Source organism: Panicum virgatum, chromosome 1K (assembly GCF_016808335.1).
Source record: "Panicum virgatum strain AP13 chromosome 1K, P.virgatum_v5, whole genome shotgun sequence".
Classification (NCBI taxonomy): Eukaryota; Viridiplantae; Streptophyta; class Magnoliopsida; order Poales; family Poaceae; genus Panicum; species Panicum virgatum.
The window spans coordinates 9,958,736-10,030,824 of NC_053136.1; the positions used below are offsets into that span (position 1 = coordinate 9,958,736).

Sequence of the window (72,089 nt, forward strand, 5' to 3'; positions counted from 1 at the left end):
GTGGTGAGATGAACAAAACTAGACCCCACTTGCATATGTTTTAATGATGTTTATAAACTAGTAGTAACTTATGTTATGTTTTGCTCTTCTTCTGTAGCAACTTATGTTTATATCGGCTTGCTGTAGTAATAATTTATATTCTTAACAACTTTGCGTTTGTATCAACTTATATGTATGAGTGTATAATAGATTTTGTTTTTGGCAACTTTTGCTTAAATGTGTGATAAATTTTATTTTTATGATAATTTATATATAAACTCGACAACTTACTCTTTTTTTATAAATATTTATGATATCTTGTGTTTGTGACAACTTATGTACATAAGAGATTCTATTTTTGTGAAAACTTATAACAAATTACGATTTTTGTGGCAACTTTGTTAGCATGATAACTTACAAATATTTTTTTTGACAATTTTATATGTGTGGCAACTTATATATGTATATTGTAGCAACTCCTTCAATAATATCAAACTCAAATTTGCATATAAGTTGCCAGTAGTGCAAAACGTTTTCAAAATATATGCAAGCGGAATCTAGTTTTGTGCGTCTCGTCACGTAGAATACAATTGTGCAATCAGTATTCAAAATAGACATCATATGAAAGAGATAAAATATTTTTTTGTGAACCAACTTCATGTTAAAAAAGTTTCCACAGGCATGCTATATAGGTGGGAGAGAGAAAGCAAAACTTGGAAAAAATGCGCCAGTTGGAGAGGTTGCACACAATTCCATACAGAGAGGACCAGAGTGGAGGGGTCGCGCGTTCCACGATTAACATGGTCCTTTTTGGATAGTAACTACTGCCTCCGTTTCAAATTGTAGTTCGTTTGACTTTTTTGACTCTACGTTTGACCACTCGTTTTATTCAAAAAAAATTGTGCAAACATTGTCAAATTTAAGTCATTCTTGAAGATCTTATATTGATAAAGCAACCCACAACCAAAGAAGTGAGATTTTGCGCAAATTTTTGAATAAGACGAGTGGTCAAACTTGGGATAAAAAAGTCAAATGAACTACAATTTGGAAGAGAGGGAGTATCTAATTAGCCAGCTAATGGATTTGCTAGGTGGATCTAAGCAGACCCTAATAATCTTTCATGATAATGTTGATTCGACTTAAAACATCTCCAACAGATCCCTGTTCCCCAATCAACTACCATATTGGGATTGGGAAGCTCGTGTAAATAGTCCTCACTCTATATATCTTTCCCGTTTCTCAACAATTATTAAAACAAAGTAATAATCCATCCTAACTCTTTCCAAATAGATGGAAAGTTGGCAATCTCCCAAGACAGTAGTTGGATCTAAATAAGATTATTAGGGAACTGCAAAAACAACTCCTCTAATAATATAGACGAAATATTAAGATATTCCTATTAGCTGGTTATTGGGAAAGCGTTATGCAGAATTGCTGTAGATGAGCGAATTTATTTTTCTTTGTCACCCCTGTTGTACATGACTTGACCGGCTGCAGCCTGCACTTGTCTTGCCGCAGCTTCTATTCTTTTTGGTGATTACGTGAAACCGAGATAACCTTGTTTCTCCAAATCCAAATGTATATAACAGATATTTTCTTCTTCCACCAAACTTCAGCGCCGGAGTTGTGACGGTGCCTGCTCTGAAAGACCTGATAAACATCATGATAGCTCACCAAATATTTTCAAGGTTTTTTTTACTTTTTTTTACATATATAGGACAATCTTGCCGGCCGTGCTGTTCCTTCCAAGAAGACTATAGCAAGCTAGATGATCGAGTTTAGGTAAGAACACGCACTCGTCGAGACAACCAGATTATCAAGGGATTGCCAAATTGGTCAATGATCATTGAATACGGGATCAGAAAATATGACAGGAAACGGGCCATCCGATCGGATAAGCTCCATAATAACAGATGGAACTTGGCAGCCAAGTGATAAAGCGTGCTGACCGCAGTGCTATTGTCTGAGAATTGGACATAAACCTGGCCTTGTTTAGTTTGCGAAAAAGTTTGGATTTTGGTACTGCAGCACATTTCGTTGTTATTTGATAATTAATGTTCAATCATGGACTAATTAGGCTTAAAAATTTCATCTTGTATGAAACAATTATACTATGTAATTAATTATTTTTTCAACTACATTTAATGCTCCGTGCATGTGTCCAAAGATTCAATGTAACAGGTAATGTAGAAATTTTTTTTGGGAACTACACATGGCCTAACAATGCCCTATTGGTAATTTTCATTGACTGTGAAACACTGTCAGTCCACAGCTTGGACTTAGCTATGCCTGACCATCTTGACATGTATGTATACATAAGTAGGCAAGAAGCATCATGTCTTGACTTCTACTGCAATGCAAGCGGCCATTTCTGCATCCAATCAGTACTTTTTCTTTCTGATGCACAGGGGGACGCCTAATATATATATGTAGGCATGTGGCTACCAGCAAATTAAAGCATCAGCCTAATCTATGGCAAAATCTGGCTCCCAACCAAGCGCTAAATTAAAGGATCTTTGGCAACTTAATTCGCAGGTCCATTCCGGTCATGAAGAAGTCCAACTTTGAACCCTCAATTATTCAATGGTTTAATATTGATCTCCCACACTATGATGTTGGACACTACTAGTTCCACATTATGATGTGGATGAATGGTTTTGTTACTTTCCTTTCCTTTCTTGTTGAACTGGTCGGACTTGCATTGGAAAAAATAAACAAAATGTGGATGAACGGTTACGGTGAATTGAAAAGGATCTTTGGCGACTTAATTCGCAGGTCCATTCATGTCATGAAGAAGTCCAACTTTGAACCCTCAATTATTGAATAGTTTAATATTGATATCCCACATTATGATATTGGATACTGGTTCCACATTATGATGTGGCTGAATGGTTTTGTTACTTTCCTTTCCTTTCCTTGCGAGAGGCGCGATCCTATTTCCATAAAAAATCCGAGTCAACATCACCTTGCTCTTGCAAATTTATTGGCAGTGCAATAGGGGCTCTAGCGGCTAGAGCATCTATTGCATCTAATTATGATTTACAGGTTTAAATTCGACTTATCATGGCCATGGGAGTGAATTAAAAATATACATGGATTAAACAAAACTTATATAAAGAAAACAGCTAGAGGCCTTCCCTACTGAATTCGGTAAAAAAACTTGTTGGCCCGTTTAAAGAGATGAGGGGCCAAAGTTAAACCACAAGACGAGTTCATCCTTAATTTGTCTTCAAAGACATAATCAATTAAAACAACACTCACACTAATAAAAAAAAGTATGGAGAAGCGTATGGAGCCAATCAAATAAGTAATTGATTTTGTGTTCCTTATTCTAATGCATTCGCATTTATCAGGATCCAGAAAATCAAACAGACAACGTGGTTTTAAATTACAGCAACCATGAGTAATTAGGGGCGATATGATCAATTCTCATGACTACAAATGTGTTTGAAAGTTTCTAAAAGAATGCTAATTGTGGGAAGGGGAGTGCAATGTTAGCGACTTAAAATATACTCGCTAGCAAGTGCCACCTCCAACCATATAAGCAACAGGAACTCTGGCCGGTTGCCTTGAACAAACCTAAGCACACACGACTAGATAGCCTCCCGAAGCAAAGCTTCAGCGACAGCAATGGTGCTGCTCCTTGAGTCTCTCTTGCTAGCCTTCATCTTCCTCGCATGCCATGCCATACATGTGGCGCCCCAAGCTTTACTGGAAGCTCCTGCAACCTCCACCCCCGGCGGTATCAGTGACTACCTCGCGCTCATGTCTTTCAAGTCGCGCATAATGAGTGACCCATCGCGATCCCTTGCATCATGGGGTAACCTATCCCTTCCAATGTGCCAGTGGCAGGGCGTGGTGTGTGGCTTGAGCAGAAGACGCCGTGGCCGTGTGGTTGTGCTAGACCTCGGCGAGCTCAACCTCCTTGGCACCATCACCCCTGCGCTCGGCAACCTCACATACATGAGGCGGCTCAACCTTGCTCAGAATCACTTCCACGGCGCTCTGCCTCAAGAGCTCGGTAATCTTCATGACCTTGAAACTCGGCAGCTTAGCAACAACTCCATCCAGGGGCAGATTCCACCGTCGCTGTCGAACTGCACTCGTCTTGTCAGTATTTCTCTCCAAGGTAACAGACTGCAAGGTGAGATACCAAGCGAGTTCAGCTCGTTGCATAATCTTCAGTTACTCGATCTTGGTGAAAACAGGCTAACAGGAAGAATCCCTCTCAATATTGGAAGCCTTGTAAATCTGAAACATCTCATCCTAGAATTCAACAACATGACAGGAGAAATCCCAACAGAGATAGGAAGGCTTGAGAATCTTAACGAGCTATCTCTAGGTTTCAATCAATTCTCTGGGACACTCCCTACTTCACTTGGAAACCTCTCAGCCCTGACCTTTCTCAGTATTCCCGCCAATGAACTAGAAGGAAGCATACCACCACTGCAATCACTCTTGTCTCTTAATGTACTTGAATTGGCACAAAACAAGCTCGAAGGATCCATACCTTCTTTCTTAGGAAACCTATCATCACTAAAATATTTAGATTTCCAAGAAAATGCTCTGGTGGGTCAGATCCCTGAATCATTAGGAAGTCTTGGGTTGCTTACAACCCTCTCTCTCTCAACTAACTACCTTTCAGGTTTGATACCCGACGTGCTTGGAAACCTCCAAGCTCTCACTGGACTTTATATAGACACTAACAAACTGGAAGGCTTTTTTCCGCTTTCGATGCTCAATCTCTCTTAAAAATTTGAACATACAATTCAATAACTTCACTGGGAGTTTTCCATCTGATGTAGGTAGCAAGTTTCCAAACCTAAAACAGTTTCTTGTAACAGATAATTAATTACGTGGTACACTGCCATCATCCCTATGCAACGCCACGATGCTACAATGGATTCAAACAGCATCAAATTTCCTATCGAGAACAATACCCCGATGCTTGGGAGCTCGCCAAAAGGACCTGTCTATAGTGTGGCTTGAAGCAAATAAGTTCCAAGCAACAAATAATGTTGATTGGGAATTTTTTACTAGTCTAACCAACTCTAGCAAGTTGAAGGTACTAGCTGTTGGTACGAACAAACTCCAAGGCGTGTTACCAAATTCAATTGCTAATCTCTCAACACAATTGGAGTATCTTGTTATGTCATACAACAATATAGCTGGAATAATAACAGAAGGAATAGGCAACCTTGTCAACTTGAAAGAGCTTATCATGACTCGTAACATTCTCAAAGGTGTTATTCCAGCATCTCTCAGCGAACTCAAGAATTTGAACAAATTATCTTTATCAAATAATGCTTTGTCAGGTCCCATACCTGTAACTTTTGGTAACCTTACAAAACTTACTATCCTTCTCCTTAGTACTAATGCAGTTAGTGGAGTTATACCTTCTAGTCTCAGTAACTGCCCTTTAGAAGTGTTGGATCTCTCCCATAATAATCTCTCTGGCCCAACACCTAAAGAACTATTTTCCATAACTACATTATCGAGGTTCATGTATCTTGCACATAATTCCTTATCTGGATCTTTCCCAACAGAAGTGGGGAATCTCAAAAATCTTGGCGAACTTGATTTCTCTAGTAATATAATTTCTGGTGTGATTCCAACATCCATTGGTGAGTGCGAAAGCTTGGAGCGTCTCAATATATCTGGTAACCTCCTTCAGGGGACAATTCCACCGTCGCTAGTGAGGAATGTGAGTACTCTATCCTGCCTGTGATGAGTGAATTGTCAACCGTGCGGTGTGATCGTGCGCTTGGTCTTTGGATTGCAGGTACACGGGCGTCGAGTGTCGACGGGGAGCTGCCGTGGAGGTGCTGTGGCCGATGGACCGTGCGGTGGACAGCGGTGAAGGGCAGCCGGGACCGGAGCTCGGACCGGGCGGCAGCTGTGGCGTCCACTCCTGGATCGAGGGCGCAAGCGGCGACGGAAGGCGGGTTTCTTGGGTTGCGCCACAAAACCAAGGAGGCGGACGGCGGTTGAAGACGCCAAGTCGTGGAGGCACGGGCGTCGGTCTCGGGACTGACGGAGGCGACGGGCGTCGAAGGCGTCTAGGGCCTCGCTGCGGGCGAGGAGGTGACGGGCGTCGGGCGGCGTCTAGGGCCGTCAGAAGGCCGAGGCGGGAACGGCGTCTAGGGCCACGGCGTGGAGGCGGGAATCTTCCCGCGCATGAGGTTTTGGCGGTTTTCTCAAAACCGGCCACCTACCCGGGTTTCGCGGACCCTCCAAAATCGCGGACTGGATCTTCATCAAGACGGCGGCATCACGGAGAAGACTTCGTTTCGAAGAAAGAACCTCGGCCGTCGGATGAGATCGTGTACAGGGGGTGCTGCAGGCCAACCGGTCCCTGGCACCGGTCTGACCGGTCTAACCGGTCCCGCGGGTATAAATACCCCTTCACTTGTGTTAGGTTAATTGCGGCTTTTGTAATCTGTTCGTGGACTCTTCTGTTCTCCAGGCCGCCGCCCCTGTGTCTCCCTCCCTCTGTTCCTCTCTTTAGAGTAGGTTTTGATTATGGATTTGTGAGACTTTGTATTGGATTTGATTGGGAAAGGAGGCCCCATCCTCCTTGTGCCCTCTGGGCTTTTGAATCAATCCAATTCCCTCGTTTTTGTGCCCTTGTGTGAAGGATTTCTATTTCGTTTTTGGTGCACATGATTGCTAGGATTCTACGAGCTCTTTGTTGTGATTCTTGTGCTTCTAGCCTCGTGCCAAACCTTCTGGAAGCGCTGGCTCTTCAGAATTGGAGTTCTTGAGTTTTTGAGAAAACCCCAATCCCTCTTGATCTCTCCTCGAATTCTCAAGATTGGTTGATCTTTAGGACGAGATCTCTTAGGTATATGTTCACGGGGTAGGGGCAAAGCTATCCCCCAAGTTTCATCGGTTTTCGTGGTCATTTGGTTGAGATTCATCGTTTGAATCCAAGTTTTCGGGGGTTTTCTGGGTGCCACCGGTCAGACCGGTAGGCAAGACCGGTCTGCTAGTTTTTGAATAGCCGAGACCGGTCAGACCAGTCCAGCGCACCGGTCAGACCGGTCCAGGGAGGTCAGTTCTGCAGTTTTCCTAATTCGCTTCCGATTTGCTTCGTGGGTTCGCTCGCTCGTTCGAGGCCTTTTTGTGTTGGTTTAGCTTTTCCATAGCTATTCCAAACTCTGCTCAGAACGCTTGAGGGCTTAGGTGATTTTGGGACATAGGCCGACGATTTGAATTTCGAAGAAATTTTGATCTGCTCTCATTCACCCCCTCTGGTCGCCGGCTTCGGTCCCTCAATTGGTATCAGAGCTTGGTTGAGGTTTTCAGTACCTTAACCGGTTCGAAAACCACTCGGCGACCATTGCGAGTCTTGGTAAGATCCCCATGTTTTCCGGCGAGGACTATGACTACTGGAAGGTTCGCATGAGAGCCTTCCTGCAGAGCATGGGAGCCGATGTCTGGGAGATTACCACGAACCACCTTTACGAGGTTCTTGCTGTTCGGACCATACCTCTCCAGGTGACCCAGCACGAGGCTAACGCCAAGTCCGTCAATGCCTTGTTCGCTGGCGTTTCTCGTGCGGAGTTCTCACGCGTCCAGGGTTTTCAGGAAGCCCACAAAATTTGGACGTGTCATGAGAACTACCACGAGGGTACACCTCAGGTGAAGGCCAGACTGTTCGAGACTCACCGGCGTGAGTACGAGAACTTTTCACAGGAGCCGGGTGAGAGCATTGACCTGATGTTCAGTCGTTTTCAGTCGATTGTGAACAAGGTCAATGCAAACAGATCTACTGGTGCCCTTGAGTACACAGAGCACGAGAAGGCCCTCAAGTTGCTTTACGCACTTGATCGCTCTGTGTGGGATCTCAAGGTGAACACGATCATTGAGCCTGCAGGCTATGAGACTCTGACCGTGAACGAGCTTTTCAGCAAGCTCAAGGCCACGGAGGTGGATAACCAGATACGAGCCAAGCTCAATGGTGCCCCTCCTTCCAAGAGCGTCGCTCTTATGACTGGCCCTGGTGGATCGAGCTCTAACGCTAACTCTGCTCTTGGCTTTTCTCTTGCCTCTTTGCCTTCTGTTTCAGATGAGCAGCTGGAGACGCTGGGCGACGATGACTTGTGCCTCCTGATCAGCAAGTTCCAGCGCGTCTACCACAACAGGCAGAGGAAGAAGAACCCCGGTGCTACAACTGCGGCGATCTGAACCACTTCGTCGCCGATTGCCCCAAGAAGTCCGGCGGTGGCCAGAACAACTCCTTCGACTACTACCGCCACCGCGACCGCGACGAGGGAGGCTCCAACAAGGAGCGTCGGCGCCACAAGCACCGCAGTCGTGACCGGGGAGGATGCTTCGACAAGGAGTCGCTCATGAAGCGCTTCTAGTACAAGGCCAAGAAGCTGGAGAAGGCCTTCCTGGCACAGCTCAGCGACCTCGACAAGAGCTCCGACACCGACAGCTCTTCTTCACCGACCTCCGACGACGACGACAAGAAGAAGAAGCGGGACAAGGAAGCCACCGGCTTCATCGGCCTTTGCTTGGCGGCCGGTCGGCGCAAGAGCTTCTGCCCCATGGCGGGCGAAGCCGATGGTGCTCGTGCGTCTTCGGGTGGACATGCTACAACGACGCACTCCGGCTCTTCTCCTGGATCCGAGAGCGATTCAGAGGTAAACTCCATGATCGACCTGCTTGATACAGAGGTTAGGGAGTTGTACGCCGCTCTCGACAACCAGAAGAGGCTGCTTAAGGAAGCAGCTAGAGAGCGTAGAAAGCTTAGGGCTGAGCTGGCTTGTGCTAGGGAGAAATCTAGTGAGGATGAGTGCGCTGGCTGCATATCTCACATGAATGATCTTGTTGCTCTCCGTGCCAAGCATGATGAGAACGTCGCGAACTTAGATGTTGCTAAGACTTCGCTTTCTGACGTGTCTCATGAGCTAGCCAAGGCCAAGCATGAGCTTGAACTTGTCAAGGACGCTCCCATTGTTAGTGATGTGCTTGAATGCGATGAGTGTCCTATCTTCAAGTCTGATCTAGCTTCTTTGCAGTCCAAGTTTGCTACTGTTGTTTGTGAACTAGAGGAGCTTAGATCTAGGCCTGCTTTGCTTGGCGCTTGCAAGCTTTGTCCCACGCTTAGGTCGGAGCTAGAGGAGAAGAACGCTTTGATCAAGTCTTTTGGAAAGACTAAGGTCGTAGAGTCTAGCCCACCTATTGACTGCTCTGTTTGTCTTGGTTTGATTGCTGATTTAGATAGTCTTGCGGTAGAGAAAGCCAACTTAGAGAACGAGAATACCTATCTTAGGGCGATTCTGAGTTGGGTTTCTAGCAGTGAGCCACAGTTGGGCATGATGATTAAGCAGTTCAAGCGTGGTGATGGGTTTGGGGTCGGTTACACATACACGAAGTCAGACTTTGACATGTTGTATGGTAAGATTGGCAAGGCTGCTGGAAACACTGCTAGCACGAGCACGCAGCCTTCGCTTGTTGACCCCGTGGATGGTGTGCTTAAAGAACCACCGAAAACACTGCTAGTTTGGGTTTGTTGGCGCTCCTTAAGTACCCATTTTACTATATGATTATGAGTTGTTTTGGTAAATTCTTCGGGATGATTCATGTACTAACCCGCCACTTGGCACCTGAACTTGACCGTTTTCGATTTTGTCCTGGATTTTGGAGCATGTTGCATTTTGACAGGAAATTGGACATTTTCGGAGATGTTTTGACGCATGGTTACAACTGGGCTAAGATGAGGAATAAGAGCAAGAGGCCACACGAAAAAGATGGGACCGAAAGGGGCCAGAAAAGGCCCAGGCCGGCCGGCCTGGAGTCCTTGGGCCGGCCGGCCTAGCCCTTTTCGGAGTCCAAACGATCTCAGTTTTCTTCAGCACGAAGTATGCGTCAACCCTAACCTATGTTTTACCAAAACCACCGACCATATCTTCCTATAAATACCCTGAAGCCACCGTCAAAGAGAGGGGATCCAGGGAGATTGCAGAGATCGCAGAGAAAGAGCATCCAGAGATACATTCGAGTTAGACACAAGAGAAAGGTGACACTGGAGGCCTCATCGTCCCTCGGCGCCGCTGCAAGTTGGAGGACAGTAAGGGATCCATCCCTTGCCGGAGATTTCGTCACCATGATCGACTACGCTTCGCTTAGCTTCATGGGGTAAAGTCCTCGTTTGTTCATGGGGTTGTAAGGAGATCTTGAGTTGTAATTGCCGAATCCTTTATGAGATTGATCTATCATGATTCTTGTTGAAGATGCTTTGATGCCTAATAGTTCGCGACTTGGCTTTGGGTTTGTTTTGCTCTTGCATGGTTTACTTAGATTACATCAACTATCGTGTTCTTGTTGATTCGTTACCGATTATCCCCGTGTAGTGACAGTATGCGGGAGGGAAATGTTTTGATCTTGGAACACACCTTTGGTAGATTAGATCTGTTCTTCGTTGCTTGGCGATTACATCTCTAGTGATCCTAGACCCTATGGACAAATGCTCTTCATATCTTGTGCACACATCTATCTTTGCTCACTAGTCTAGATTAGATTAGATTGGTTAGATTAGATCTATTTCACATTCAAACACTCAATATAGATCTTTTACCAACATCATTAGTGCTTAGTTAAGCATAGTAATACACTTGTTCCGTGGATTGATAAACCTTGAGGGAATACTCTAAGAGAAAAGCTACACGATCCGTGCGCTTGCGGTACGTAAATTGGCGCTTTAAGAAGCGTCAACAAGGTTTTCTGGCACCGTTGCCGGAGAACAAGCGATTTTGCTACGTTTAACTTTGTATTAATTTTGTTGATTACTAACACCTAATCTTTTCCCTAGAAAATTTTTGTTTTTGTTTTTGTTTTGATTGTCTAGATGGGCCATCTCATTCAACACGTGGAGGAAGGAGAAAAATCACTAAGGGATTATGCAAGCCCGCGGTCGGAGGACTTCGACATGCAAAAATCAGATTCGGTGTTGCGAGCCACCGAGTACGAGATCAAGCCTCAAGATGGCGGCGGCAAACCCCTTTAGAGGAGATGAGACGGACAACCCATATAGACATATCAAGTGGTTCACAATGCTATGCAACACGGTACAACAAGACGGAGTTCCGCTTGCTTGGTTTAGATGGAATCTTTTCCCATACTCACTTGCGGAAGAAGCGAGAAGATGGTTTGCACTTGCATCCTTCGAGGTAAAAGGAAATTGGGATGACTTGATGAAGAAATTTTGCGAGCGGTTCTTTCCGTTAAGCAAGGTTCAACATATTCGGAAGCAAGTGATCAACTTCGCGCAAGGAGAAGAAGAAGGGATAGATCAAGCATGGGATAGATTCAATGGATTGATTGAACAAGGACCGAAGCTCGGATTTTCCGGTGAAGTACTCTTGCATACCTTTTACTTCTCCCTAACCCCCGAGTGCATGCAATTTGTTCAAATGTGTGCAGGAGGAGATCTCATGGAGAAAACACTCACGGAAGCCGCCCAACTCTTACAAAAAATCAGCAAGGGTGCGGCCATGCGAAGAGATTGGGAAAAACGATGTTCGGCAAGCTCTGAGGAAGAATCTCAAGTGCGGGGGCTTGCTGGAATTTTTAGAAAAGAGGTATCGGAAGTGAAGGAAGAACAACCAAAGCATGGGAAAGTCATAGAGACAAACCACGATGAAGAAGCATCGATCCGGAGTGCAACAAAAGACGATCCGGAAAAGAAAGGAAGAACCATGGGCACCGCCAAATCGCTAAGGGAATTCGAGCAAATGGATTGGATACAAATTGACTTCTGAAGATTGTTCGACAAAGCAAGACCGCATCCAAATCAGCGAGGAATGGCGAAGGTGATAGCAGAAGACTTCCCGCCAGATAATCACACGGGATATACATTTGGCAAGGAATCGGCCGGTGATATTATTCGGAAACTTTTTGAAGAAAAAGAGGAAGAGATTGACTTGGACGAAGTGCTGGAGATCAAAAGGACCCTGGGGGTGAACTCGGAATCGTCACCCTACGCGCACATAGCCCAAGTATATGCTATTGGAAGCGATCAAGGCGAAGGTAACCCATCACCCACACCTCGTGTTGATTGCATAATAGAAGGAATAAAATGTTACAATGTTTTATGTGACGTTGGCGCCCATGTTAGTGTGATGAGTTCCAAGGTTTATGTTGAGGTTTTTAACGAAACAGCAAACCTAGATGCCACAATCATTAAATTGATCATGGGAGATGGTAGATTAATCAAACCGCTAGGAGTGCTTAGAAATCTAAATGTTGCCATAGCGGGTAAAAAAATTTCTACCGACTTTTTTGTGATTAATGCTAGTGATGATGAGCATGAAGGCATAATCCTTGGAAAACCCTTTCTCAAATTAGTAAATGCTGTTCTAGATGTTGGAAAAGGGATTGTCACTTTTGATCTAGATGGAGAGAAGCGCATATTTGAATTTCATTCAAAACCGTCTTTTGCTTCACCTCTACCTCTTGATAACAAGGAGGTAGAGAGCATTCGTTCCATTGATTCTTTCAGGGATCCTCTCCAACGCGCTTTGGAGAATGGAGACGCTCAAGATGATCAAGACGAAGAACTAGTGGAAATAATGGAAGAGTTGAAGCCGCAACACGGGAATTTGGAGGAAGAAAAATTTGAAGACATTGGAGAGTTAGATCAAGAAGAGGATGGTGCGCCCGATGTTGAGATGAAGCCACTCCCCAAGGGATTGAAATATGAATTTTTGGGAGATGGCAAGACTTTTCCGGTGATTATTAGCGACAAATTGAGCCCGGAAGAGACGGAGAAGTTGCTGAATTTATTGAAGAAGCACAAAAAGGTGATCGGTTACTCGATTAACGACTTGAAGGGTATTAGCCCCGCTTTTTGCACACATCGTATATAACTCGAGGAGCAATACAAGCCGGTCGTAGAGAATCAAAGAAGGTTGAGCCATGCTATGCGTGATGTGGTGAAGAAGGAGGTTATCAAATTGTTGAATGCCGGAATAATATACCCCGTGCCACATAGTGAATGGGTAAGCCCCGTGCATTGCGTTCCGAAGAAAGGAGGACTCACGGTTGTGAAAAATAAGAAGGAGCAATTGATACCGCAAAGAACCATCACGGGATGGAGGATGTGCATCGATTATAGAAAATTGAATAAGGCAACAAGGAAGGATCATTTTCCACTACCATTCATTGACGAGATGCTAGAAAGGTTGGCAAAGCATTCACACTTTTGCTACCTTGATGGATACTCGGGATTCTTCCAAATACCTATTCATCCAGATGATCAACATAAGACCACATTTACTTGCCCGTATGGAACTTTTGCATATCGGAGGATGCCTTTTGGATTGTGCAATGCGCCAGCTTCTTTTCAAAGGTGCATGATGGCTATATTTTCAGATTTCATAGAAGAGATTATGGAGGTATTCATGGATGATTTCTCGGTGCTTGGTACTAGCTTTGAAAATTGTTTGGCAAATTTGGAGAAAGTTCTTTAAAGATGTGGAGAGGTTGATCTTGTGCTTAATTGGGAGAAGTGTCATTTCATGGTGAAAGAAGGAATTGTTCTCGGTCATGTTATCTCCGAGAGAGGGATAGAGGTGGATATAGCAAAGATAGAAACCGTGGAGAAATTGCCACCACCTACGGACATCAAATCTTTGAGGAGCTTCCTCGGTCATGCTGGATTCTATAGGAGGTTCATAAAGTATTTTTCAAAAATCACCAAGCCATTGACACAACTTCTCCAAAAAGATGTGGAGTACATCTTCGATAGTGATTGTCTTCACGCATTTCGAACACTCAAGCAATCCCTCATAAGTGCTCCTATCATGCAACCTCCGGATTGGAATCTACCTTTTGAAATCATGTGTGATGCAAGCGACTACGACGTAGGAGCCGTTCTTGGACAAAGGAAAGAGGGGAAGGTAAATGCTATCTACTACGCAAGCAAGACTCTCAATGAAGCCCAATTTAATTATGCAACAACGGAGAAAGAATTGCTTGCCGTGGTGTTCGCCTTTGAAAAATTCAGATCATACATAGTAAATTCAAAGGTGATAGTTTATACCGACCATGCAGCAATCAAGTATCTCTTGTCCAAGAAAGATGCTAAACCACGCTTGATTCGATGGATCCTATTGCTACAAGAATTCGATGTGGAGATAAGGGACAAGAAAGGAGCAGAAAATATTGTGGCCGACCACCTATCAAGGATGAACCATGGAGATGATGGAAAAGAACCGATCGAGGATCAAATGAGAGATGATCACCTATATAGAATTCTCGACAAAGATAGTTGGATGAATGAAATAATAAGGACAATAAAAGGGATGCCCTTGGATCACTTGGACAAGAATGCAAAGAAAAGAGTGATCGCGGAAAGAAGAAAATACTATTGGGATCCACCATACTTATATAGATATGGAGAATATGGGGTCCTAAGAAGATGCATACCGAGAGAGGAACGTGAAGAAGTTCTAAGAAAGTGTCACTCGTCGGGATATGGAGGACATTATGGGCACTTTAGAACTCAAGCTAAGGTATGGGCTAGTGGATTCTATTGGCCCGAGATGCATGAAGACGCAAAAAGATTTGTTTCGACTTGTCCGGAATGCCAAAGAACGGGGAATATCTCGCAAAGGAATGCCATGCCATTGAACTACAATTTGTAAATAGATCTATTTGATGTCTGGGGAATCGATTTCATGGGACCATTCGTGAACTCACATGGATTTGAGCATATATTGGTGATGGTGGACTATATTTCAAAGTGGGTTGAAGCTATGCCATGTCGGAAGGCATCAACGGAGGAGTCCATAAACATGATTAAATCGGTAATCTTCCCTCGATATGGCATCCCGAGAATCTTGATAAGCGATGGAGGAACACACTTCACGGGCAAAGACTTTGGTAAATGCTTGAAGAAATTGGGAATTGAACATAGAGTGTCCACGGCTTATCACCCCCAAACAAACGGACAAGCGGAGACTTCGAACAAGCAATTGAAGGACATTTTAAAGAAGACCATGGTAAAAGGAGGAAAAGATTGGTCGAAGAGACTAGATGATGCACTATGGGCATATCGTACGGCACACAAAACCCCGATTGGTATGACTCCTTATCAATTTGTTTATGGAAAAACATGCCACTTGCCGGTTGAGCTAGAACATAAGGCGTATTGGGCGATGAAGGAAATGAACTTTGATGCGGAAGCTGCTGGAATTAAAAGGAGAATCCAAATAAGTGAATTGGAGGAGTTAAGATTGAAAGCGTACAATAGTGCATCAATTTACAAAGAAAGGATGAAGAGATGGTACGACAAATGATTACAAAACAAGGAATTCAAAGAAAGAGACAAGGTCCTACTCTACAATTCAAGATTCAAACTCTTCGGCAAAGGAAAATTACAAAGCAAATGGGATGGACCATACGTTGTACACTCAGTTTCACCCACGGGAGCGGTGACAATCATGGATGCGAAAGGCGACCAATATGTGGTGAACGGACAGTGACTAAAGGTATTCTTGGAGCCCGACGTCGTGCCCCTTCATTACATCGACATATACACCATGGATGAGGAACCGGAACGTCAAGCCTAACGACGTTAAGCAAGGTAAGTTTGTAAATATTCTCTTTTAGATTTTATTTTCATTGTTTTATTTCTATTCTGGACGAACTTTGAGTAAAACATAAGCTTGTAATTTATTGGTGTGCACCTCAGAAAAAGTTGGAGTCCAGGGGGCTGAAAAACCCCCTGGGCCGGCCGGCCCAACACCCCTAGGCCGGCCGGCCTAAGCCACTTCGTGTGTGTTTCGGTCTCGATTTTTGGTAGGTGCGAGATAAGGAAATTTCAAACCTGTGCCTTATAGATTTCGCATGCCAAAACTGAAGAGATTTTGGACTTCTCGTCCAAGTCTTTTCGGGATATAAATAGAGGCGCGGGGTAGATCTATTCTCTCATACTTTTCAAATCTACACCACCACCTCATGAGAGACGTCGACAATGGCCGGTCCAGCGAGCGCAAGAGCCATGATTGAAGCAATGGAGATCGAGGAGAGGGGCTTGACGCCCGACACCCCCACGCCAAAGACACCTAGCCCCATCTTGGCAACCGGTGCGATGCCCCTCCTTGTCGAAGCGAAGCGTTATGAAGCGAAAGCTCCTCCGAAGAAATTCAATACTCAAGCAAGGATGAGCGTAGGAGGGAAGGGCCTTCAATGGTACAACGAGAAGTTAGCTCAAGCCCAAAGGGTGGTCGTCGTCATCAGCAGCGACGAAGACGAAGGCGAGAAGCGACAAGACAAAAAGCCACCCGCGCCTAGGCGTTCCTTGCGCCTCCTCAGAATCAAAAGAAAGAACTACATCGAGCACACCCTGGAGCCGAAGGATTATGCGGGGGACAACGATTGGGAGAGCACCATGAGCCCTGGTTCATGGGGTGCCACCGGTCGTGACTACGATGATGATTGGCCGGGGTGGGCCGAAGAGGAGAGAAAAGAAGAAGATGACCCCTCCGGAGGCGATAGCGGCAAGAAGAAGAAGGAGGACGACGAGCCCGAAGAAGACAGCCCCAACCGCGACGGCCATCACTTCGGGTGCTGTGACAAGTGCCGCAATGACATCGCGGACCTCCATGCCACCATTGATAGGTGCCACGATCGAATCATGGCAATGGATAGAAGGATGGACGACATCGAGAGCTTGGCCGAAAGAGATTACAACTTCCTTCTCCGCAACATAAGGAAGTTATTCGGGATGGTCGGAAATCTACAAAAGCAAGGAGGAGGGCGTCCAAGATGCAATTGCCCGAGGTGCCGTTGAGAACACCGACGAGTGTCACACCCGTCTTTTATATCATTGCGACGAGGACGCCGCATAATCTAAGCATGGGGGGAAGGTGTGACGACTCGTAGATTGAATTTTGGTCTTTGTTTACTCGAAAGTTCGTCATGTGAGTGTGCTTTATTTTTCCCATGTGTGAGAGTCATAGTTTAGCATTGTGTGCTTTATTTTTCGCATGTGTGAGAGTGAGTCTTAAATTAGTGTTGAGTCATGAAAACAAAATAAAAAGAGTCTTTGTTTTTGTTGGATCGTGCAATTTTATTTATACATTCAGTTTTACTTTATTTTCTTTTTAAGCAATTGTTCACGAGCGTTGTCATGAAATTTATTTCGTATTTGTGGAGCTTAGTAGATTATTCATCCATGTTAATACCCACACTTGAGCTTTGATCTAGCGCTTGGTTTTGATTACGCTTGCGAGTAAGGCATGATTTGGAGGACTTTTATTTCATAAAAATAATAAAATCCCTACAAACATAAGGTTGATCATGTTCTTGGCAAGTTGAGAGTAAAAATCCTATCATCCACAAGCTATATTCGTTCTACCATAAGTATTGGATGTACATTGAGCTGAGTTAGGATTTCTTTCTCTTGGGAGTTTTAATTTCGATCAATGATCATGTCCGTATTTTTCATCTCTGAATTGCTAGCCACGTCAATATTCGGTAATGAGAATTCCTCATTGGAACAACTCATGAAATCTACCGGATTCCAAAACCCGAACCCGAGATTATCTTGTTTATTATCATCTTCCTTGACCACAACCCAATTGTGAGGATACGTTCTGTTTCTGCGCATGATTTGTATAAAACATAACTTTGGGATGAAGAAAGCAAGGAGTATTCAAAAGATGGACCGAATCCGACCTGGGAAAGCCCCAGGCCGGCCGGCCTACACCTCTTGAGCCGGCCGGCCTAGGCCTCTCTGGTCTCGGTTCGGGCTCTAAAAATTTAGGGAGACACTTTGGAGATTTTCCTATCTATGTTTTATAGAAAGTGTCTTATGAAAAGGTTCGGAAAAGAGAGAGAAAATTCGGGAGAAAGAAAGAAAGAAAGAAAAAAATGTATGAGAAGAGAAGAAAAAAAATAAAAGAGGGGATTCTATGATTGGAGAAGTGCAAAGAGATATCACCTTGTTGTTTGAGAACAATATCCTCAATTCCAACCATGTGCAATCCGACAACGAGGACGATGCTTGTGCCTTGAAGTCGATCTTTTTGTATGCCTTTGCACATGTCCACCATTCTAAATCTTCTTACCCTTGAACCCTTTACATTATGGAGAAACTCTCATGATCATTGGCTCGGAAGGTAAGCAATCATTAGAAGGTTTTCTTAATTTGACAATATATGTATATACTTTGCTAAGCCTCACCTATAGCCCCACTTTATACTTGAGAGACTTCGGGAGATGAGAGTTTGCAAATAAGAATAGGATAGCCACTTATATTGAGAGACATGAAAGGACTTGTGCAAGAATTTTTGGTCTAACCTTTGTTGTAGGGTATTTTGTTTCTTAAATAAAAAAGAGAGAGAAAAACCTCCAAGGATGGCAAGAAAATCAAGTGTTGTCGCTATTCGAGTTGCCGGCTAAAGGTAAGAGTTGTGGATTAATATTGGATGAGTTTTTAAACGTCCATGATATGATTATCCTCGCTGCTCCTCTGACCTTTGTTTGAAGAAATATTGTTAGACTTGTTTGCATAAGTAAATTTTGCAGTTCGAGAACTCTTGAGCAACCCATGGAAGGATTTGATGATTTGATTTGCTCGAGGACGAGCAAAAGCTAAGCATGGGGGGAATATTGGCGCTCCTTAAGTACCCATTTTACTATATGATTAGGAGTTGTTTTGGTAAATTCTTCGGGATGATTCATTTACTAACCCGCCACTTGGCACCCGAACTTGACCGTTTTCGATTTTGTCCTGGATTTTGGAGCATGTTGTATTTTGACAGGAAATTGGATATTTTCGGAGATGTTTTGACGCATGGTTACAACTGGGCTAAGATGAGGAATAAGAGCAAGAGGCCACACGAAAAAGATGGGACCGAAAGGGGCCAGAAAAGGCCCAGGCCGGCCGGCCTGGAGTCCTTGGGCCGGCCGGCCTAGCCCTTTTCGGAGTCCAATCGATCTCAGTTTTCTTCAGCACGAAGTATGCGTCAACCCTAACCTATGTTTTACCAAAACCACCGACCATATCTTCCTATAAATACCCCGAAGCCGCCGTCAAAGAGAGGGGATCCAGGGAGATTGCAGAGATCATAGAGAAAGAGCATCCAGAGATACATTCGAGTTAGACACAAGAGAAAGGCGACACCGGAGACCTCATCGTCCCTCGGCGCCGCTGTAAGTTGGAGGACAGCAAGGGATCCATCCCTTGCCGGAGATTTCGTCACCATGATCGACTACGCTTCGCTTAGCTTCATGGGGTAAAGTCCTTGTTTATTCTTGGGGTTGTAAGGAGATCTTGAGTTGTAATTGCCGAATCATTTATGAGATTGATCTATCATGATTCTTGTTGATGATGCTTTGATGCCTAATAGTTCGCGACTTGGCTTTGGGTTTGCTTTGCTCTTGCATGGTTTACTTAGATTACATCAACTATCGTGTTCTTGTTGATTCGTTACCGATTATCCTCGTGTAGTGACAGTATGCGGGAGGGAAAGGTTTTGATCTTGGAACACACCTTTGGTAGATTAGATCCGTTCTTCGTTGCTTGGCGATTACATCTCTAGTGATCCTAGACCCTATGGACAAATGCTCTTCATATCTTGTGCACACATCTATCTTTGCTCACTAGTCTAGATTAGATTAGATTGGTTAGATTAGATCTATTTCACATTCAAACACTCAATATAGATCTTTTACCAACATCATTAGTGCTTAGTTAAGTATAGTAATACACTTGTTCCGTGGATTGATAAACCTTGGGGGAATACTCTAAGAGAAAAGCTACACGATCCGTGCGCTTGCGGTACGTAAATTGGCGCTTTAAGAAGCGTCAACAGGGTTCCAAAGCCCAATGAGCTGAGGAATTCCCTCGACACGCTCCCTGCTGCCACAGCCCAGGTTGCCCAGAAGAAGAGGACTGCTCCTCCCCGTCCGCAGGCTAGGCCTCCACCTCCCAAGCGTGAGGTGAGGTACCACTGCGAGTTCTGTGACAGGGAAGGTCACCTGGAGGAGTTTTGCTTCAGGAGGAAGCGGGCTGTGAGGAGAGAGCATGAGAGACGGAACGACAGGGAAGGTCACCTGGAGGAGTTTTGCTTCAGGAGGAAGCGGGCTGTGAGGAGAGAGCAGGAGAGACGGAACGCGGACATGTACTCTGCTCGGGTGCATGGTCCTTCTCGGCGTGGTGACAGGCGAGATGCTAGGGCGCGCCGTGTAGGTGGAGGTCAGGGAGACGGTGGTGGTTACCGTGCTCTAGTGGGTGGTCGCTTTGCCGGTCGTGCTCCTGGTCGTTTTCAGTACGGCTATGGACCACGGGACCGAGGCTTTGGAGGAGGTTTTTAGGCTCCACGTCTTCCTCGCGGTAGTGCTCGTCAGTCACGCGGTAGACGGGACAGGGGATACGCTTTGCCTGACTTTGCTTACCCTTCTGTAGAGCAAATGGCTCGTCACTGGTTTGCTTCTCACTTTGCTAACCCCTGTGTCGAGACGTTTGCTCCTCCTTTGTCTCGATGGTGATGCAGGTTGGAGGCCTGGAGTACAAGCGCTCCATGGATCTTGGTCTTATGCAGGTTTGATCAAGACTTGATGGTTCTCCAAGGCCGATGGATGGCCCATGGTGGCTGTTGTATCCTATGTACATTTGAGTTTGTCGTTTGAGTTCTTTGTACATTTTCTGCGTGTGTCATGTTGTAGATTCTACATCTCTACTTGTTTTGCTTGCTAGGTCTATGCTTGTGCTTTGGTGGACTAGCCACTCTGTATGCTAGTTTTTGTGATTTTCATTTTGTCATGACTCTTGCTAGCTCAGGGTGTATGCTTTGTCCAGTCCCCTCATGCTTGTGTAGCTTTTGCTCCTTAGTTCTGGTTGCTAGCTCAAGTATCTTCTTCATATAGTCTTGCTGCCTTGGTTCATGTTGTTGAGTGCCTTTAGATTATTCTAGGGATATCTTTTGTCTTGATATGTTCTAGAGTGTCTTTTGGTATACCCTTGCATGTGGCTTGACTAACACCTAACCATTTGCTTGAGTTTTGCTCTTGATCTTTGGTGTTTGCTATCTTCTAGTGTCCTAGCTTCTCTTGTGCTAGGTGTCACTTGTTGAGGGGGAGATCTACCTCAGGTGTTGATGATGGTCTGGAGTTACTGCGCGGGCTGCAGGCTCCGGTCCCTTCTGCTTCGACTACCTCAGCTTAGGAGGACGATCCAGTACCACTACTTCCACTTCGATCGTTCACCTCTACAAGAACCTGTTCGAGCAGAAGGTGGACCCGCTGAGGACGCAGGGGAGGTGACCTCGAGCTTGCTATGTTCTAGGTCCAGCGGGATCTTCATCGAGGTATGTGAGCGTTCGGCTTGTACGTTTTCCTCTCAGGATGGACTTGTGGTTTTCTGATTGTTGCCTTTTCCATGGTACTCAGTTGGATCCATTTGGTCTAGTCCTGTGCGTCTTTGAGCCATTGTATTTGCTGATTTCTTCAGTTGCTTAGCTTTTGACTTTTCTTTGTCTTTCTCTTAAGTTTTAGTTTGGTAGTTGCATTGTGCATATGCATTGTACATATTTGCATTTTGCATTGTCTCACTTGCACTAGCATTCTTGTATACATTGCTATGACCTTATAGTGCCTGCTAGTGTGAGTTGATAAATTTGATCATGTATAGCTGGCTCCATTATGTATATGACATCATCTGAGTTAAGCTATTTTGATTTGAAAATATGAAAACATGGTCACCTTGTCTTGGCTACTAGCATGTTAGGGCGTGTTGATATGCTTTGCTATCTTATTCATGCTAGTGTAGCTTTTCGTTCAGCAATTCATACATGAAATGATCTAAATCTGATAAAATTGCTTGCACTGTTCTTGAAATGGATTGAAAAAATCCAGGTGGGATTGCTTGTCGCATTGATCGAGCTTTCGGGACGGCTCACTTTGCACTTGTGAGAACCCGGGCAAGGCTGTGCATGACTGAAATGAGTGCTTTAAGCTTCTGATTGTCTTTGACATAGGCTTGGCCTCGTTGCTAAGTAAAGCATGACAAGCTTTCAACCCCTGACATTAAGAATTGATTGCCATAAATTTGATTGAAAAATGAATGTTGGCAACTTGTTTTGGCTGGTTTGGCTCACCTGTATGAGTTTGAGTAGCACTGTTTCCATTTCCTACTTGTTAGTGCTAGATCATGGGTGATGCTTTTATTTCTCCTAAACTGAACTTGCCTAGCTCTAGACTGATTTGATATACCCTGTTGAGCTAGATGCATGTCTTGTTTATGGATGCACACATGCTTGTGACTAGATGTTGCTCATATCATTGTATCCCTGAATGCTTTCACTTACACCTCCTGCATTGCATTCATTGCATAGCATCTGTTCAGTGGGAATTTCAGCTTCAGGGGGAGCTTTAGGTCTTTTTAGGCTTGATGTGTGCATGTGCCAACAAGGGGGAGGATTTTGAGAGAAGTGATCGAACAAGGGGGGAGACTTGTTTGATTTTTGAAAAACTTGTTGTGCACAGGGCTTTGAGAGTGCATCATTTTGGGAGAGTTGCACTTGTGAGAGGGAAAAACTTTGCTTGTGGAGTTTCTGCTTTGGTTTTGGCTCCTGGTTTTCCTCGTTTTCCCTCTGCTTCTTGCATGACTGCGTCGAGCGTTACCTCTGTCTTTGAGGAGTAATGTTTTGGCTTTTGATCGATTGCGTCGAGCCGTTGCCCTTGTCTTAGAGAATCGATCTGTGCTTGAGTAAGTGACTATTCTTGACTTTCAGAGCTTTTCTGTCACTTGCTTGAGTTCTTCGCTTTCTTGTTTCTCTTTTTATCACTTCTCTGCTTTCAGGTGGTGTGTTGACATTGCACTCATCAAGGGGGAGATTGAGGAATGTGAGTACTCTATCCTGCCTGTGATGAGTGAATTGTCAACCGTGCGGTGTGATCGTGCGCTTGGTCTTTGGATTGCAGGTACACGGGCGTCGAGTGTCGACGGGGAGCTGCCGTGGAGGTGCTGGGGCCGATGGACCGTGCGGTGGACGGCGGTGAAGGGCAGCCGGGACCGGAGCTCGGACCGGGCGGCAGCTGTGGCGTCCACTCCTGGATCGAGGGCGCAAGCGGCGACGGAAGGCGGGTTTCTTGGTTTGCGCCACAAAACCAAGGAGGCGGACGGCAGTTGAAGACGCCAAGTCGTGGAGGCACGGGCGTCGGTCTCGGGACCAGGGTTTCCATTCCCGACCGGACCGGCCTAACCGCCGGGCTCCGGTACCGGTTTACCGGTCCGGTTAGGCCGGATACCGGTCGGAACCAGACAAAACGAAATTTGAATTTGAATTCTACAGTTAAACCGGTACGAACCGGTATTCCGGTAGTATAGTCCGGTATACCGGCTGGTTTAGTCGGTATACCGGTGTTTTCGGCATCACGGTTTTAAACGGTGAACCGACCGGTTACACCGGTATACCGGCCGGTTTGGCCGGTATACCGGTAGTTTAGAGTATTTTTCCGCCGCTTGAAAAATTGATCCCCGGTGTGAAATAAAAGGAAATTTCGACATGAGCTATGCACATTTTAATGTAAATGACCCTACCAAAGCAATGAGTTATAATCATATAGTAATAGGGTGTATACAAATACGGAGTCATACACCTATACACATGAAATGAAAGTTCAACGTAGGAATGGGAAGACCCCCATTTGAGATGCGGTTTGGTATTCGGCGGTGGACATCAAAGCGATACCTCGCACTCTAAGCAGCTCAGCCTTGTAGTGTTGCCAAGTTTGGCCCGTCCACGCCGATGTTGTCTGCCATTCCTGAACTAACATAGTGTAAAAATGGGGGTCTTCCCATTCGTACACCCATCTCGTCGGTGGCTGCATGCTGATGTCAGGAATGGGATAGTGAAAAGAGTGCCTCGAATCGCTGTAGGAGGAAGAAGAGTTCTGTGGACTGTCATAGTCCGTCGGTCCACCTGTTCTCCTCTGCGATTGCGGTGCTCCATGGTCGGTGTCCTGAGTAGCATGTGTGAACTGAGTTTCCCCTGCAATCAACCATATTTCATAATTAGTAGTCAATAGTCAGAAATATGTGTGTATTTATATGTGCAATATATAACTGTGAAACGAACACCATAAGCATGACCACTACCACCAGCAGCAGCATCAGCACCACTACCACCACCACCAGCATCAGGCTCAGCACCGTCACCATCATCACCATCATCGGCCGAGCTGCTATCCTCGGACTCCTGATACGGAGGACTACGCTCACCTTCGCCATCATCAGTCTCGGTGTCGCTGCTCACTGGTTTTGCTGTTCCTTTGCCTTTTCGACGCTTCGAGTCACCCTTCTTAGGCCCCTTGTGCAACTTTCTCTTCCCTAGGTGAGTGTCACCTATATTTTGACGTGCCCAATCACTGATGGAATCATTCCCCGTAGCCTCACATAGATCTGACACGTTTATTTGATCTCTGACAATATGGGACGGGAGAGGGATGTCGCCGTCATCATCATCCTCGTCCAGTGGGTGATGCGATACCTTCACCCGCAACCATATGAAAATCATAAGATACAAAAATGTAAGCTTATAGGTATCATTGCAATGAAAGAAAACTTACCCCACTTCTGTGTCTCCCTGACCGCGCTGATAAAGTATGGACTGTCAGCCTGTCTTCCAGGTACTCCTGCAATATGGAAAAACTTTGACCAAGCTTTACCAATAGCTTCCTTTGCGTTCTTACCCTTCTGCGTCCAGGAGCCTGTATCAATCCTTGTTTGTGTCATTCCTCTTCTCCCACCAGCTGCCAAGTTATAGTCCTCCACCACATGACTCTCCCTCTGTGAAGTGGACTTTCGAAACATTCTCTGCATAACATTCCCCCTCGTAGAACCACTACCCCCTCCACGCTCATATGCACCTCCTCTCTGTTCCACCCCCCGTCGGAACTCTGCTTCCGCTCTCGATAGATCCATGGCACGCTGCACCTGAGCCTCCTCATCTTCTTCATCACCGGGATAGTTTCCCTCTGCTGCAGTCTTCTCCCGTCTCAACCTCTCTCGGGCCCGGTCAGCAGTTGCCTTCTTTGCCCTATCCAACTCACGCTGAAAGAAGTCCCGCACATCAGGTGGCACATTCCTGCAATGGATCACCTCTGCCCCGCGCCCAGCCAAATGTTGTTTCAATCTAGTCGCACCACCACCTCCTTTCTGCGTACGACAATAGTTACATCGCCATCCGGGATAAAGATTTTCACCGTGTTCCCATACAACATCTCTGCTTGCCATTGTCTATCTGCATACATGCACAACAAAAATATATCATCTAATATTCTTACTCCTACCTAAGTTATAGTGTCAAAAATCATCTAATACACCTAAATTAAATCTAGCTAAAACCTACTACATAGTGCAAAAAATCATGTAATATAAATAAATCTTTCGTAAATTCTAAATATACCTAAGTCATACACCTAAATCCTAAAACAAAACATCTAAATACACCTAAATCCTAGGAAAAAAAAACTAACCTGACCGCGGCTTACCGACGCTAATTGGCGGTTTACCGCCTCCCCAGGCCGGTAAGCCGGCCTCCCCGGGCGGCAAACCGGACGGGACCGGTAGATCTGCTACCGGTCCGGCTTACCGGTAGGGGAGACCGGTTAGCCGGGATCTGAGGGCGGCTAGCCGGCGAAGGGTGGCGGTTGGCGACTTCTGGCGGCGGACTGGACTCACTGAGGGGGGAGCGGATGAGGGAGACGCGAGTGAGCCTTCTGGTTCTCGGACGCCTGCTTAAATGAACGCTGCAACGCGATGGGCCCTTAATGGGCCGCGGCTTTTTTTTTTCTTTTTTTATTTAACTTATAAATTCCGCAAACCATACTAAATGAACGAATTTTGGAGAAAATTTGACACCATTAGATTCATTGCACCTTGAAGTATTTTTAGGAATTTTTTGGGAATTTTTCATTTTTTTGAATTCAAATTTAAATTTTGAATTTGGACCGGTTTCATACCGGACCGAACCGGTACCGGGCCGGACCGGTTTAACTGGTAACCGGTCAAACCGGACCGGTTACCGACAGTTCGGTTAACCCTGCTCGGGACTGACGGAGGCGACGGGCGTCGAAGGCGTCTAGGGCCTCGCTGCGGGCGAGGAGGTGACGTGCGTCGGGCGGCGTCTAGGGCCGTCAGAAGGCCGAGGCGGGAACGGCGTCTAGGGCCACGGTGTGGAGGCAGGAATCTTCCCGCGCGTGAGGTTTTGGCGGTTTTCTCAAAACCGGCCACCTACCCGGGTTTCGCGGACCCTCCAAAACCGCGGACTGGATCTTCATCAAGACGGCGGCATCGCGGAGAAGACTTCGTTTCGAAGAAAGAACCTCGGCCGTCGGATGAGATCGTGTACAGGGGTGCTGCAGGCCAACCGGTCCCTGGCACCGGTCTGACCGGTCTAACCAACCGGTCTGACCGGTCCAGCGTACCGGTCTGACCGGTCCCGCGGGTATAAATACCCCTTCACTTGTGTTAGGTTAATTGCGGCTTTTGTAATCTGTTCGTGGACTCTTCTGTTCTCCAGGCCGCCGCCCCTGTGTCTCCCTCCCTCTGTTCCTCTCTTTAGAGTAGGTTTTGATTATGGATTTGTGAGACTTTGTATTGGATTTGATTGGGAAAGGAGGCCCCATCCTCCTTGTGCCCTCTGGGCTTTTGAATCAATCCAATTCCATAGTTTTTGTGCCCTTGTGTGAAGGATTTCTATTTCGTTTTAGGTGCACATGATTGCTAGGATTCTACGAGCTCTTTGTTGTGATTCTTGTGCTTCTAGCCTCGTTCCAAACCTTCTGGAATCGCTGGCTCTTCATAATTGGAGTTCTTGAGTTTTTGAGAAAACCCCAATCCCTCTTGATCTCTCCTCGAATTCTCAAGATTGGTTGATCTTTAGGACGAGATATCTTAGTGATATGTTCACGGGGTAGGGGAGAAGCTATCCCCCAAGTTTCATCGGTTTTCGTGGTCATTTGGTTGGGATTCATCGTTTGAATCCAAGTTTTCGGGGGTTTTCTGGGTGCCACCGGTCAGACCGGTAGGCAAGACCGGTCTGCTAGTTTTTGAACAGCCGAGACCGGTCAGACCGGTCCAGCGCACCGATCAGACCGGTCCATAGAGGTCAGTTTTGCAGTTTTCCTAATTCGCTTCCGATTTGCTTCGTGGGTTCGCTCGCTCGTTCGAGGCCTTTTTGTGTTGGTTTAGCTTTTCCATAGCTATTCCAAACTCTGCTCAGAACGCTTGAGGGCTTAGGTGATTTTGGGACATAGGCCGACGATTTGAATTTCGAAGAAATTTTGATCGGCTCCCATTCACCCCCCTCTGGTCGCCGGCTTCGGTCCCTCAGCTAGGAAATCTAAAGGGACTCTTGATGCTTGATCTTTCTTACAATAATTTGTCTGGGACCATCCCTGAAATCCTCGGCAGTTTGAGAGGTCTTTCTTCCTTGAATCTCTCATTCAATAACTTTCAAGGTGGAGTCCCAACAGATGGGGTATTTCAAAATTCAGCTGCAATCTTTGATCACCGGAAATGATGGCCTCTGCAGTGGTATCCCTCAATTGAAATTGCGACCGTGCTCCAACCACACCAACAAGAAGCCATCTTGGAAACTTACCATAGCAGTCTTCACGAGCAGTGCATTTCTCTTTGTTGCATTAGTATTTGCATTATGCAAGTTCCATCAAAAGAGTGGGAAGATAAAAGCAGACCTACAAATACCAGTCATAAGTGACAAATATATGAGGGTCTCTTATGCTGAATTGTCCCATGCAACAAATGGTTTCAGTTCGGAGAACCTCATTGGTGCAGGGAGGTTTGGCTCAGTCTACAAAGGACGAATACGAGACAATGGCAATCACATGGTCGTTGCCATTAAGGTTCTCAACCTCACACAACGCGGCGCATCTCAAAGTTTTGTGGCAGAATGCGAGACTTTACGATGTGTTCGACATCGAAATCTAGTGCAGATATTGACGGTCTGCTCAAGTATTGATTCTCTGGGCCAGGAGTTTAAGGCTATTGTGTATGAATTCCTACCAAATGGAAATTTAGATCAACGGCTGCACCAACATATCATAGAAGATGGTGAACAAAAGACACTAGATCTGCTTGCAAGGTTATGCATTGCAATCGATGTGGCATCCTCACTAGATTATCTGCACCAACATAGGCCAACACCGATTATCCATTGTGATCTTAAGCTAAGCAACATTCTCCTGGACAATGACATGGTTGCTCATGTTGGAGATTTCGGACTTGCAAGGTTTCTGCATCAAGAAACAGATAAATCTAGTGGATGGGCATCAATGAGAGGATCAATTGGTTATGCAGCTCCAGGTGTGCTTCTTTTCTACTTTATTCTTTTCTCGTATACTCCTATGACCAATATGCTTGCTACAATCAAAGTTTAAGGCTTTCTTAGTTTTACAATCAGGTATGTACAGCTCAACAGAATTCAATCCTCAAGAGATATGCAACATGTCCAAATTATAAACTATACAATTAAGAACTGTGCCTTTTCCGTGTGTGGGTGTAGAGGCTGGAATGTTTTCTTTTATCTAAAAAAGAACTGTGCTTTGAAACTAGTATATAGTATAAATAATCAATATATCTGCATATCTAAAGGTTTTGTTTTGTTTAAGAAACAACTGACTCTGGTTGGTTTCAGAGTATGGACTGGGCAACGAAGTCTCCACCCATGGTGATGTCTATAGCTATGGCATTCTATTGCTGGAGATGTTCTCTGGGAAAAGACCAACAGACAGTGAGTTTGGAGAATCCATTGGACTCCGCAAGTATGTTCAGATGGCACTGCCAGACAGAGTGAGGATTATTATAGACCAACAGCTACTACCAGAGACAAGGGGTGGGGAAGAAGGCACCTTGAACTCCGGCAGCATCAGAGATATGAGAATTGCCTGTGTTACTTCAATTTTGCAGGTTGGGATTTCCTGCTCAGAGGAGGCACCGATGGACCGCCCATCGATCAGTGATGCTCTAAAAGAACTGCAAGCAGTTAGAGATAAGTTTCACATGCACTTTTCTGGCGAAGGAGCATCATCATTCCGCTGAAGCACTCGAAGGACTTTATTCCAGATAAGAGACGCTTCGTAAGAGCTTGTTCGTACTAGTACTGCCAAGGCAATAAAGCGCTATGGTTGTCATTTGTCAAAATCTCGGTTCTGCCGCTTGATTTTATGACTATGATCCGATTTTGATGACATGATTCGACGATGACTCTCGTCAAGAGAATCCATGTTTCTATAATTTTCATGCTAATGATTATACATTGCTATGCTGGTGCCTCTGCCACTCTTTGCTTTTTTAGATTAAGGGAGAATCCCGGTACTGAACATTCACTTCCACGACCACAATAGAATACATCCGGCCACAAAGCCAGAAGCTTATATGAGTATTTAGACTCCGAACCTTCAACCAAAGAATACAAAAGACAAGAAAATAAGACATAAGAAAGAAAACGAAAGACTAAGCTTTGAGCTTCTTCTATGTTATTCCTTCGACCTTGCTTTGGTCCTCGAGTAGAAATAAAAATCCCACATCAATTGTCCTCTTAGAAACCTTTGAAGAAGGAACGACGTCGACGTCGCTCCTGTGCCTTCCCGTCACCCTGTGATCCAAAGACTGCACTAGAAACCGCATTGAGTCGATCAATACCACGCCAACAGATCAGACACTGGTGTTGCCAAAGCCGACCGTGGTGATGCAATCAAGGACTGAAATTATTCCTGCACGTTGAGATTCTCACGGTAATGCCAACAAGAAAAAAAAAATACCATGACACCATCGTCACCGGCACGAGCTAAGCTTTCGCCCGAGAACCTGCACATCACAAGCAAAAAACGGTGACCGGCGACCCCGACAGCTCCACCAGAGAGGCCAGAGGGCAAAGTCACCGCTGCCATGAACTGCCACGCGTCCACACTGCTCCGGCTCGCCACCGCCCCCACCACCATGGGCGCCGCCCCCTGCCCAGAGGGCACTGGATCCGGCCGCTAGGGCCGAGGATCCCTTGCCCCCAACCGGCGCCGTGGTCGCCACTGCGGCTGCCGTTCCCGTACTGGGGCGCCGAATCCGGTCACCCAGGCGCCGGAACCAGCCCAGGCCGGTGCCGTCGTCGCCACCACGCTGAGGAAGCGAGGACGGAGAAGACCGTGGCCACCACCTCACGCTGGAAGAGCTTTGGCCGGCGCTGCCGCAGCCCTAGGAGCGCCCCCGTTGAGCCCCACGGACTCGCACGAGGCCGCGCCCCGCCGGTCCGGCCCGCCCACGCCGCCAAATCCGCCGAGAGGAAGGGAGCCCCGCCGCCACCATCTCTGCAAGCGGCGCGGCACTTGCCGGCGGCCCACTCCGGCTGCGGCGCGACTAAGAGAGAAAGAAGGAGCAGACAGCGGCTAGGGTTTGATCGCCGCCCGAGTCGCCCGCGTGGGGAGCGACTCGGGGAGCTGTGAAGTTCGCCAGGGTTCTGTTTAAATCTTTGCTATGCTGGGCGCTGTCTAGAACCGATTTTGCTAATGTAACCGGAGCTACGCTGGGAAGGGAAGGGAAGGAGAGAATCGTTTACCTCCTGCGCGGACTCCGCTCAACGCGGGGAGTATAGCAGAACCTGCCGCCGTGCGCGAAGACGGCGAGGGCCAGGAAGGGGCCGTCGCCGGTGGCGGCGGCGGCTGTGCGGGCAAAGCAGGATAGGTTGCGGCACCGAAGAATCCGCAGAGGCGAACCCGCGGCGGGGGAACGGGGAGCTGAGCCGGGAGCGGCGGCTCGAGGAGTTCGCCGGCGTGAGCAATCCGCACCGGGACGGATGCGGAAGCAGGCTTGGGCCGGCTTAGGCTTCTTGGGCCAGGCTCTAGTTGGGCCCGTTGCATTCTCCTTTGGTAGATTCTTATGGCGCAGAAGCAGGGCTTTTTTTATTTTTATAATTATTTTTATGTTTTTTCAAAAATATTGCATGAATAAGAAAATTTGTGAAACTATCTATAAAATTTTGCAAATTGATCCTGACGCCAGGTGGGGGGCGTCAGGGGTCTGGTGCCAGGACACTGGGCGCCAGACCCCTAACGTCCCCTAGATGGCTCCACGTGTCTAGTTTCGCAAATTTCCTTATTCATATAATATTTCCGAAAAAAATATAAATTTAATTATAAAAATAAAAAAGCCGAGAAGCAGCCAATCTGCCTACTGGCGGGAAGCAAAGCGGCCAGAGTAGGCAGCGGGGGCCATCCATACGAATGGATCCTTCGACGTCACAGGCTAGTTATATGCTACGCATCCGACGAGCTAATTAGTTCAAAAACTAACTAATTTATTATCATTAAGGAAGTATGCGAGAATATAGTGAACTTGTAAAGAAAACACACTACTCACCCTAACTCAATTAAATCTGAGCCTGATTTTCAACCTCAGGTCGTAAAACTTAACTGCTCAGATTACAATACAACTCTCAGTTCTCGATTGATACGTAACCCGTAGAAGTTTTTTTTATATAAAACAGAAAGGAGAGTTCCCTATTGATTATATATTAAAAGAAGAGTAACAGAGTACAAATTCAGGAAAGTTCATGAGACAAAAAAAAAGGAAAAAATAAGAAAGATTACAAAAATGCTTCTAGCCATTCAATCATAACTTATTTGTTTCTTGTCTTTGACCCGCAAAAGATTAATCATACTAAAGCCGTACAGCTTCAAGTCAAACCAGTATTTTAGTTTCAAATTGTCCCCGAAACATAACTATGACTAATACATTTTGTTACCGAAAATTAATAAAGGTAATAAAAGTGCGAAGTACTCTTCATGAAGAGACATCGCAATTTGACGTGGATAACCCGCGACCAGTCGCGGAAAGGGCATAGCGCGCGACCCCTCCTCCCTTTTAGACACAGCGCACGCCTCTCATCTCGTACTAATGAATATCACTTTCAAACTACAGTGAGATTACCTCCCTCCTAGCTGACGTGGCGCCATATAGGGCAGCTGACGTGGTGTCACGTTAGCCAAAACCACCTGTGAAACCACTCAAGGAGCAAAAGTAACCGGTTTGAAAAGATGAGGGGGCAAAAAAATCCGGTTTTTCGGATCAGGGTGGAAACTCAAACTCACCAAAGAGTTGAGGGAGGTCAAATGGATTTCTTCCATTTTCTTTTTGGTATAATAAGTCTTTGAAAGCCCATCATAAACTAGTCCATGAGGCCGTAATTACGATCATAGGGAAGTCTTCCAACCTGTAATCTAACCTTCTGAGTTAAAAGTGTTGCAAGTATATTTGCCAGAAGAATTGATGTCAACAACTGAGATTCTTTAGTTTGTTTAAGCTGCAGATTGCTATCCGAATATTTCTATTGCATATCGAATTCTCTTAATTATTCCAGTTATAGTAGAATCAACCAAAACAGGTTTCTTTAAATTGAAATTGTTTAAGATCAATTATGTTATTACAAGAAAGATTGAATGGCTTGGCACGTGTTTCATTGAGAAGGAAATTTTGGATAACATTAATCTTAATGACATTAATCTTGATACAGTTATTAAAGATTTTGCATCAAGAAATGTCCGAAGGCAGTTTTTTACAAGGCACTGAAGTATTGTATTTTTATTTGTGGTAATCATAATGGCTTTTGATTTTAGTTTTTTGTTACTCTGCTGTTATGTTTTATGAGCTAGCTATACATATATTCCAAAGTAATCTTTATCATTCGTACTATATACTATATATAATTTGATACTAAAAATTAATTCAATGGATCTTTATCTTCTACAGAGCCAGCCCTGGAACGAAGGCATAGGCAGGAGTGTCACGTAGCAGTTGAAGCTCACCATACATGGATAAAGAAGGTTTGGAGGTGGAGATTGAGTTGGAGGTAAAAGATATAACTGGCTCGATGGATTTTTATTTGATAGAAGATTGAGCAACATTTCCTTTGTGAAACTCACATATCTACCAAAAGCATCTTCAAATAAAATTGAATGCATGAAAGTTAAAAGATGTAACTAAGGTTTTGAATGGTTGACTCAAAACAACCCTAACTCCTTAATATGTGACTGAGGGAGCATGCATGTTTCGAATGAATTACAGATGATTTAATACAATAAATTTGTTACTTCATTTGTTCCAGAATGTCACTTTTTAGTCTTTTTAACTTTTCTGACGTGACCAAGCTCATAGAAATAATGTACACCAACATCTACATCAAACTAGTTTTATTTTTTTTCTCTCAAGAATGTATTTATCTAATATTATAGATATTAATACATCTTATATAAGTTTGGTTTCTTTGCAAAAAAATGCTTGGTTAAAGTTAAAGAATTTTGACCTAGGAAAAGAGGTAAACTACATATCGACCTGCTTTTTCACGTATGGAGTATCATTGTTCTCATGGAGCACTCCAAAAATTTTGGAGCGGAGTAGCTAGGCCTGCATGGAAGGAATTGCCTCGGTAAGGATAGCTGCCCAGGACAAAAACCCAAGCAAAATAGAACCTGGCTGCCACAACTTTGCGTTATCAGCTGCATGCAGTGACTACACAAATTGTCTTCCTCGCAGTCGAACTGTCGAAGCAACCTGCATGCCGAGGAATGCTGTCTACATGCATGCCCGAATGAGTGAGTGGATGACCGGGGACGGGATGGCGGCGGCGGCAGCGGCGGACGCGGTGCTGGTTCGGACGGCGCGGCGCTGCGGCGGGTGATACGGGCGCGAGGACGCCGCCGTGGAGGCGCTGCTGCAGTGGCAGAAGATGGGCGACCTGCTCATCGCGGCGTCGCTCCTGTCCATCCCGCTGGAGCTCCTCTACTTCGCCGTGGAGGGCGCCGCCTCGCTTCGCCCCGAGCAGCGGCTCGCCGTCGACGCCATCGCCCGGGCAAGCGCCCTCTCCTCGACGCTGGCGGACCACGTCATGGAGACGCTGTCGACGACGGCGGCGGCAGGCAGCCATGACCCGCCGCCGCCGCCGTCTAGTCTCATTGGTGGCTAGGAGGCCGTTCGACCTCCGCTCGCTGGTCACGGATGCCGCCAGCGTCGGCGGATGCTTAGCCCGCTGCCGGGGCCTCGGCTTCTCGCAGCAGCTGGAGGCCAGCTCTCTTCCGGAGTGGGTGGTCCGCGACGACAAGAGAGTCTTCCACCTCCTGCTGCACATGGTGGGAGCTCTGCTGAGCCGATGCCACGGCCATGTCGCCGGCGGCATCCTGTCATTTTCCGTCTGCAGCTTCAGTAACATCGTCGGCGACGATCAGGATCGGATCCCGGTGCCGGAGCGAGCAAAATTCTCCGGTGGCAACCAAGTGTTTGTCAAGTTCCAAGTTGGGCTCACCAGGTCACCGGAGAGCGATCCCGGGAGCTCACCTGCAGCTCGCCAGCCGCCGCCTGGCCTCGCCCCCAACTCCGGTGACGCCGCCGGCGTGCGGTTGAGCACAGCTATGTGCAAAAGGATTGCGCAGGTATTAATTTCAGTTCGGGATTAATTCAGTTGACTGTTGATCCTAAAATTTTAAATTTTCCAAAAAAAATTCAGATGATGAATGGCAACATGTGGTGGGCACCCGAGTCCGAAGGCCTTGGAGAAACCATGACGCTCCTCCTGCGGTTCCAGCTGCAGCAGCCGCTCAATCCCGGTTCAGGCACGTACCGGATCGGAGCCTCGGTCAGGACGGTTCCTCACCACCGCCACCACCACTTCGACGGCCTGAGGATCCTGCTCGCGGACGGCGACGCCACGAGCATGGAGGTGACCCGGAAGCTCCTCGAGCGGCTCGGCTGCGACGTGGTGCAGGTGCCGTCGGCGGCGGACTGCCTGAGCTTGCTGGGGCGGAGCGCCGCCGAGCCGCCGTTCCAGATGGTGGTCCTCGACATCGACGCGCGCGGAGCCGGCGCGGCATGGCGGATGGGTTCGAGGTGGCCCTCAGGATCCGGGAGCTCAGCAACGCCTGCTGGCTGCTGGTCCTCGTCGCCGTGGCGGCCAGCGGCGTCGACGACGGCGTGCGCGACATGTGCCGGTGGGCGGGGGTGAACGGGCTGATCCAGAAGCCCGTCACGCTCCCGGAGCTCGGAGCTCAGCTGCAGAGTGTCCTACAGAGCAACTGATCCGACGGTGCTGATGTGTTGGGTACTTGGGTCGCATGGCATACATGGCTCCTCTTTTTTCGTAAAAACAAAATAAAGATCATGTAGTAATGGACACGCATGATCATTTGCTCGTGTTCTTAGCGTGAGATTTCAGAATTTGGGTCTAAATTCAAAGCCTTTCAGAATTTGACCCCTATCATAGTGACATGTGGAGTCAACCTGAGTCATTGACATGTGGGTCAGGGGGTCAAATTCTGAAAGACTTGCGAATTGAGATGCAATTTCTGAAATTTCTCATTCTTAGCATAACTAATAGGGTGGCCCACACAATTGCATGGCTAGTATCAAGAATTCAATTATGCACCATGTTTACATCGTTAGGATGTTTATGACCGACTTGTGTCAATGTGTTTTATGGTACCACACTACCATCCCTCTTCTTGTGCCACCAGCATGCCTGCTTCTTTATAGACATGAAATTCCCTTGCTCTGTTCTCCATCTGTTTAGGCACGGTTGTTGTTCCATATAGATCTTAGTTTAAACGTTTTGAGAATTTGGTTGCGATCCAGACTTACCCCCTACAACATGAACATAGCATGGCCAAGCAGGGGCAGTTATTTACAACGCAGCTGGAAGCACACATGTCGTAGAAGACCGACGCACACGAGCTCGCCCCCACCCCGCCCTCCTCCGTCTCCGGCGGCTTCTCCCCCTCCCCCACCCACGCCTCGCCACAGCCGTCACCCTCTGTCTTCATCCTCGGCGGTATTTAGGGGTGGTAAAGGGCCTAACATTTTGAACTAAAAAATTTAAGGGTCGGATCCTAAAAAGACCAGGCTCTAATCTTATATAATTTTAAACTAAAAAATTTAAGGATCTTGTTGGGCTGTGAAGAAACCACTAAGGCCATGGCCCGTTACCACCCCTAGCAGTGTTCGTCACAACACCCCTGCCTCCTACACAGCTCATAGTCGGTAGCACTTGCTACCTCACTGCCCTGCTCACAAACCATCACCACCCCCGGTAGCGTCTTTTTTATTTTTATATTTTTCAAAAACATTTTTTACAGAAATATATTTTCAATTTCACAATTTACAGTTTTATACCCCTACCGCCCGGCAGGGACTTATATATAAATAAAAAAATTTATTTGCGCGGAGGCCCTTGGCGGGAGCCTGCCGCCCCCTGCCGGGTGGCAGGCCCCCTGCTGGGGGGCGGCAGGCTCCCCCATATTGTATAAAAGGCTTCTCCCCCCTCCCCCCTCATTTGTTTCCCACGACATCCAGAGAGTGGGAGGGAGAGAGGAGGGGTGAGGGAGGGAGTTGTAACGGCGAAGCCCTACCGGATTTTGGATCCTAACCGCAGGTAATAAATATTTCTCAACTTTCTCGATCTAAATTTTTTGTATATTTAATTCTATAATTAGTGTATGCAGCAGTAATGATATTTTAACGATTTAGGTAATGTTTTTAATATAATTTAGGTAGAATTAAGATTAGTTTTTAGAAAAACCAATTAGGTTTACCAACCAATTTTGTGGTATTGATTAGTTGTTTAATACGAGAAAAAATTTCGAGAAATAGTCAGAAATTGTAGAAAATATTAGAAAAGTATATGAAATATTCAGATAAATTGTAGAAAATGCAGAAAAATTTATAAAATATTAGAAAAATATATTTATAAAAATATATTGTAAAAAATTGTAGGAAATGCACGAAAATGTTATAAAAGTTTATGAAAATTTAAGATAAATTGTAGAAAATGCATAAAATGTTAGAAAATGTTGGAAAAATATATTTATAAAAATATATTGTACAAAAATTGTAGGAAATGCAAGACAATGTTAGAAAAGTTTATGAAAATTTAAGATAAATTGTAGAAAAATGCAGAAAAATTGTAGAAAATGCAGAAAACTTATATTTTTTTTGTGTTAGGTATGGCCGAAGATATGCCAGCTCTACTTGACGGAGTCATAGACTCGTCGCACCGGTCCTTCCTTGCAGTGGTTCAGCGCGTGAAACTTAACGTGCTGCATCCACGTCCACCAGCGGAGTTTATTCCTGTTGACCCACGATGGGTGCCCAGGTGATATGTCGTCGGATTATGTTTCTAAGAATAAATGTACTTACCTTTGATCGTTCTATTTTTCAGGTTGAATGAGGCTGGTCTTCTTACTATAGGTCGTCTTGCTGAGAGTGGTTTAGTAAAGCTGGACAGGTCCCTACTGACGGCTCTGGTTGATAGATGGAGGCCTGAGACAAACACCTTCCACCTCCCTTGTGGGGAGATGACACCGACCCTACAGGACGTTGCGATGCTGCTGGGTCTTCCTATCAGTGGGGATGCCGTAGGGCCTCGTGTCGTCCCGCCTACGTGATTGGACGATCTAGAAGAGCGTTTTGCAAATATTTACATCGCGATTGATGTAGAAGAGCACCCAAAAGCAACAGGGCCTGCCAAGGCATGGATCCTGCAGTTCCAGGTACATACCTTGTTTTGTTACGATTAATGTTAGAGTTATGCTTTTGACTAGTGCAGTTATGGTTTTATTTTATAATTGATCTCGTACTCATAAATGTTCATCTTTTCTATGCAGCCCGACAATTTGGCACATGATGCTGATGAGGATAGCGTCACTCGATCCCTTGAGGCATACCTGTTGTAGTTGTTTGGATACATAATGTTCAACAACTCACACGGGGTCTATGTGGATTGGGTGCTTGTGCCTTACGCACAGGAGATCGCAGAGGCAGCTGTGGAGGAAATGCCTCAATACAGTTGGGGTTCAGCGGTACTTGCAAGGCATCGGTGCAAAATAAGCACAATGCAATTCTTACAGGATGTCCGATTCTGCTATAGCTTTGGTCGTACGAGAGGATAGCAATTGGTCACCCGCTTGTCGACCACTCACCGTATGAGCTGGATATGTACGGTGACACCGAGGACGATAGGCCCACCATGGGGACTCTCTGGTACGCTCGTCAGGTACGAAAATGACTGCTACTCGTACTATTCTGTTGGCAATTCTGTTGCTTTATTTCACCCTCTTTGTATTTCTTATTTGTACATATTATTATTAATTTTGTGCAGAAGAGGTGGGCCCACATACAGTCTCGTCGGGCCTATCCTGAATTTGTGGCTGAGTTTGATCGGTTGACACCTGAAGACGTCGTGTGGGAGCCCTACTCCGAGTTGGCTATAAACACTCGTGCACCGATCGGGATATCTTCGGTTTGCTTTCAGGACCAGGCCTTTTGGATGACAACTACAGCGTTGGTGTACGACGTTTACATTGAGGCTCACTGCCCGGACAGAGTCAGGAGACAGTTCGGTCAAAGGCAGATGTATCCTGTGCCGTTAGTATTGGATCGGGTCGAACGCCATGACCACAGGTAACAATTCATATACTATTTCAGTGACTATGCATTGTATAGTTAACTAATCATATTTGACTATATTGTTTTCAATATTTAATTTATCGAGGACTGGGCAACCCTTCTCCAACATGTGGGTGAAAAGGGTGCAGCCTTGGGTCGATGACTGGGACCAGGCAGAGGATAACGTGGCGCTTGCGACCCCTGCACACACGGAGGCTTCGTACAGGGCGTACTTGAGCTGATACCAGCCTCAGACTCGTTGCCGCTTGATATATGCTGACATACAACCACAGCCGCATGTTGCGACAGCACAGGATGGCTACGCACGACATAGGGATGAGGCATTAGCTGGGGCGGTGAGTCAAAGTTATCATCGCTTTTTAAATACTTTGGATTACAGTGTTAATGTCTTTCTTTTTCTTGCTTGCAGTTTGAAATGTGCAAGTTGATGGATGTAGATGCCAGGGCGAATTTGATGAGGATTCGAGCGGGATCTATGATGGATAGGAATGAGCAAGAGTCGGCCTGGACCCGAGTTTCACAAAGAGCCCATTCCATGCTTGAAGCCTTTGGTAGCCGGACATCGTACGATGACTCGTACGGTTCGTCTCAAGCCTCGACCTCGTTTCCTTGTGGTCCCACACAACAGCAGTCTTCCCAAGCACCTTATTGGTCTCAACAGCATTATTCAGGTACGTGAGGATACTTACTAACTTCCTACTTTGAAGCCAACAATTAATTCTCAGTCCATACAGGTGATGCACACCCACCTTATCAACCTCACGGAGGGACTCAGTTTAGTACCATGGCACCAGCTGCAGGGATGTCATTTCAACCAACACAGGCACCACCACGACCTTTCGGTAGACATATAGTCAATATCTTAATTTCAATTAATTGTGGTATGAAGTCTAATTCCTTTTGTATTTACATATAGAATCACAACAGTTATATGATGCTGGACCTTCTTCGTATTACCCTACGGCGACAGCAGAAGGAACGCAAGGTAAATATCTAATCTGTAGCCCGAATTTATCATGTGCTTCTTATTTCTATGAATATTTTAAATAATTTGAACGGTTTACAGGATCGCACCACCAGCTTCCTGATGTGGGTCATTCTTCGTATCCACCACCACCAGGTACGTATGATGAATATGTACCCAAATATATGATTTATAAGACGATGATTAAGATATCTTAATTGCTACTGTATAGGGCCTACACAGGATACCTTTGAGGCGAACTTCGAAGATTGGAGTCGGTTATTTTCTACACCTAACCAGCAGGCCGATCCTACCTTCCAGACACCTATGGCCACCGGACGTCCAGGTAGAGACGTAGGGCCTCCAGAGCGGCACACCTACTCTACAGACCACATCCACGCTCAGCGTAAAAGAGGTCGACATGGCCGGGGTGGCCGGGGTGGTTAAGAGGTGCTTCTAGCTGTTTCCGTATTTTTGTTATGGACATGTCGTCATGTTATACTTATTTCGTTCTCATACATCACCTATTTCGTTCTCATTTGCGTATGTGTATGAATTGCTAACTTATACTTTTCATATTCATATACTTTACTAATGCTTTTTATTTGTATCCAAAATATCTAAAACCACATCTAATGGCCCATTTTGCGGGGAGGGGGAGCCTGCCGCCCGGCAAGGGGGCGGCAGGCTCCTGCCAAGGACCTCCGCGCAAATAATTTTTTTTATTTACATATAAGTCCCTGCCGCCTCCCTACCGGGCGGGCCCCCTGCCGCCCCCCTACCGGGCGGTAGGGGTATAAAACTGTAAATTGTGAAATTAAAAATATATTTCTGTAAAAAATATTTTTGAAAAATATAAAAATAAAAAAGACGCCCCCGGTACGTCGCCGTTCAAGATCCCTCCTAAGGCCGGGAGACCCACCGGAGAAGCCCCGCCCAGCAACGGCCCAGCGGCGGCCTGTCAGGAATACAACGGTGAGCGGCACTTCCTTTTTGCGATGGCTCAGCTTTGCTAGAGATTAGAAAATTGACTATAAACATGGATATTCCATTTCTAGAAAACCGTGGGTTGAAATGATACCATCTCTAATGGCGATTTTTCAAGAAAACCTCCATTGGAAATCCATTTCTACTGTCAGGTTTCAGCAGTAGTGTGTTGCTTCTGGCCGTTTGGTGTTCGCACTAAAAATCAAGCTGAATTGTAGGAAAATCATTTATACATAATACTGAAAAGACGACCTTAAAAATAGTCCAATGGAGAAATTAGTTTTAATAATACCCCTTAGTTGACATTTATAAACTTAGATTTAGAGCTATCTCTAAGAGTTGGAGGTGGCCTTACTTGTGCAGCTAACTTTTTTGTGGGGCCACAGTTACCCATAAAGATCGTCATTTGATAGGACGGTTGGAAGATGTTAAAATCTATTATTTATTGATGATGTGGCTTAACATGTGGGCTTGATTTGTCATAAAGCTTGCTGGAGAGGGAGATATGATCTGTATTGTATATAGTTTGGCCTCTTTGTGTCTTTTTGAATGAATTAAACTATTTAAGTACAACTTATCATGTCACATGGAAAATGTTGAATGTGTCTCTGTAAATAATTAATTAAAAATTTCAGAGTCTTGCATCAAGGCAATTAATTTTTTTGAGCAATTGAGAGACAAATGTTTATAATTGTGATTAATTATATGGAATAGAGATAAAACAAAAATGCTCACGAGAAAGGAAAAATAGCACTAAACCTGTATGCAAGAAAACAAAAGAAATCTCTGGTAATGTGAAACTCCCACTTGGAATAGTTGCACTACGTTTTCATCCCCCAGCTGAAAAAAACTTAAACGAAAAGAAATCAGAAAAAAATAGAGCGGCTAACAAGTTGACTTTTGATAAACAATGTATCTCACACATTCTTCCCGTAGAAAGCCATCTCAGTTTTTTCAATCGCCAGCATCGAACAAAGTCAGCAGCTACGCCTCGAAGCAATTCTTGCTAGCCTGTCTATGTCTTGCCGTCAAGGGAGACCAGTGTCAGTTCATTTTGGTCCTGCATATTCATTCAAATTCCATGTCCGAATGAAGGACACACAGAACACAATCTTACTATTACTAATTGGATACTCCTTTTGAAGCCTTTGAACGAAGCCACCTAGGATCCTAGATGAACAGTCCAGGTGAAGCCACCTAGGATTCTAGATGGACAGTTTAAAAAAATAGAGAAATCCTATAAATTCTCACAAAAATCAGAAACATCCGGCCATCAATTCAGCAACTCTAATCATAATAGCCATTGGATTTGTTATCTTTTTCTAATAAATTACTCACATTTATAATTATAAAATATATTAAAGTAACCCCTAAATATGTATCTAAATTACCCACCTCTGCTATTATAAAAGTAATCTAAAGTAACCCCCTAATCTTCATGTAAATTACCCACTTATGTCATTATAAAATAATATTGAATAACCCTAAAATTTTCATATATATATTATCTAATGATAACATAATAAAAAGTTAAAATAAACCCCAAATATGAATCAAAATTATATTATTACAATAAAATCTTAAAGCGCATCAATATAAAATTTTAAGTGAACATTTCTATCATTATTAATATATTATTTATATTATTATTTATATAAAAATACTAACTATAATGTGTTTGTCACCATATATTCATGTATAAGAGAAGAGATAAAAATATAATTTTTTATGTTGTTTACATAACTCAAACAAAGTGTTCAATTAAACACATCAAATATATATATGGACGTGTGATGCAAAGTGAAAAAATTATTAGTAACTAAACCTACCGCATTTATTACAATTACATAGTGATAAATATATATCTTTGCAGTACTAAATTAGAATATTTAATTAGTTGAAGAGAGTATGTGATAGATAATTATTAGATATCTCTAACTAACCCGTGCGGGAGCACGGATTGATAGACTAGTACATGCAAATTGGAGATGCGTTGCAAATGGCTGCTTCGACAATCGATTACCTATCAATTCTGCTTTTCCCGTACAGGAGACCTACTGAACAAGTTGAATGTCTTTCTTCTGCACTACAAAATCATGTCCCATTCATTGAACAAAATGTCAATGACGACACCTGAAGGCCACCAGTTACCATTATCAGCATATCTCCAGGCTCCAGCGTCCAGAAATGCAACTGCATAAAACTAAAGTATGGGTGCTGAGTGTTAGCGCCATTTATAGTGAAACTTATGTAAATTATCTGATAGTGCAAATATTTATTTTTTGAAAAAAAGAAAAAAATGGACAAATAAGCTTGCCAACATCAATAAGGGTTTATCGAGAATGAAAATCAGCAAAAAAAAAAAAAGAATGATGCATGTCCTGTTTATGCACACGTTATGGTCCAGTCATGGAAGCGAAGTTATACCAGAACAAAATATCAATATGCTTGTTTACAAAAGAGCAAACTCTTCTATCTAAGTATATAGCAGAATAATTTGAATCATCAAAGCTTATGTAGGATCAGATCCACGCAGCAAAAGCACTGGTGGAAAGATTGAATAATTAGCATCATCCCAAAAGAATGGGAAATAAAAGGTAATGCAGACTCGTGAAACTTCATGCTTAGCTCATCCATGAGTCACTGGTAAATGCAATTTAAGATGTAAAAGTGTGCCACAATTGAGGAAATTGTTTTCTGAACATAAATATAGCAACTAAAATAGACGAGTGTCCAGTGCTTTCACATCACGCATGCAGTAAACTGCAGTCGGCAGGCCTTTGCATCAATTGCTTTGCATGCGCGTCAATTGACCACTTGTCACGGTTCCAAAATTCTTCCCCAACTTGCCCAACAGCAACCAGGGTTGACACAAAGATTGGTCCCTGGTTGATTGGCTGCTATGTTAGTGCAAAGATCAACTTGGATAGACACACCGTAGTACAACAATTGAACCTAGATCGGCCTCCCTCTCTATATAACCAGAAGAAACACCGCATCACTTCTCCCATCTGAAGCCTGAATACGGTAACACACAAGTCTCGCTCTATTCCTACCTGAAACCAAACCAACCAGACAGCTTACAGGGCAGCAATAATGAAACCCACGGTGGCGTTGCCATTGTTTTTGACTTTCCTTCTCGTTGTATGCTGTTCAGCGGGGGCCACCTCAGTGCTGCCATCCCTGCCTGATAGTCACAAAGCTTCTACAAGCAGCGCAACCGACTGTGTCGTGCTCGTCTTTCAGGGTACACATAAAGAGTGATCCATCAAGGGCATTGGCATCTTGGGGCAACCAGTCCATTCCTGTATGCCAGTGGCGCGGCGTGGCGTGCGGCCTGAGGGGCCTGCACCATGGCCGGGTCGTAGCACTGGATCTCCCTGGGCTCAACCTTCTTGGCACCATCACGCCTAAACTCGGTAACCTTACCTACTTGAGACGGCTCCATTTGCCACAAAATCGCTTGTTTGGTACCCTGCCACCAGAACTCAGTGACCTTCTTAATCTTCGGCATCTAGATATCAGTGAGAACTCCATTGGAGGGCAGATTCCACCGTCACTAGCTAACTGCAGGCTCCTCGAGACAATGGAGCTCCACAGCAACAGGTTGCAACTGGAGATACCACACCAACTCGGCTCCCTGAAAAATCTCCAGGTACTGAGACTTGGCTATAACACTCTCATAGGAAGCATTCCTTCGACGATCGGCAATCTCGTGAATCTTGAACTTCTTGATGTTGGAGCAAACAACCTCACAGGACAGATACCGTTAGAGATCGGTAAACTCAGAGGCCTTCAATGGCTGAATCTAAAATTAAATCAATTCGTGGGCTCCATTCCTAGTACAGTTGGAAACCTCTCGGCATTGACCCATCTAAACATGTTTTCAAACAAACTAACAGGAGGCTTCCCACCATTGCAAAGCCTCTTATCTCTCAATTACCTTGTACTGGGAGAGAACAACCTCACAGGAATAGTCCCTTCTTGGCTGGGAAACCTCTCCTCACTAAAGATAATAGATATTCAGAGAAATAGTTTAGTCGGGCACATCCTAGAATCACTAGAAAACCTCAAGTTGCTCACAATGCTTTCTCTCTCATTCAACAAACTTGTAAGATGCATACCGAATTCCCTTGGAAACCTCCATACCCTCATTGAAGTTGATATAGACAACAATGAATTAGAAGGCTCTGTTGCCCCTTCAGTATTTAACATCTCCTCCCTTGAAATTTTCAACGTACAGTCCAACCACCTAAATGGTTCTTTTCCACATGACTTGGGCAGCAAGCTCCCAAAACTTGAACTATTTCTAGTTGATGATAATCGATTTCATGGTGAGATCCCACCAGCATTATGCAATAACTCTGCGATTCAGTGTATTCAAATGTGTCAAAACTTCTTATCAGGGATGATTCCCCATTGTTTTGGAATTCAACAGAAAAATTTGTTGGTGCTGAACTTGGCACAGAACCAACTTGAAGGTACAAATAATTCTGATTCGAGTTTCTTGTCAAGTCTTACCAACTGTAGTCATTTGAAGTTGTTAGATGTGAGTCGAAACAAGCTAAATGGTCAGCTACCAGATCTGATAGGCAATCTTTCCAGGAATCTGTTTTATCTTAATGTAGAGATGAACCGTATGGAAAGATACCAGAAAGCATTGGGAACTTGATTGGCTTGAACGCGCTTGGCATGGACAGTAATCTCTTTGAAACAAATATTCCATTATCAATTGGCAATCTCAAGAAGTTGAATGTACTAGCACTATCTGATAACAAACTGTAAGGTTCGATCCCAGTAACTCTTGGCAATTTAACAGTGCTTTCGAGACTTGGTCTGGATGGCAATGCCCTCAGTGGAGCCATACCTTCAAGTCTAAGCTGTTGTCCTTTAGAAATCTTGTACCTTTCACACAACAGACTCACTGGTCCAATACCCAAAGAACTATTTCTCATTTCTACCTTATCTGATTCCCTGCTCTTAGATCATAATTTGCTAACTGGACCTATAGCTTCAGAAGTAGGTAACCTCAGAAATATTGAGGAACTTGATTTCTCCAGTAACAATATATCTGGAGAGATCCCTCTCCCCATTGGTAACTGTCAGAGCTTACAATATCTCTCTATATCTGGGAACTTCCTTCAGGGTGTAATTCCATCATCGGTAGGGCAACTAAATGGTCTCTTAAAGCTTGATCTTTCCCATAACAATTTATCTGGAAGAATCCCAGATTTCCTTGGAAATATGAGAGCCCTTACCAATTTGAATATCTCATTCAACAACTTTGAGGGTGAGGTTCCAAAGGATGGAATATTTCTCAACACAACAGCTATCTCAATTGTGGGCAACAATGGCCTGTGTGGAGGTATTCCTGAATTGAAGTTGCCACTCTGCTCCAGTCATCCCACCAATATGAATTCTCGAAAGGAAGCCATGCTGACCACCAGTGTTGCCGGAATACTATTCCTCACTTCAGTGGTCATGTTTTTGCAATATTACATTGGAGAAGTAGACCAAGACGAGAAGAACCATGTGAATCACAACTCGGTGAGCAACATTTGAGAGTGTCTTATGCTGAATTAGTCAATGCAACAAATGATTTCTCATCTGAGAACCTTGTTGGAGTACGGAGCTTTGGTTCAGTGTATAAGGGAAGAATGATGAACCATGATCAACAGTTAGTTGTTGCTGTAAAGGTTTTCAACCTACAAAGGCGAGGGGCATTCAAAAGTTTTGATGCAGAATGTGACACTCTGAGGTATGTTAGGCATCGGAACCTTTTGAAAGTCTTGACAGTCTGCTCAAGCACTGACTTTTGAGGTGATGACTTCAAGGCTCTGATATATGAGTTTCTGCCAATTGGAAACCTGCATGAATGGCTGCACCTGCATCCGGAGAGGAAAGGTGAAAGGAAGGTGCTAGACCTTGTTCAAAGGATAAGCATTGCCATCGATGTGGCCTCTGCAATTGATTATCTGCACCACCACAATCCATTTCCCATTATTCATTGTGATCTCAAACCAACTAATGTTCTCATCGACAATAATATGGTAGCTCAGGTAGGAGATTTTGGCCTTGCAAGGTTTCTACATGAAGATTCCAGTGACTTCTTAGAGCAGTCAACAAGTTGGGCTGCTATGAGAAGGACTATTGGCTATGCTGCTCCAGGTTTGCTCCTTATCTTTATTTTATGGTTGTTTCCATTCAGAATATTATTACATACTTGTTTTATTGTTTATGAAAGATGTTAGATATTATTTCAAGAACCAGCATACTTCTACATCATATTATTTCATGAATACAAGGTATATTGTGAAACTTACAGATTACCTTATATTTGTTGATTTGCAGAGTACGGACAGGGCAATAATGCCTCAATTCAAGGTGATGTATATAGCTTCGGCATATTATTGCTGGAGATGTTCACAAGAAAAAGGCCAACAGATAGTGAATTTACAGAAGGTTCTAATCTGCATAAGTATGTTGAGATGGCATTACCAGACCAAGCAATCGGTGCCATCAATCAACACTTACTGTCAGTAACAGAGGATAATGAAGCAAGGACACAAGACAGCCAGAACATCACAGAAAAGAGAATTGCTTGCATCATTTCAGTTCTTCAAATTGGGATTTTATGTTCAAAAGATCTGCCAGCAGATAGGCCGCAAATTGGAGATGCTTTGAAAGAATTGCTGGTAACCAGAGATAAACTCATATGAGGCAGGTCACAGGAGTGTTGAGATACAATTTCTAAGTTCTAATTGTATGCTGTTAGACATTAGCACTCCTTAGTTTTGATACTGCTCATTGAACTTATCGGTTTGAGCTTCTGCTAAATTCCAACCATATTTAAATCTGTGGTGGATGAGAAGCATTCTATTGTAGGTTGTCTGGCTGATAATCCAAAGAATAGTTATCAACTAAGACCTGCATCTACCCTGTTCTTTTCTGTTGCGGAGGCTAATGCATGAGCTGCTTATGAGAACAGAGGACCACATTAAGCTATAGTTTGAATTGGTCTACCTCCTGCCACTTAGAATCCTTCTGTAGCCTTATTATTTTACGTATTGCTAATCTGTAACATGGGTTTCTAGTTTAGCTCCGGAAGTTCTGTGTCACTTGCAGCAGTTGCTGTCATGTGGGCTTCTCTGTAAATAGTGATGTGTGATACTCTAGTACATACTTTGGAGACCCCATCAGCTAAGCTACTAAGAGATGGAGTTAGCAAATTTGAATGGAGTGTTTTCAGTGATTCAGTCACCTCCAAGGCCAAAGCAATGGAACTTGCGCACAGATTTAGTTCTAATAATGGATAAGCATGCTCCTACAACTTGACAAAAAAAATGCAGTTCAAGCCCAGTTTGCTCTTTTACCACAGGGTTTCCCACTCCCTGCAGACCAAAATGCCAAACCCTTCAGGAACCGACGGGCATAAATGGATCGGCAAAACGAATCTCCACATTTTGCAATCAAGTTAATCTCGCAGTTCGCGGAACAAAAAATATCATTGGTCTCATCCATCATGACTTCGCCGATTATGCCTTCCTAGACGAGTCCCCTGGTACACTACGCTGGAATCATTGGAAGAAAAAAAAATTAAAGCATCTTTCATTGCGGCTGGCGCGTACCGTTCGATGCAGGCGTGGGAAGAAGGCGACCCTGGGGCTGGGGGGAAGGCGGTGGAGCAGCGGGCATGTGCCGTGCGAAGGCTCCGCGGGCTGAGGCGGCCGCGGCCGGGGACGGTGCTCGGACTCCGGCGGCGGCATTAGACCTGTGTTCTCGTGTTGTTGACGAATCCGACGGACGCGGATACGGATTTAAGTTTGTGTTTATGAGGTTTGAGTTTGTATACGCGAGCACGGATGCAGGTAGACTTTGGATCCAACAGATATTTTCTAACAGGTTTAAAAAATTGATACCCAAATCTACGCATCCACAAATCTGCAAACATTGACTCTCGTGATATCATATTTTTAAGACTAGTTTATTTTTTTGCTAAAATTTATTTATTTTTTCAAATAAATAGTATTGACATGTTGTTTGTTGAGTTATAATTTATTAGTGATGAGATATAGTTGTGTATTTATTGATATATTAATATTTATATATTATTAAATTTTGTTTATATGTTTAATTTTCTAAAATTTGCGGATATACAGGCATCCCCGCGAGTATACTGGTATCTGTGGATCGGGCATAGTTTCTTACCCGTAGCGGGTTGCGGGCGCAGATGTAGGCGCAGATTTTAGCATACGGATATGGATTACAAAGATGATATTCGTGCGAATTTTATCTATTATCATCTTTTGTTGTCGATAGATTGGCGAGCGGCGAGGCGGCGGCCCGGCATGGGCCGCATGGTTCCAGCTGGCCCAACAAATAAATCCGAATCTTGTTGGGTCGGGTCCAATCGTGTCTTGCGGGCCAGCAACATTACCATGTACTCCGTCCGCATACATATACACCATTTGATTTTTTTTATCACAAATTTGATTACTCGTTTTATTTAAAGATTTATGTATAATATCACTTCTTTTGTTATGGTTATCTTTATCAAAAAATAACTTAAATTTAACTATATTTACATAATTTTTTTAATAAAACAAGTAATTAAATTTAATATTTAAAAAATTAAATGATCTATAATTTAGAACGGACGGAGCAAGTAACACCAGCTGCCACCAACGTGTGCAGGTTCAGCCAGATTGCGTACTTACTGCTACGATGGAGGTGGGCGGCTGTAAAACTATCGGATTAATCGGAAATTGCAAATTATTTTTCTAAATACTAGTAGAGAAGTATGTGCTACATACACGCGTTAAAAAATAATGCAAAGAAATTAGATGACTACTAAAAATTAAATTTATTTATTAATAACATAACTCTATTCTACTCAAGGTGATTTGGAAACATCAGACATAAAATTGAAACAATGATTTAAACATTATATGAAATCAAATAGATGCACTAATAATATAATATAGTTATGTTAAATAGGATATAACAAAGCAACGTTTAGTGTTACACTACTGAAGATGTACGTGCCTACGGCACCAATTTAATTTTCATTCAGTCAAGAATAACGATATCATTTATTTTGTTTCCAAAAATAATACAGTTGACACAAAAGTTTGCCAATCGGATCTCTGCGCGCGCTCCACGTATGGTAGGGCCGGGAAGATTTGCTTCGCTTCGTAGTATCGAACCCAAGTCAGCACGCGTGGTGTGCGCTGGCGTGCCAGTCAATTTGATCTGCAATTGACAAAGAGGATAAACGTTAAATTTTAGGACTATCGGCTAGACTGCCGATATCGATGACATCAGCAATCGGCTATCGAATCGGCTAAGAGTAACACCTAGATTTAGATCCAATCGGCTATGGTAATGGGATCGGAAAGGAAGCCGACAGTGAACAGATCTAAGCTGGATAAATTGTGGCACAAACTTACAACAAACTAGATTAAACAAATTAAACTAGCAAGATCTAAGCAATTAACGATAATTTGGGATAAAAGTAAAAATAAGCTAGACTAAACGGATTAATCTAATAAGCTAATAACTTTTATCGATAAATTGTGAATAAATTAAAAACTTAGGTAAGAGCAATGCGCTACAAACTAAAAGTATAACGTATTCGATAACTTGAGTGCTATAGATAGAGGGAGAAGCAATGTGCCATCAATCTTGAGTCTATCTACGCAATTCGACTCGGAACTTACCAATAAGTTGGAAGTCGAATCCGATGCAGTCCTGCTTGCTGAGAAGAACTCGTAAAAAGAAAAGGCTATTTCAACTAAATTTTGATGAAGTCGTCGAAATGAAAAGGTAGATGCGTAATGTAAAGGTTTTTTTATTGGATGTAGTTGATCAAGCTTTACAACAGCCGGAAGTCTGCTATATGTAGCCTAACCCTAAACCCCTTTGCCTAACTTGATTTACAAGAAAAATAAATTATCTAACTAAAACTTTAAGATAACTTGCTGGCGTAATCTGTCAGCCTCGTCTCAGCTCCTGTGGCCATGACTCCTCCTTTTGGCTCTGAAAAGACCTCGGATGTCGCCTAGAGGGGAGGGGGTGAATAGGCGTTTCAACAAATTCTGCAATTTACAAAATTTAAACTAAGGTGTCAGCACACTGACGGGTCAGACAGGTCAGGCAAACCAATCAGACCGGTCTAACACTTAGATATTGAACAAACTTACCAACCGGTTAGACTAGTTTTGGTGATCGGTTAGACCGATCTTCTGTAGAACCTGCACAAATATCAAAGTTCTCCCCTCCTCGAGCTTCTAGTTAAATACAACTTGGTGTAGTGCTTCTGCAGGTGATATCAAGTATATTTCACATTTCAGCACACACAGAAATAACACACCAAAATAGATCGATGCGAAAGTATAAATAAAATGCTAGAGCACAAGTAGTGAGGTAAACCACAAATAAGGATTTATTTCTCGAAGTTCAGATTCACCACTATGAATCCTACTTCTTCGTTGAGGAGCTCGTTGGGCGTGAGTCTCTTTCAACTCGATCCCTTGAGCTAGGTTTCTTTCAACCTATCATTGATTCCACTATCTTGATTCTTTTCACCAAGAGGGTAATATCACGCTTGTACAAACTTGTCGCTGCTCACCACACCATTGGGACCTAGCCGGCAACTTGTAGCCGTCTAGAAGGCAAACCTTCAAGACTAACAAATGCTTCATGAGTTGCATTGACGTTATCAAGAGTGCTCAAGCTATAGGATTGCTAGCTGCTGCTCCCAAAGAGCTCTCACAATACTCACAAAGCTCAATCTCTCAACCTAATAAAAGGATATGCAATTTAGTTAGTGCAACTCACAAAGAGTGTTGGGGGGAGCTTGTTGGTCAAAGAAAAGCTTTAGAAAGCTCAAGAATAGCTAGGAAACCAGCAGCCCACAAAAGAGAGGACCAAGAGGTATAAATATTAAACTTCCAAAAACTACCCGTTTGAACTATCAGTACAGACAAGTCCCCAGACCAGTCGGTTTGAAAAGCTAGCTGTTACACCTTGCACCGATCAGACCAATCCCCCAGACCAGTTAGGGCCAGAGAGGATCCAAACCCAAGTTAGAGAGCTCCACTTGATCCACAAAGTCAAGACTTTATCAACCAAGTAGCTCTCGGTTAGTTCACAAGGTTTTCTCTCAAAGATCCTCACTTGGGTGACTTATGAGCACTATCAACCAATACTGCATCCCTCTTGATAGTGCGGCATATCTATACTCAAGATTAAATATAAATCACAGATCAACCACTTGAGTCTTGAAACACTTCAACTTTGCCATACTTTGATTTTGACATACTTGAGATTTCAACATTGCATATCTTCTCTTGAGCAAATCCATGCTTGAACTAGTGACCTAGAATTCCCATCACATTGGCAAATATGTTCTTGGAACTTTAAGTCACTCCTAAAAAGATTTGATGCATTGCATTGTTTCTCCCAACAAGACCTAGATATGATACTTCGAAAACCCCACGGATACTAGCCACTTCACTCTAGCAATTCGCACATGGTAAGCCGTCGCTTCACCAAAGCTTGCATAGTCCCTCGTACTAGTCATCTCGGTTGGTTCCTTCACCACTTACCTTTATCTCATTGAGTTAAGCTTTGCAAATCAATAATAAATTTCACTTTTCATTGTCATATCTTTGATTGCTTAATCTTGATTGATAAACATATTTCATGAATTGCAAGCTTCCGATGATAATGTCAATATGTGACTCCAAAATATATATCATTGTATTCAAACTCCATGAAGTCTTACAATATTATCGTATTTAAACATGAATTCTTGATGATCCTTTGACTTGTCATTTCTAGCATTGCATCATGGGATCAAACACTTGCTTATTTTGTTTTGCAATCATACTATGGATAAATCATATTTCAAATGTACCAAGCCATGAATAGAAACCACTTGTTGATATTGCATGAATACTTGTTTCTTGTTTTACTTCACAATATGCTTGGCTTTCAACAATATTTCCCTTTAATTTGATTCTTGATTACATGAGCAAAGGACAACAATTTCTTTTACAAATAAAACTCTGCTCATGGTATCTTCAACAAAACATTAGTCCTTTAATCATATTGTCATTCAACTCATCAAATGATTGATACATGCCTATTTTCTAATTCTTTTACAAATAAATCTCTGCTTATGATATCTTCCTTCTGTTCTGACGTCAGCCTATTTCCTCATCGGCTGCCTGTGCACCAGATTGACACATGCCTAAAAAGTGTCAACAAATACACTTCTTTTCCTTCCATAAAATAATGATGTTAATTATTATCCTTTCAAAATAAATAATGACACAAATTATGGGTGAATGCATGTGCAAAGGAAAGTAAAGTCATGTTTTTTCCTTCCTAAAATAATGGTGTCAATTATTATCCTTCTAAAACAAATAATGATGTTGTTGACACTGTTTTTTAGCACGTATCAATCTGTTGGGCAAGCGACCGATGGAAGATGGGCCGGCGCTGGAACAGGAAGAGAAGAGAAAATATATTAGGCCTTTGGACTAGAAGAGGCGTTGCAGCTGATGGAGCTAAGGAAAGAGCTGATAGATGGAGTCAGCAAGTTATCTTTTAGACTTTATGTGTCATTCAGTCAGGCAGGTTACTTTGTTGTTTCTCAAGTTGTAATCTCATCGTATCGGCAAAGGGGTCTAGATTTAGTTTATAAATAGCAGACCTCTGGCATCTGTAAACGTTGATCAACCACATCCTAACCAAAATTTTACATTCCGCACGTCTACATTCATGTCGGTAGCTTCGCTAAAACCCTAGTTGTAGTAGATTTCTCTTTACGAGTTCTTCTCAGCAGGTATGCTCCATCGCTTGTTGAAAAGTTCCGAGTAGAGTTGCGTAGATGGGTTTAGGTTGACGGCGCATCGCTTCTTCCTCCGTCTATGGTGCTCAAAGTTATCGAGCATGCTAGATCCATCTGGTGGGGTTTAGCTGTTCACCAATTATCGAGCATGTTGGATCCGTCCGGCGGGGTATGACTGTTCACCAGTTATTGAGCTTATCGAGCTCACCAAGTTATCGGTAGAAGCTTTCAATTTGTTAAATTAATTGATCCGTTAATCTGGCTTGTTGTTGCTTTTACCATCAGTTATCGACATCTACTTAGATCTTACTAGGTTGGCTTGTTTAATCTAGTTCGTTTTAAGTTTTTGTCACCAGTTATCTAGCCTAGATTCAATCTCCATCGGCTTCTTTCGTGTCGTTCTGACCATAGCCGATGGGACCAGATTTAGGTGTTGTCTCCAGGTTGCGTCATCCCAGATATGGTTTGTTTCCCCGCGAATCTGGTGGACAATAGCCGATCCGCTCGTGCCTTTGATATCGGCTGACTAGCCGATAGCTCCCAAAATTTAACGTTTATCTTTTTTGTCAATTGCAGGTCAAATTGACTGGCATGCCAACTGTGCCGTACGCACGCCGATTGGGTTCAGTACGACAGAGCAAAGCAGATCTCCCCGGCCCTAGTGTACGTGGAGCGTGAAAGTCTATCCCATGGGATTTTCGCGTCAACAAACGTGAAGTATGGGTGAATGCATGTGCAAAACAAAGTAAAGTGTATGCCAAAAGAAAGTCATATGCAGGTACAAGAGATGGATATAGAAAATTGCTGGTGTAAAAAGTATTAGCATTTTGGTAGAAATATTTTCTTTCTATAAAAAAATAGATCACCGCCCCTTTCGTCAAACCTTTTGGTCTGACAAGTGGGACCTCTGTGAGGGTTACGGTGGATCTAATTTTGGTGAAAAAGGGTATAGTATAGATAGTATAGATATAGACTAGTAGAGATGTACGTGCCACAAGCACATATTTAATTTTCCTTCTGTCAAGCAACGATGCCATTTACTTTCTTTTTAAAAAATAAAGACATTTACTTTCCTTCTAAAAATAATACATATCTTTATTTTCATTCCATCAAATAATGATGTCAATTATTATCCTTCTAAAATAAATAATACAATGTTGCACTTGATAAATAAATAAATGTAGTACTACTAATGTGAACATGGTAACCTTTTTGCAATCGCACATGTGTATTAATTATGACATCTTAAGAAACTATGGCTGTGTTTAGATGGAGGGAAAAGGGATGCGAAAAGTCACATCGGACACTGTAGCACACTGTAGCATTTTTCGTTTGTTTGTGGTAAATATTGTCTTAACATGACCTAACTAGGCTCAAAAGATTCGTCTCGCAACATACATCAAAACTATACAATTAGTTTTTTTATTTATCTACATTTAGTACTCCATGTATGAATTATTTGCTATATTTAATATTTCGATGTGATTTTGATGTGATGAAAAATTTGGATGGGGGGTTCGTGGGATCTAATCACACCCTATGTGGACTAAGACGAGATGCGCTGACAGCACCGGCGGTCAGGTTGGAGGGCCGGCAGTACCAGCAGGCACAGCGACAATGACAGACGGCCGCGAGGACCATCACAATGGCCGCATGGAACAGCCGGCGGAGCAGCTCCTGGCAACAGCAGCCACCCGCCGCCGCAGCTCTGCCCTCGTCCTCTTCATTATCACTGTCGGATTGGCCCGACCTGTAGCCGCCGTCTCCGTCTTCGGCCTCTCCGTTTGTGCTCATCATGCCGGCGCGCGGCACTGACCCTTTCTTCATCTGGTTCTGATGCTCCCAGCGGTCAGGACGGTGCTCACCTCACCTCTGGCTGCCGCCTACGGCTTCTTCTGCTTCTTGTTGCGCTTCTTTTCGCGCCTACTTGTCCTCACAATCGTGCCTCACAGCGTTACTGATATATTGTTGCCACGCCTCTTGGTTGTGGGTTCGGGGCTGTTGGGCTTGCCTTGGGTCGAGCTCGTAAGCTCCTTATGGGTCGAGCCTGATGGGCGGCTCCCTTACCCTCCAAAGGACAATCTTTTTTACTTTATTATTTCAATTCAGCGGGTTCAAACTATATTTTTTTGCATTTATTGGTGGATCTCACATGATATAGCTGAATAAAAAATGTATCGTATATATAAAATCTTCTTGATACTCAACATAATTTTAGAAAAGAAAATATATAGGATTAATCCAATAACAGACATACCACAGATGAAGGCACACCAAGTATGTTTATAAGTATACACCACACATATATTCAATCATTATGAATTCTTGCATCTGAAAACATTCGAATATGCCATAAGCCATTCACAATCATTACAACTGATTACCTGGTGTGTTTGCAACAACATTGCTTCCATCTGTTTGGTTAATAACTGATGTCACACCCACATACAGTGTGTTTTCAGTTAGCATCCTCACACATAAACGATGAAATTTGCAGCATTAAGTATCAAATTTTATCTAGCGTCTCTACAATCGTGCTAGCAGCTTCTTTCTTAGCCTTCTTCCGATGGTAACTTTCCCTCTTTTTAGCATTCAACTCAGTTTTTTCTTTCAGCTAGTATGCTTGCATACTTTTTCTGTGCCCTTTGGCGTTTAAGATCCCTCGGATTATTATTTCCTTCAGCAGAATCATGTTAAGTCAATAATACAAGGTTTAATAACAGCAAAATAAGAAAAATACAGTGTTTATTACTATTATATGGATCAGACTTATCACGTCTTGCTCGTTTATGACGGTATCTGCATGTATTCATGATATCTCCTAGTGGGCAACGACCATCCATTTTTTTGTTGGACCCTCCAGCGAGCTGTTGAATTCAAACCTAATAAATTAATTTAAATATTAATCATTAAATCACACAAATAAATGATATATCACAGCATCAATAGATAGATAGATAGATAGACTACGGCCAGCGGTCGGAACTTCCACGACATGAAACTTTCACGTTCGGTCAGCGATAGCGATCGGCAGTGGCGAAGCCAGCCTCAGAACCTAGGGGTGCTCGCTCCTCTTCCTCCCTCTTCTTCTTCCTCCTTTCCCCTCTCTTCTCGTCCTCCTTCCCCTTTGCCACCAATGGAGTTCTTGGGGTAGGGGGCTTGAGCCCCCTGGCTCCGCCCCTATCGATTGGACCTACGTAGAAGGAGGTGGCTAGGTGGCTAGAAGACTGTCCGGCGCCTCGCAAGACCAATCGGCTGGCAGCTATCAGGCAGTGGTGGTTGTCGGACGCGGTGTGGTGGCCGGCCACCGACACGGCGTGGTGCAGCGGCCATCAAGCACTGCAGCCGTCACTCACTGCGTGGTGGGTGTCCGGCGAGGCGGCTGATCTGGGCCAAGCAATCACGTAATCAACCTGCAGTCCAATATACAGCAAACTTGCCAAAAATGTTTCGTGTAGACCCCTATATTAGTTCATTTCGACAAAAAGAAGCTAAAATTGCCGGATTGATATCCTTATCTTTTTTAAACCCCCAAGTGTTTTTAAGGGAATTCCCGACCCCTCATTCCTCGTCTCTCTTCTCCCCCACCGTCGCCGTACCCTTCCCTGCTTGCCGCCCTCGTGTTGTTGTGGCCACGTGCGCGCCTGCTGCGGCACCGGTCACCAGAGTGGCCGCCGCTGCCGGATCCATGGACGCCTGCTGCGGCACCGATCACTAGAGTGGCCACCGCTGCTGGATCCATGGACACTTGTTGCGGCACCCAGGGGCAGAGCCAGGGGCAGGGGCTTAAGCCCCCCTACCCAAGAACTCCATTATTGGCAAAGGGGAAGGAGGATGAGAAGAGAGGGGAAAGGAGGAAGGAGGAAGAAGAAAAAGGAGAAAGAGGAGCGAGCCCCCTAGGTTCTGGGGTTGGCTTCGCCACTAGCGGCACCAATCACTAGAGTAGCCGCCGCTGCCAGATCCATGGACGCCTGCTGCAGCACCGGTCACCAGAGTGGCCGCCGCTGTTGCATCCATGGACACCGTTTGGCAAGATCCACCCCGCTCTCCTCCTTTACAGCCACCGCGCGCGTGCGGACAGATGGGATTAGGGGCAGGGGATGACGAGCCTGGCAATGCGGATAGAGGAGCGTCTCCTCGCCCTCCCACTCCTCACTCGCGCGTTCAGGAGGGGGGCCAGCTCCTCGCTGGCCACCCGCTCAGGTTCAACCGTCGCTGCGTGCGGCCCTATCAGCGCCTCCACCTTGCTTGGCCCCGATCGTTGCCTCCCGCTTCAGGTGGCTGCTCGCACGGGTGAAGCAACGTTGAGGTAGGGTGGTGCACGGGCAACAAGCAAAGGAAAATATTTGAGGGACCGAAAAGGGCGACCAGAGGGGGGGTGAATGGGAGCCGATTAAAAATCTTGCAAACAGAAGCTTCGGCTTTGTCCCAACGTGCACGCCCAACCCTAGAGTCCTAGGGACAGCGTGGAGTAGCTATAGAGAAGCTACACCAACATAAGAAAGCCCTAGGAACAAGAGAGTGCAAACAAATGCGGAAGATAACACAAAAAGTAGTATGAAACAGGCACGGTATATGAACACCGGTTGAACCGACGCATATAGAAATGAACCCGTCGGTCTAACCGGTGTCACAGAGCCGGCAACAGTAGGAATCAAGCACCGGTTGATCCGACGCCCACGTTTAGAAGGCGTCGGTTCAACAGACGAAACTGCACCGGATGATCCGACAAAATCGACTTAAAATGTCGGTCCAGTTGTCCAGAGAGAGATCAAACAGACCAGTGTGCACCGGTTAAACCGACGTGCACAAAGGGCATCTCATCGGTTTAACCGATGTGCAAAAACAGTCCAGACATAGAAGCGATCACCGGTTAAACCGTCGTCTAGTAAAGTCTATACGCCGGTTGAACGAGCAAAACTGCACTTCCAGTAGTAACACCGGTTGAACCGATGCTCGTGGTAGCTAAAGCACCGGTGCAACTGAAGAACACCAGAAAACCCTATTCTCAGAGAAAAACCCACTCACCGGTTGAACCGACACCAACGAGCACAAGCGTCGGTTTAACCGGTGCTCGGAAGAACTCTGTCCAGAAACATTTTTCAGCCCGCGTTCTTCCAAGAACTCGATGATCGAGTGGCCAAATCAAGTCCAAATCTCACCAAATTTTGCAGTCATGATCACAAGGGACTTGTGAACACATCCACGGAAGGAATCGACGAATTACTCCTTGGTTTGGGAGAAATCGACGAAATCCTAAGCAAGATTGGGGTTTTCTCAAGAACGCCAAAACTTCAAATTGAAGGAGCTCGTGAATCCGAGGGTTTTAGGGCTAGGCAAGATGGATTAGGAACACCCCAAGGAGTCACAAAACCGTCAAGAAACACCCCGTCATCTTGAGTTCGAGAATCGGCAATTAAAATCGAATTTCAATCAAACCAAAGCACAAATCGTATGAGATTGAAATGAATCCAAAACCCCGGAGGGCACAAGGAGGATTGGGCCTCCTTTCCCTATCAATCTCAGTACAAAAACTCAAGAATCCATACCTCTAATCCCTAGTCCTAGTGAGGAGAGGAAGGGAACCGAGAGGGAGAGAGGGGTGGCGCCAGGGAGAGGATGAGGGCGGCTTGGTCTGGCTGTCTGGCGCACCAGAGAGAGGAGAGGGGTGAGGGGTATTTAAGGTGCCCACGCAGGGGTCCAAAATACCCTTGACTCAAACTAGACACTAAAACGCCCGTAGGACAAAACCGAAAATATGTACACGATCTCATCCGACGGCGGAGTTTCTTTCTTCGACTCGAAGCCTTCTCCGCGATGCCGCCGTGTGGATGAAGATCCGGTCCGCAGTTTTGTAGGGTCCGCGAAACCCGGGTAGGTGGCCGGTTTTGAGAAAACCGCCAAAACTCCACGCGCGAGAAGATTCCCGCCTCCACGCCGTGGCCCTAGACGTCGTTCCCGCCTCGGCCTTTTGACAGCCCTAGACGCCGCCCGACGCCCATCACCTCCTCGCCTGCAGCAAGGCCCTAGACGCCGTCGACGCCCGTCGCCTCCGTCAGTCCCGAGACTGACGCCCGTGCCTCCACGACTTGGCGTCTTCAACAGTCGTCCGCCTCCTTGGTTTTGTGGCGCAAACCAAGAAACCCGCCTTCCGTCGCCACTTGCATCCTCCATCTAGGAGTGGACGCCACAGCTGCCGCCCGGCCCGAGCTCCTCCACGGCAACTCTCCGTCGACACTCGACGCCCATGTACCTGCAATCCAAAGACCAAGTGCACGATCACACCGCACGGTTGACAATTCACTCATCACAAGCAGGATAGAGTACTCAACATTCCTCAATCTCCCCCTTGATGAGTGCATTGTCAACACACCACAAACGAACCAAGATTGAAACAAAAACAGTGAAGAACAAAGAAGCAAGAGAGAACTTGAACAAGTGACAAAAGCTCGAAAGAAGTAAGAACAAGTCACTTGACCAAGCAAAGATCGATTCCCTCAGACAAGGGCAACGGCTCGATGCAATCGATCAAACACAGGCATGACTCCTCAAAGATAGAGGCAGGGCTTGACACAGGCATGCTAGAAGCGAAAAGAAAACCAGGAGCTAAACAAAGTAGAAACTCCTACTGTAATGCATTTCCCCCTTACCAGTGCAACTCTCACCACATGTATGCACTCTCAAATCCCTGTGCACAACAAGTTTCCCTCTTGTTCGATCACTAACTTCTCCCCCTTGTTGGCACATGCACACATCAAGGCTTAGACCTAAAGCTCCCCCTAAAACTGAGACTCCCCCTGAACATATGCTATGCAATGAATGCAATGCAGGAGGTGTAAGTGAAAGCATTCAGGGATACAATGATATGAGCAACAACTAGTCACAAGCACGTGTGCATCCATAAACAAGACCTGCATCTAGCTCAATAGAGTATATCAAATCACGTCTAGAGCTAGTCAAGTTCAGTTTAGGAGAAATAAAAGCATCACCCTTAATCTAGCACTAGCAAGTAGGGAATGAAAATCAGTGCTAATCAAACTCATACAGGTGAGCTAATCTCAGCCAAAGCATGTTGTAAATATTGATTTTGCAATCTCATTATATCAAGCAATTTAATACCAAGGGTTGAAAGCTTGTCATGCTTTACTTAGCAACGAGGCCAAGCCTATGCCAAAGGCAATCAGAAGCTTAAGACACTCGTTTCAGTCCTGCACAGCCTTACCCGGGTTCTCACAAGTGCAAAGTGAGCCGTCCCGAAAGCTCGATCAGTGCGACAAGCAATCCCACTTGGATCTTTTCATTCCAGTTGAAGCACAATTCAAGCAATTTTATCAATTTTAGATCATATCAAGTATGAATTGATGAACGAAATGCTACACTAGCATGAATGAGATAGCAAAGCATATCGGCACGCCCTAATATGCTAGTAGCCAAGACAGGGTGACCATGTTTTAAAATTTTCAAATCAAAATAGCTTAACTCAGATGAAGTCATATACACAGTGGAGCAAGCTGTTCATGATCACGTTTATAAACTCACACTAGCAAGCACTAGAAGATCATAGCAATGTATACAAGAATGCTAGTGCGAGTGAAGCAATGTAAAATGCAGAAATGTACAATGCGTATGCACAATGCAACAACCAAACCTAGAAAACTAAGAGAAGAACAAATAAACTCTACAAAGCTAACCAAAGAAAAGTCAGCGATCAAAAGGGGTAACAAACCCCAAGCTCCCCTCGCAAGCGAGCAAAGGTGTCCTGCTCAAGAGGTTTGGTTAGGATATCTGTGGTTTGCCTCTCTGAAGGGACATGGATCAAGTCTATGTGGCCTCTCTCATGATTGTCTCGCAGGAAGTAGAACCGGATATCTATGTGTTTAGTTCTGGAGTGTAGGACAGGGTTCTTTGCAATGCTAATAGCGAACATGTTGTCTACAAAGATGGGAACCCTATCAAAACTCAGTCCATAATCCTGCAATGTTTGTTTCATCCAAAGGATCTGGGAGCAACAGCTAGCAGCGGCAACATACTCAGCTTCTGTGGAGGAAAGCGCTACGCTAGCCTGCTTGCGAGAGGACCAAGACACCAAAGATGTACCGAGAAATTGACAAGTGCCGGATGTCGACTTGCGATCCAACCGACACCCACCGAAATCGGCATCAGAAAAGCCCACCAAAACCATAGAAGAATCCGCAGAGTACCAAAGACCAAACTCAGGGGTGAATTTCAGATACCTGAAGATGCGTTTCACCACCTGCCTGTGGGAGGTGCGCGGAGAAGCCTGGTACCGCGCACAAAGGCCAACGCCGAACTGAATGTCCGGCCGCGTCGCCATCAGGTACAGGAGAGAGCCGATCAAGCTCATGTACTCCTTCTGGTCCACCGCCTCACCGTCCAAGTCCTCATCAAGCGTCGTTGATATGCTGATCGGAGTCGGCTGAGGAGACAAGTCACTCATGTCGAACTTCCGTAGCAAGTCCTTGGTGTACTTCGCTTGATGGACGAACGTGCCCTGAGGAGTTTGCTTGATCTGCAGCCCGAGGAAGAACTGCAGCTCACCCATCATACTCATCTCGAACTCCCTGGACATCTGCTCAGAAAACTTGGAGACAAGAGCGTGAGAAGAGCCACCAAAGATAATATCATCCATGTATATCTGAACTAATTGAAAATCAGTGCCAGACCGCATGAGGAACAAAGTTTTATCCACACATCCCATTTTAAAACCCTGAGGCAGCAAAAATATTTTCAGTCTATCATACCAAGCTCTAGGTGCCTGTTTCAAACCATAAAGTGCTTTATGAAGTTTATAAACTCGGTTTGGAAACTTGAGATTTTCGAAACCAGGGGGTTGTTTCACATAAACTTCTTCTTCGATAAAACCATTTAAGAAGGCAGATTAAACATCCATTTGGAAAACTTTAAAACCCTTGGAAGCAGCAAATGCAAGAAAGATTTGAATCGCCTCTAAGCGTGCTACCGGGGCAAAAGTTTCCTCAAAACAATACCTTCTTTTTGGCAAAACCCCTGGGCAATAAGACGAGCCTTGTTTCGAACAACCAACCCATCCTCACCCTGCTTGTTTTTGAAAACCCACTTCATTCCGATGGGATTACAAGCAGGTGGAGGCTCTACTAAAACCCAAACTTGGTTTCTTTCAAAATTTTCGAGTTCCTCATGCATGGCATTGACCCAGTTAGAATCAGAAAGAGCGTGTCCAATATATTTGGGCTCAAAAGAGGAAGAGCGTGTCCAATATATTTGGGCTCAAAAGAGGCAACAAATGCTGAATGAGCAAAGCCAGCGATACATGTTACCTTGGACCGTGTGACTCGCTCATTTAGGTCACCTAGCATCTGTTGAGGTGGATGACGACGCTGAATGTGTCGTGGTACTTCCCTTGTCGAAGTCACCTCCTCCTCAACCAAAGCTGGTACCTCCTCAGGTGCAGCTGGTGAAGGCTGAGTCACCTACTCGACTGGCCCCCGGGAAGTAGACGTAGTAGGATCGGGACCGTCATCATCGTCCTAGCTCGTGGCGGAGGCAACTGGGTCCACAGCACGTGTGGTAGCCTCAGCATCACCTTCCGCAGCTTCTTCCTCCTCATCTTCAAAGATGGAGGTGCCGAGCTCATCTTCTCCTGCAACTTCGAAGACAGAAGCATTGCCCGGTGCAGTCTCGTCGAAAGTGACTTCACAAGTCTCTCTGACGATGTTAGAATCAATAAGCAACACACGGTATGCTCTGGAATGAGATGCATAACCGAGAAAAATGACATCAGACGAGCGAGACTCAAACTTATCAAGATTTCCTTCTTTCAGCACAAAACACCGGCAACCGAAAACTCTGAGATGGTCAACACGGGGCTGGCGTCCGAAACGCAACTCATAAGAAGTCTTGTGCATGAAAGCACGCAAGAAAATGCGGTTGGACACATAACAAGCGGTATTAACTGCCTCAGCCCAGTACTTTCTAGGAGTCCTATGCTCATCGAGCATCGTCCTAGCCATCTCAACCAACGTCCGATTCTTCCGCTCTACAACCCCATTCTGCTGTGGAGTGTAAGGGGAAAAATACTGGTGTTCAAGACCTTGATCACTGCAAAAAGTGTCAAAACGAGCATTTTTGAATTCTGTGCCATTGTCACTGCGAATCGCTCTCATGGCCTGGGGTTGCTCGTTTTTCAACCTCAAGATCAAGTCTCGAACAAACTCGAAAGCCTCATCCTTGGTTCTCATGAAAAAGACCCAAGAATAGCGAGAAAAATCATCCACGATCACAAGAACGTACCACTTCCCACCAATAGACATCACCCGAGAAGGACCAACAGTCTCCATGTGTAGCAACTCTCTAGGGTGAGCGGTCATCACCTGATTAATAGGCGGATGAGAAGCGGCAATCATCTTCCCATGGCGACACGGATGGCAAACAAGGTCCTTTTCAAACTTCAATTTTGGCAATCCTCGGATTAGGTCAAGTGAGCTAAGTCTAGACAACAAGTCGAAACTCAAATGTCCAAGTCTCCTATGCCACTTCCACAGATCAGAAGAAGGACCAGCCAACAAGCAACAAGAAGGGCCAAAAGAAGTTCCAGAGAAATCAACCAAGAAAACCCGATCGCGAGGTAAAATCCGGCAAACCAAATCTCCTCTGGAATCCAAAACACGAGAACAACCCTCCTTGAAGCGAACTTCAAACCCCTCATCAAGAAGTTGCGAAACAAAGAGCAAATTGAACCCAAGGTTCGAAACCAAAGCAACTTCTCTCAGGGTAAAGCGATCAGAAACTCGAACAGCGCCTAAACCACGTACCTTTCCCTTACCATTGTCCCCGGTATTCTTTTGAGCGTATCGGGGTGAGGCTGGAGAACCATTTGTCATTCCCGGCCATATGGCGCGAACAACCGGAGTCCATGATCTACCTGTTCTCCAAGCCTCCAACCTGCACATCAGTAGTGAGACAAAGGGTGAGCAAATGTCTCAATACTGGGGTTAGCAAAGTGTGAAGCAAACCAGTGTCGAGCCATTTGCTCTACAGAAGGGTTAGCAAGATCAAAAGCGTGTCCCCTGTCGCGTCTACCGCGAGGCTGACGACCACCACCGCGAGGAAAGTGTGGTGCATCGTAACCTCCTCCAAAGCCTCGGTCCCGTGGTCCATAGCCGTACTGAGGACGACCAGGAGCACGACCGGCAAAGCAACCACCCGCTGGAGCACGGTAACCACCACCGTCTCCCTGTCCTCCACCTACACGGTGTGCCCTAGCATCTTGCCTACCACCACGCCGAGGAGGACCATGCACCCGAGCAGAGTACATGTCCGGGTTGCGTCTCTCCTGCTCACGTCTCACAGCCCGCTTCCTCCTGAAGCAAAACTCCTCCAGGTGACCCTCTCTGTCACAGTACTCGCAGTGATGCCTCACCTCTCTCCTGGGAGGTGGAGGCCTCGCCTGCGGATGGGGAGGAGCAGCCCCTTTCTTCTGGGCAACCTGGGCTGTGGCAGCAGGGAGCGTATCGAGGGGATTCCTCAGCTCATTGGGCTTTGGAACCCAAACCTGCTTCTGTGGAGGTGCTTTTTGTGGTTCTTTCAGCACACCATCCACAGGGTCAACAAGCGAAGGCTGCGTGCTCGTGCTAGTAGTGTTTAGAGCGCTAGGAACTCCAGCAGCCTTGCCGATCTTACCATACAGCTTGTCAAAGTCTGACTTCGTGTATGTGTAACCGACCCCAAAACCATCACCACGCTTGAACTGCTTGATCATCATGCCCAACTGCGGCTCACTAGCAGAAACCCAACTAAGAATCGCCCTAAGATAGGTATTCTCATTCTCCAAGTTGGCTTTCTCTACCGGAAGATTATCCAAATCAGAGATCAAATCAGGGCAAACATGACAATCAATAGGTGGGCTAGACTCCCCAACCTTAGTCTCCCCCAAAGACTTAATCAAGGCATTCTTCTCATCTAGCTCCGACCTAAGCGTGGGACAAAGCTTACAAGCACCAAGCAGAACAGGCCTAGATCTAAGCTCCTCTAGTTCACAAACAATAGTGGCAAACTTAGACTGCAAAGAAGCTAGATCAGACTTAAAGATAGGACACTCATCGCATTCAAGCACATCACTAACAATGGGAGCGTCCTTAACTAGTTCAAGCTCATGCTTGACCTTGGCTATCTCGTGAGACACGTCAGAAAGCGAGGTCTTGGCAACATCTAAGTTCGCGACGTTCTCATCATGCTTGGCACGGAGAGCAACAAGATCATTCATGTGAGATATGCAGCTAGCACACTCATCCTCACTAGATTTCTCCCTAGCACAAGCCAGCTCAGCCCTAAGCTTTCTACGCTCTCTAGCTGCTTCCTTAAGCAGCCTCTTCTGGTTGTCGAGAGCGGCGTACAACTCCTAACCTCAGTATCAATGAGGTCGATGGTGGAGTTTTGTGACATCCCGGAAAAAATTCACCAAATAAAACACGCGCTAAAAATATTTTTTCAAAACTTTTCATCACTGAGCTCAAAACTTTCATAAACCCCTGAGCCCTTTTCCTTTTCCGGAACCATCCCATCAGATCTCTGTTCTGACACCCGAATCCAGCCCCCATTCCATCCCTCTGTTCCCCTCGTTCCGCGCACGCCGCTTTCCGCCAAAGCCACGGCACGCGCCCGCGACCGCCGTGCGCGCCAGACCGACGCCGTCGCCGCCGAAATTTTCGCCGCGAATCTCTCTCTCTCTATTTCTCTTTCCCTTTTTTTTCTTTTTCCATTCTTTTTCCCTTTTTCTCTTTTCCTTTTTCCTTTTCCTTTTCTCTCTCTCTCTCTCCTTCCTTCCTTTCCTCTCTCCTCCCCTGAGCACGGCTCAGCCCGCGCCACCCCTCCTCCACGCTCGCCTCAGCCGCCGCCCCTGGCCCACACGAACTCACGCGCCCGCCCAGACGTCCGCCTGCCCACGCACGCACACTCCATGGCCACGCAATCCACCACGCCAAGCACCGCCGAGCAGTGCTGCGCGTGCTCCACGCGCTCGGGCCGCTCGACGCCCCGCCCGGCCAGGCCGCCTGCCGCCGCACCGCGCACCTGAGCCCCACTCCCGACCCCGCGCACGCGCACCGCCGCTGCCCGCGCCGCGCGAATCGCCGCGGCACACACTCACGCTCGCGGAGCCGCGACGTCGCCACGCGCATGCGCGCGCGCACACGGGCTTGCCGCTCACGCCGCTGCGCCCGCACACACGCCCTGCCCCACGCATGCGCACGCCCGTGCATGCCCGAGCTCGTCACGCCGCTGCACACTGCGATGCACGCCGCTGGCGCCTTGCCCCGCCGCTGACCCCACGTGCGGCACCCCGCTGCTCGCACCGCCGCAGAGCCGCCGCCTCGCCGCTCGGGCCACCCCGCTCGACGCCGGCCGCTTCACGTGCTTGCGCGTCTGCCCGAGACGTCGTATCAACTGTGCCTGCCTCGCCGTCCGCGCCATTGCCCGCACGCCGCGTCGCGACGCCGGAGCGCCATTAATGGCGCCACGCGATGCTCGCTAGCCGGCCACCTACCCCACACCGCTCCACCGCCATGCTTGCGCTATAAAAGGGTGTCGGCGTCGCCCTCGAATCCCACACCCCCGGCCACCACTGCCCGCCGCCTCCCTGACCTCCTAGCGCCACCACCCACCATCGCCGCCGCCCCCGAACGCCGGCCACCGTAGAGCCGCCTCCACGCGCTGTCTTTGCCCAGGGTAAGAGGTGCAGTAGGACCTCCTCGCCTCCCTCTCACTCTCCCTCCTCACCTTGGCCGCCGTCAAGCCCCACCACGGTGCCACCATGGCCGCCGCCGCCTGCTGATCGCCGCCGCCATGAATCCCGCCCTGCGGGCCTCCTTTCCCCAAATCGAGGGGGGGAATCGACCCCTTGGGTCTCTCTCTCCCTTTTCCCTCACCCCAGAGCCACTCCCGGGCCCAGACCGCCGGTGACAGACGCCGCCGGTGACCCTGCGCCGCTCCTCTGCTTTCTAGTGAGGGGAAGGGGAGGAAGGATGGCCATATTGCCTTTAGCCCCCTCCTTATCTGCCTTTTTGATTAAGAGTCCCTCCACCCTTTGGCATTTTCCAAAAGAAACCCTTTCAACAATTCTATTTACAAATGAACCCTTTTACCATATAAACACATTTATAAATAAACCCCTACCTTTTTCCAAAATAACCCAAACCTTCCCCGAAACTTTAATCAAGTCCTTTCACTAATTACAAACAAGTCCCTGAACCCTTGTTTAGACCCTAAACACCCCGTTAACTTATCATTTCATGTGCCAAACAATCTCCGATCAATCCGAAACTTTACCACACTACTCCTATCATAGCTTTGGCCATGCCAATAGGAAACCGCCCAAAAATATTACTCCGACCTCCATATCTTAATTATTTCCGATTCGAGCTCAACGGTAAAACTTTTATTTCTTTTCTTGATTGTGTGTTTGTTTGTATGCGTCGTAGACCATGGTGTGAACGAAGGAGAGCCCATTGACAAGCAGTACTGCGAGCCAGCGAACGAGGACTAGTTTCGCGACCCCAAGCCCGAAGGACAGTGCTTCGACCAGGACCTCCCCGAAGGCTTCGAAGACGGCAAGTTCAATCCCGCCCTTTGATGCATATTTTGTCCTAGTTTTTATGAACATAACCTATTGGCCTGTTTTACAAAATTGCATATGCTTTTCCTGCTAAAAACACAGTTGGATAGCCACCCCTTGATTTGTCATAACCATTCCTTGACCACCTAGATTAATGTCTGATTTTGTTTGGACGTTAATCGCTGCTAGAACGCTTAGGATCTTATACACAATGCAACTTGTTTTATAAAGAAAAGGTGTGCGTGTGTGGGAAGGGATAAAAGTGGATTTCCGAAAAATGAGTCTAGACGGGATGGATGGCATTTCTGTGGGATTTGTCGTTTGGTGTGCTCGTGCCTGTGTGGCAGGGCAAGGAAGGGAGATATCCATCTTGTCACAACTAAGGACTGAGTTGGTGTGACATCTCACCTAACTCCACTATCGTGCAAACCACTCGACCGTTGTATGGGCAACGACTTAGTATAAATCCCACTAGTTAGTCTGATAGCCATCAGGAGAGCTGAGAGCAACGGGTGATCAAGGAGAAGGGATAGGCTCGGTGTGACTTATGCCCTGGTTAAACCTCAGTGATAGGTCAATGGCCCCTTGGTGGATCCCGTGTTGGCTAGTCTGGTCTAGCTAAGGTGGGTAATGGCTTTGTTGGGATCTGCACCGACACTAAGGTGATCGAGCTGCGGTACCCCGCTTGTGGGTAAAGTTGCACACCTCTGCAGAGTTAAGAATCTATTCGAATAGCTGTGCCCACGGTACTGGGTGAGTTACGGTGTGGTCACATAACTAGTGTTTCTTCTGGGAATGGACGGGTTGGCGTGAGTTGTTTCGGAAATGTGTCCGGCAGTTGTGTCGTGTGCTACGGCGGATGAAGAGTCCGATAGCAGCTTAAAACTTGGATCCTGTGTGGTTGCTTTGTGTTACTCGGTACAAGAAAACTGGTTTTGGAAATACTTGCTTTCAAATGAACCCTTGCATAAAATATTGCTTTCTGCAAAAAGTAAACCTTAACCTTATCCTTAAATCACCCTGTGCATGATACTCTATTTATTGCCCCTCCTGGGTGTGGTTGGACTTGCTGAGTACGTTTGTACTTACCCCATTCTTAATTTTTACAGAGGAAGACCCAGACTTCGTTCCAGAGGACGTTGAGTAGGGTACCGTCCTGCACCCAGCCTTACCTATGGATTTGGGTCACCCGCAGGAGATTCCGCATGGCGCAAGACTCTGATGACCCTCTTTTTATAATCAATATCGTTGTGTGGGTGTGGGTTGTAATCCTCGCGATAGTGGCTCTTCTCTGCTCACTACCGCGTAGAGTTTTACGGTAATGAACCATCTGATGTAATAAATATGTCATCAGCCTCCTGGGACTGATGTTTGTATCACATTTAAGTCTTCTCTTATGAGGGGACGCTTCAAGTTTACCTCTGAATCACTCTCGGATCTAGGAGAAGAGTCGACGTGCGTCGGTGTAGCGTGTTCACCCGAAGACGCACAAGCACCATTTGCTTCACCCACCATGGTGCAGAAGCCCTTGCGCTGACCGGCCGCCAAGCAAAGGCCGATGAAGCCGGTGGCATCCTTGTCCTGCTTCTTCTTCTTCTTCTTGTCGTCGTTAGAGATCGGTGAAGAAGAGCGGTCAGTGTCGGAGCTCTTGTCGAGGTCGCTGAGCTGCGCCAGGAAGGCCTTCTCTCGCTTCTTGGCCTTGTACTGGAAGCACTTCTTGAGCAACTCCTTGTCGAAGCGTCCTCCCCGGTCACGACTGCGGTGCTTGTGGCGCCGACGCTCCTTGTTGGAGCCTCCCTCGTCGCGGTCGCAGTGGCGGTAGTAGTCGGGGTTGTTGTTCTGGCCACCGCCAGACTTCTTGGGGCACTTGGCGATGAAGTGGTTCGGATCACCGCAGTGGTAGCACCAGCGGTTCTTCCGCCTCTGCCAGTTGTGGTAGACACGCTGGAACTTGCTGATGAGAAGGCACAAGTCGTCGTCGCCCAGCGTCTCTAGCTGCTCATCTGTAACAGAGGACAGAGAGGCAAGAGAAAAGCCAAGAGCAGAGTTAGCGTTAGGGCTCGATCCACCTGGGCCAGTCACAAGAGCGACGCTCTTGGAATGAGGGGCACCATTGAGCTTGGCTCGTGTCTGGTTATCCACCTTCGTGGCCTTGAGCTTGTTGAAAAGCTCATTCACGGTCAGAGTCTCATAGCCTGCAGACTCGATGATCATGTTCACCTTGAGATCCCACAGAGAGCAGTCAAGTGCGTAGAGCAACTTGAGGGCCTTCTCATGCTCTGTGTACTCAAGGGCATCAGCAGATCTGTTCGCATTGACTTTGTTCACAATCGATTGAAACCGACTGAACATGTCGCCAATACTCTCACCCGGCCCCTGTGTGAAATTCTCATATTCACGTCGGTGAGTCTCGAACAGTCTGGCCTTGACCTGAGGTGTTCCCTCGTGGTAGTTCTCAAGACACGTCCAAACTTTGTGGGCTTCCTGAAAACCCTGGACGCGTGAGAACTCTGCACGAGAAACGCCAGCGAACAAGGCATTGACAGCCTTGGCATTAGCCTCGTGCTCGGACACCTGAAGAGGTGTGGTCCGAACGGCAAGCACCTCGTAAGCCTGGTTCTTGGTGATCTCACAAACCTCGGCTCCCATGCTTAGCAAGAAGGCTCGCATACGCACCTTCCAATAAGCATAGTCCTCGCCGGTAAACACAGGGATCTTACCAAGACTCGCCATGGTCGCCAAATGGTTTTCGAACCGGTCAAGGTACTGAAGACCTTAACCAAGCTCTGATACCAACTGAGGGACCGAAAAGGGCGACCAGAGGGGGGGGGTGAATGGGAGCCGATTAAAAATCTTGCAAACAAAAGCTTCGGCTCTGTCCCAACGTGCACGCCCAACCGTAGAGTCCTAGGGACAGCGTGGAGCAGCTATAGAGAAGCTACACCAACACAAGAAAGCCCTAGGAACAAGAGAGAGCAAACAAATGCGGAAGCTAACACAAAAAGCAGTATGAAACAGGCACGGTATATGAACACCGGTTGAACCGACGCATATAGAAATGAACCCGTCGGTCTAACCGGTGTCACAAAGCCGGCAGCAGTAGGAATCAAGCACCGGTTGATCCGACGCCCACGTTTAGAAGGCGTCGGTTCAACCGACGAAACTGCACCGGATGATCCGACAAAATCAACTTAAAACGTTGGTGCAGTTGTCCAGAGAGAGCTCAAACAGACCAGTGGGCACCGGTTAAACCGACGTGCACAGAGGGCACCTCATCGGTTTAATCGATGTGCAAAAACAGTCCAGACACAGAAGTGATCACCGGTTAAACCGTCGTCTAGTAAAGTCTATACGCCGGTTGAACGAGCAAAACTGTACTTCCAGTAGTAACACCGGTTGAACCGATGCTCGTGGTAGCTAAAGCACCGGTGCAACTGAAGAACACCAGAAAACCCTATTCTCAGAGAAAAACCCACTCACCGGTTGAACCGACGCCAACGAGCACAAGCGTCGGTTTAACTGGTGCTCGGAAGAACTCTGTCCAGAAATGTTTTTCAGCCCGCGTTCTTCCAAGAACTCGATGATCAAGTGGTCAAATCAAGTCCAAATCTCACCAAATTTTGCAGTCATGATCACAAGGGACTTGTGAACACATCCACAGAAGAAATCGACGAATTACTCCATGGTTTGGGAGAAATCGATGAAATCCTAAGCAAGATTGGGGTTTTCTCAAGAACGCCAAAACTTCAAATTGAAGAAGCTCGTGAATCCGAGGGTTTTAGGGCTAGGCAAGATGGATTAGGAACACCTCAAGAAGTCACAAAACCGTCAAGAAACACCCCGTCATCTTGAGTTCGAGAATCGACAAGGAAAATCGAATTTCAATCAAACCAAAGCACAAATCGTATGAGATTGAAATGAATCCAAAACCCCAGAGGGCACAAGGAGGATTGGGCCTCCTTTCCCGATCAATCTCAGTACAAAAACTCAAGAATTCATACCTCTAATCCCTAGTCCTAGTGAGGAGAGGAAGGGAACCGAGAGGGAGAGAGGGGTGGCGCCAGGGAGAGGATGAGGGCGGCTTGGTCTGGCTGTCTGGCGCACCGGAGAGAGGAGAAGGGTGAGGGGTGTTTAAGGTGCCCACGCAGGGGTCCAAAATACCTTCGACTCAAACTAGACACTAAAACGCCCGTAGGGGCAAAAACGA

At 45.7% G+C, this 72,089-nt stretch overlaps 3 protein-coding genes, 1 long non-coding RNA gene and 1 pseudogene across 4 annotated transcripts; 4 read left to right on the forward strand and 1 right to left on the reverse strand.

Moving 5' to 3' along the window:
- The first annotated feature begins 3,609 nt into the window (after positions 1-3,609).
- LOC120652405 (putative receptor-like protein kinase At3g47110) lies at positions 3,610-21,264 on the forward strand. The gene is made up of 2 exons (XM_039930222.1): positions 3,610-4,108; positions 21,131-21,264. The coding sequence occupies exons 1-2, from the start codon at positions 3,610-3,612 to the stop codon at positions 21,262-21,264; spliced, it is 633 nt and encodes a 210-aa protein (XP_039786156.1).
- Positions 21,265-27,480: 6,216 nt separating this feature from the next.
- LOC120652416 (receptor kinase-like protein Xa21) lies at positions 27,481-29,065 on the forward strand. Its single transcript, XM_039930233.1, has 2 exons — positions 27,481-28,330; positions 28,662-29,065. Exons 1-2 carry the CDS (start codon positions 27,481-27,483, stop codon positions 29,063-29,065), a joined length of 1,254 nt encoding a protein of 417 aa, XP_039786167.1.
- A 400-nt stretch (positions 29,066-29,465) lies between these two features.
- On the reverse strand, positions 29,466-30,834 carry LOC120690862. Its single transcript, XR_005682001.1, has 2 exons — positions 30,576-30,834; positions 29,466-29,635 (listed from the first exon to the last, which is right to left on the reverse strand). It is a non-coding gene; the product is annotated as an uncharacterized LOC120690862 (long non-coding RNA).
- A 2,906-nt stretch (positions 30,835-33,740) lies between these two features.
- On the forward strand, positions 33,741-35,108 carry LOC120652425 (annotated as a pseudogene).
- An 8,452-nt stretch (positions 35,109-43,560) lies between these two features.
- LOC120690905 (putative receptor-like protein kinase At3g47110) lies at positions 43,561-45,345 on the forward strand (the record flags this gene model as incomplete). Its single annotated transcript, XM_039973837.1, has 1 exon — positions 43,561-45,345. A coding segment is annotated over one exon (1,527 nt), but the record flags the coding sequence as incomplete, so codon positions are not given.
- Between the last annotated feature and the right edge of the window lie 26,744 nt (positions 45,346-72,089).

Bases quoted from the DNA above. Each gene is read 5' to 3' on its own strand.
- LOC120652405 (XM_039930222.1), top strand. From the start codon at position 3,610: ATGGTGCTGCTCCTTGAGTCTCTCTTGCTAGCCTTCATCTTCCTCGCA. The intron at 4,109-21,130 runs GTAACAGACTGC...CGCGGGCTGCAG, and splicing joins TGTCAGTATTTCTCTCCAAG to GCTCCGGTCCCTTCTGCTTC.
- LOC120652416 (XM_039930233.1), top strand. From the start codon at position 27,481: ATGGGGTATTTCAAAATTCAGCTGCAATCTTTGATCACCGGAAATGAT. The intron at 28,331-28,661 runs GTGTGCTTCTTT...GGTTGGTTTCAG, and splicing joins AATTGGTTATGCAGCTCCAG to AGTATGGACTGGGCAACGAA.